This window comes from Ostrea edulis, chromosome 2 (genome assembly GCF_947568905.1).
Source record: "Ostrea edulis chromosome 2, xbOstEdul1.1, whole genome shotgun sequence".
NCBI lineage: Eukaryota > Metazoa > Mollusca > Bivalvia > Ostreida > Ostreidae > Ostrea > Ostrea edulis.
Genome location: NC_079165.1, coordinates 96887425 through 96959513, shown reverse-complemented (window position 1 = coordinate 96959513; position 72089 = coordinate 96887425). Strand labels below are relative to the sequence as shown.

Genomic DNA, 72089 nt, shown 5'->3' with positions numbered 1-72089 from the left:
TCTGGTTTTCCATAGTACTAAAGCATAGCTTACCCCCCTTGACTCTGTTGTCTACCATTGTGACACTAATGTGATACATCTATTGAAATAAGGGGTTGTATTACATATCTAATACATTTATCTTGATAATATTAATGAAATTGACTGAATTCCATGGGTTTCAAAAAATGCCATTCTCTTAAAGGTGGCAGGGGACAGTTTCTTTGGTTTTGAAACATGTGGATAGGGGGTATACACCAAAGTCAGATTATGACAGACTAATGAAAAATCATATTTCCCTTTTATGTCAATACTTGTATTTCATATTAGTGTAGTTAATAAATTATGACCCTAAATTACATGTAATCTATAAATACTGGTGCTGGTGCACAAAACATGCTCTGAGCAGGTTCCCCTTTTTTGCTTTGATTTTCCCTCATTTGGGCTAATCCGCACCACCCCCACACCATCACAGTACCAAACATGGGGATTTAGACACTGTGCACAATCAAGAACCCTATCTGCCCTTCTCAAAAATCTACCTCTCATATGGGGCCATCCACCTTCCCTCACAGCTACAGACCTTTTGCTAGACCCTGCATGTTTTCACCGGAATTTCTTCAGCAACTGACCACGTGTCTTAGTTTCGTATTTGCACCCATCTATATGCTAGGAATCATGGTGACACCTACATGTTGTAAATCAACATTTTTACTAAGCACTCAGCTACATTTGACATGCATCCTAAAATTATTGTATACATTTTTACACATGTAATATCACTTCAAATACAGGGTAATTCCATTTTTTGAAAAAGTTGACCGGGCCTATAGTCCGAAACTGTCCCCTGCTACCTTTAAGAATTCTGACATCTCATGTCATTGACGTCAACTCCCATTTTTGACAAATCTGACTTATTCTGAGTGAAACTACACCAATACATCATGTCGACCGCCCTAAATGTGTACGCAATAAAATTATTTAAAAACCCTACATTTCTGTGTATGATGTTGTCATTTTAGAGTGATGAGAGTGTTCGAGTAAGATCCCTGTGCCTAACAAATAATATTACAAGTATATTGTATCTATGGTAAAAGTGACCTTATATGTGCTGCTACATGCTGAACATGTAATCATGAGAACCTGTGTAGAAAATGATGGATTAGAGAGAGATAAAGGGACATAACTGCTCTTAAAATCAAGAAAATTTCCAACTTCACTGTCTACTTCTTTACATACTGTATATGTATAGACCTGAAATATGCTCTAATTAAGTAAACAACTCCCCAACAAGATTTTGAATACCTGTTCTCTTCTTACATTCTATTCTATGCCATCCTAATAGTGAAAACTAAAGATTCATGCAATTCAGTCAAATGTCAAAGGGGAGGTGGCTTGTTTACAAGTACCACCCATAAATGAGAAAATGGTGTTAACTGTGTTTTTTGTGTACAAAATGTCTCTAAAATGACTTATTTCTCTATCTGCAAGTATTTTTTCATAAATATGTATCATGGTGCTGAGAAGAAATGTGATCTACTGTACCTGAGACCTGTCAATCAGTACAATTTGTTAATTACATGTAGAACATGTAAAACTACATGTAATCTATGTAAAAAGAATGCACAGTATATGAAGTACCCCAAATAACATTATTTTAACCACTAAGCTTATTTACATGTACTTACATGTCACTATGATACTTGACCAGATTCTGGTTTTCCATAGTACTAAAGCATAGCTTACCCCCCTTGACTCTGTTGTCTACCATTGTGACACTAATGTGATACATCTATTGAAATAAGGGGTTGTATTACATATCTAATACATTTATCTTGATAATATTAATGAAATTGACTGAATTCCATGGGTTTCAAAAAATGCCATTCTCTTAAAGGTGGCAGGGGACAGTTTCTTTGGTTTTGAAACATGTGGATAGGGGGTATACACCAAAGTCAGATTATGACAGACTAATGAAAAATCATATTTCCCTTTTATGTCAATACTTGTATTTCATATTAGTGTAGTTAATAAATTATGACCCTAAATTACATGTAATCTATAAATACTGGTGCTGGTGCACAAAACATGCTCTGAGCAGGTTCCCCTTTTTTGCTTTGATTTTCCCTCATTTGGGCTAATCCGCACCACCCCCACACCATCACAGTACCAAACATGGGGATTTAGACACTGTGCACAATCAAGAACCCTATCTGCCCTTCTCAAAAATCTACCTCTCATATGGGGCCATCCACCTTCCCTCACAGCTACAGACCTTTTGCTAGACCCTGCATGTTTTCACCGGAATTTCTTCAGCAACTGACCACGTGTCTTAGTTTCGTATTTGCACCCATCTATATGCTAGGAATCATGGTGACACCTACATGTTGTAAATCAACATTTTTACTAAGCACTCAGCTACATTTGACATGCATCCTAAAATTATTGTATACATTTTTACACATGTAATATCACTTCAAATACAGGGTAATTCCATTTTTTGAAAAAGTTGACCGGGCCTATAGTCCGAAACTGTCCCCTGCTACCTTTAAGAATTCTGACATCTCATGTCATTGACGTCAACTCCCATTTTTGACAAATCTGACTTATTCTGAGTGAAACTACACCAATACATCATGTCGACCGCCCTAAATGTGTACGCAATAAAATTATTTAAAAACCCTACATTTCTGTGTATGATGTTGTCATTTTAGAGTGATGAGAGTGTTCGAGTAAGATCCCTGTGCCTAACAAATAATATTACAAGTATATTGTATCTATGGTAAAAGTGACCTTATATGTGCTGCTACATGCTGAACATGTAATCATGAGAACCTGTGTAGAAAATGATGGATTAGAGAGAGATAAAGGGACATAACTGCTCTTAAAATCAAGAAAATTTCCAACTTCACTGTCTACTTCTTTACATACTGTATATGTATAGACCTGAAATATGCTCTAATTAAGTAAACAACTCCCCAACAAGATTTTGAATACCTGTTCTCTTCTTACATTCTATTCTATGCCATCCTAATAGTGAAAACTAAAGATTCATGCAATTCAGTCAAATGTCAAAGGGGAGGTGGCTTGTTTACAAGTACCACCCATAAATGAGAAAATGGTGTTAACTGTGTTTTTTGTGTACAAAATGTCTCTAAAATGACTTATTTCTCTATCTGCAAGTATTTTTTCATAAATATGTATCATGGTGCTGAGAAGAAATGTGATCTACTGTACCTGAGACCTGTCAATCAGTACAATTTGTTAATTACATGTAGAACATGTAAAACTACATGTAATCTATGTAAAAAGAATGCACAGTATATGAAGTACCCCAAATAACATTATTTTAACCACTAAGCTTATTTACATGTACTTACATGTCACTATGATACTTGACCAGATTCTGGTTTTCCATAGTACTAAAGCATAGCTTACCCCCCTTGACTCTGTTGTCTACCATTGTGACACTAATGTGATACATCTATTGAAATAAGGGGTTGTATTACATATCTAATACATTTATCTTGATAATATTAATGAAATTGACTGAATTCCATGGGTTTCAAAAAATGCCATTCTCTTAAAGGTGGCAGGGGACAGTTTCTTTGGTTTTGAAACATGTGGATAGGGGGTATACACCAAAGTCAGATTATGACAGACTAATGAAAAATCATATTTCCCTTTTATGTCAATACTTGTATTTCATATTAGTGTAGTTAATAAATTATGACCCTAAATTACATGTAATCTATAAATACTGGTGCTGGTGCACAAAACATGCTCTGAGCAGGTTCCCCTTTTTTGCTTTGATTTTCCCTCATTTGGGCTAATCCGCACCACCCCCACACCATCACAGTACCAAACATGGGGATTTAGACACTGTGCACAATCAAGAACCCTATCTGCCCTTCTCAAAAATCTACCTCTCATATGGGGCCATCCACCTTCCCTCACAGCTACAGACCTTTTGCTAGACCCTGCATGTTTTCACCGGAATTTCTTCAGCAACTGACCACGTGTCTTAGTTTCGTATTTGCACCCATCTATATGCTAGGAATCATGGTGACACCTACATGTTGTAAATCAACATTTTTACTAAGCACTCAGCTACATTTGACATGCATCCTAAAATTATTGTATACATTTTTACACATGTAATATCACTTCAAATACAGGGTAATTCCATTTTTTGAAAAAGTTGACCGGGCCTATAGTCCGAAACTGTCCCCTGCTACCTTTAAGAATTCTGACATCTCATGTCATTGACGTCAACTCCCATTTTTGACAAATCTGACTTATTCTGAGTGAAACTACACCAATACATCATGTCGACCGCCCTAAATGTGTACGCAATAAAATTATTTAAAAACCCTACATTTCTGTGTATGATGTTGTCATTTTAGAGTGATGAGAGTGTTCGAGTAAGATCCCTGTGCCTAACAAATAATATTACAAGTATATTGTATCTATGGTAAAAGTGACCTTATATGTGCTGCTACATGCTGAACATGTAATCATGAGAACCTGTGTAGAAAATGATGGATTAGAGAGAGATAAAGGGACATAACTGCTCTTAAAATCAAGAAAATTTCCAACTTCACTGTCTACTTCTTTACATACTGTATATGTATAGACCTGAAATATGCTCTAATTAAGTAAACAACTCCCCAACAAGATTTTGAATACCTGTTCTCTTCTTACATTCTATTCTATGCCATCCTAATAGTGAAAACTAAAGATTCATGCAATTCAGTCAAATGTCAAAGGGGAGGTGGCTTGTTTACAAGTACCACCCATAAATGAGAAAATGGTGTTAACTGTGTTTTTTGTGTACAAAATGTCTCTAAAATGACTTATTTCTCTATCTGCAAGTATTTTTTCATAAATATGTATCATGGTGCTGAGAAGAAATGTGATCTACTGTACCTGAGACCTGTCAATCAGTACAATTTGTTAATTACATGTAGAACATGTAAAACTACATGTAATCTATGTAAAAAGAATGCACAGTATATGAAGTACCCCAAATAACATTATTTTAACCACTAAGCTTATTTACATGTACTTACATGTCACTATGATACTTGACCAGATTCTGGTTTTCCATAGTACTAAAGCATAGCTTACCCCCCTTGACTCTGTTGTCTACCATTGTGACACTAATGTGATACATCTATTGAAATAAGGGGTTGTATTACATATCTAATACATTTATCTTGATAATATTAATGAAATTGACTGAATTCCATGGGTTTCAAAAAATGCCATTCTCTTAAAGGTGGCAGGGGACAGTTTCTTTGGTTTTGAAACATGTGGATAGGGGGTATACACCAAAGTCAGATTATGACAGACTAATGAAAAATCATATTTCCCTTTTATGTCAATACTTGTATTTCATATTAGTGTAGTTAATAAATTATGACCCTAAATTACATGTAATCTATAAATACTGGTGCTGGTGCACAAAACATGCTCTGAGCAGGTTCCCCTTTTTTGCTTTGATTTTCCCTCATTTGGGCTAATCCGCACCACCCCCACACCATCACAGTACCAAACATGGGGATTTAGACACTGTGCACAATCAAGAACCCTATCTGCCCTTCTCAAAAATCTACCTCTCATATGGGGCCATCCACCTTCCCTCACAGCTACAGACCTTTTGCTAGACCCTGCATGTTTTCACCGGAATTTCTTCAGCAACTGACCACGTGTCTTAGTTTCGTATTTGCACCCATCTATATGCTAGGAATCATGGTGACACCTACATGTTGTAAATCAACATTTTTACTAAGCACTCAGCTACATTTGACATGCATCCTAAAATTATTGTATACATTTTTACACATGTAATATCACTTCAAATACAGGGTAATTCCATTTTTTGAAAAAGTTGACCGGGCCTATAGTCCGAAACTGTCCCCTGCTACCTTTAAGAATTCTGACATCTCATGTCATTGACGTCAACTCCCATTTTTGACAAATCTGACTTATTCTGAGTGAAACTACACCAATACATCATGTCGACCGCCCTAAATGTGTACGCAATAAAATTATTTAAAAACCCTACATTTCTGTGTATGATGTTGTCATTTTAGAGTGATGAGAGTGTTCGAGTAAGATCCCTGTGCCTAACAAATAATATTACAAGTATATTGTATCTATGGTAAAAGTGACCTTATATGTGCTGCTACATGCTGAACATGTAATCATGAGAACCTGTGTAGAAAATGATGGATTAGAGAGAGATAAAGGGACATAACTGCTCTTAAAATCAAGAAAATTTCCAACTTCACTGTCTACTTCTTTACATACTGTATATGTATAGACCTGAAATATGCTCTAATTAAGTAAACAACTCCCCAACAAGATTTTGAATACCTGTTCTCTTCTTACATTCTATTCTATGCCATCCTAATAGTGAAAACTAAAGATTCATGCAATTCAGTCAAATGTCAAAGGGGAGGTGGCTTGTTTACAAGTACCACCCATAAATGAGAAAATGGTGTTAACTGTGTTTTTTGTGTACAAAATGTCTCTAAAATGACTTATTTCTCTATCTGCAAGTATTTTTTCATAAATATGTATCATGGTGCTGAGAAGAAATGTGATCTACTGTACCTGAGACCTGTCAATCAGTACAATTTGTTAATTACATGTAGAACATGTAAAACTACATGTAATCTATGTAAAAAGAATGCACAGTATATGAAGTACCCCAAATAACATTATTTTAACCACTAAGCTTATTTACATGTACTTACATGTCACTATGATACTTGACCAGATTCTGGTTTTCCATAGTACTAAAGCATAGCTTACCCCCCTTGACTCTGTTGTCTACCATTGTGACACTAATGTGATACATCTATTGAAATAAGGGGTTGTATTACATATCTAATACATTTATCTTGATAATATTAATGAAATTGACTGAATTCCATGGGTTTCAAAAAATGCCATTCTCTTAAAGGTGGCAGGGGACAGTTTCTTTGGTTTTGAAACATGTGGATAGGGGGTATACACCAAAGTCAGATTATGACAGACTAATGAAAAATCATATTTCCCTTTTATGTCAATACTTGTATTTCATATTAGTGTAGTTAATAAATTATGACCCTAAATTACATGTAATCTATAAATACTGGTGCTGGTGCACAAAACATGCTCTGAGCAGGTTCCCCTTTTTTGCTTTGATTTTCCCTCATTTGGGCTAATCCGCACCACCCCCACACCATCACAGTACCAAACATGGGGATTTAGACACTGTGCACAATCAAGAACCCTATCTGCCCTTCTCAAAAATCTACCTCTCATATGGGGCCATCCACCTTCCCTCACAGCTACAGACCTTTTGCTAGACCCTGCATGTTTTCACCGGAATTTCTTCAGCAACTGACCACGTGTCTTAGTTTCGTATTTGCACCCATCTATATGCTAGGAATCATGGTGACACCTACATGTTGTAAATCAACATTTTTACTAAGCACTCAGCTACATTTGACATGCATCCTAAAATTATTGTATACATTTTTACACATGTAATATCACTTCAAATACAGGGTAATTCCATTTTTTGAAAAAGTTGACCGGGCCTATAGTCCGAAACTGTCCCCTGCTACCTATACACAATTCAGTCCAACGGATGATGCACGTTGTACGCTTTGGTTTCGTACAGCGAAGACCCAGAAAGAATTGTTTTTCAAATCTTCAATGTCCTGCATTAAAAATCACTCTTATATTGGGATGTGGTATTTTTCACGTGAATGTATGTTTTGTATGATGACTTGTGTGTAATGTTTCCCCATTCCTACAAAATGACAGTTTGTCGATTGATTAACAATCTTCGTTGAAGGCAGTAGGCTTCATTTGCTTGGAATACGAATTTAGCTTTACAAAATAGCCATACTCTCTAGTTTGAAAACGATAAACACAAATGCAAAGTATCAAATCTTAAATACATAATATGGCACTAGTTTCATTCGTTTCATTCCAGATATTATGAAACCTCCGCGGCTACCGGGGAGGGCGTGGACAAACTGTTTCACGACATGTTGACTGGGCTGATTGAACGAAAGAAACTGTGGAAGGTCAAGTCAGCCAATCCCAGTATTTGATGAAAGGCGAATTTCTAACGGTGGTCAAAGCAAGGTGCAGTGGGGAAGAAGTCACAATTAATGTAGTCCATCTAAAGAATCGTACCCTTGTCCTATGTCCAGTCGCTGTGGTTTTGGTGCTGTGGTTTTGGACGATGTAAAAAGAGTTAGGGATCGGTCAATATTTATCACCGGGATGGGACCAGTGCAGACTTTTAGATATCCCATGTCTTAAGACATAAAAATAGTTTATGTCCCATGGAAATAAAAAATAATATACTTTGAAAAAGAATGTTTATTTATTTACATTTTCAATGAACAAACCACAAACATGCAAATATATCTTGCTGCTATTTTGCAGATATACAATGCATAATTTCAAACCTAAATTTAAAAGTCTGTTTACCATTTTCAGTATTTCATTGTTATGGGAGATCACATAATTAAGGTAATTTGTTTATATATATCTGAAGTTGCAGTTAAAAAAATCCAAACCTTATATTCTCTATTTCACATGAATTTGTTTTACAAAATGGATATCTATACAGATTTATCTGAAAATACTCTTTATCCTCATTTTGGGTCTCAGGCTATGCAAAAAAAAAAAAAAAAAGAGTTTATGTTGGACTCCCATGGGTATATGAGTTTAAAAATAAGTTTATGTCCGATTGATAGGATGTTAATAACAGTTTTTGTCCCTGCCCATTTACACCGGCCCAACCCGAGTCATAATTATTGACCAGTCTCTGGTATTACCTGTACCAATGTCAGTGTTCAATGCTACTAATCAAAGTATTTTTGCTTGCCAAGGACCTGTAGATGTATCATCGAAATGGATAGCCATGATTTCTGTAAGGATATTATGTTATTTTACTACCAACACCTGCTCAAAACTTTAAAGGTTTATCCATAAAGAATGTATATCTGAGATGTACATGTATGTACATATATTAAAAAAACGAGCGAATAAAATGACGATATACACGTGATTAGTAATTCTGTGTGTTTCTCTAACATTTGGAATATTAAAGATAACTTAATGTACAAGTATTTATGATATACGCCAAAGTAACGTATATATTTACATGGACATTGCATAAACTTATTTATTTGTATTCAATACCTATAGACAAGGCAATAAAGATCAGATATTTGTGTGATCTAAGAAATGTGTTGTTTTATGTTGACTTTGTTTTGAAACTGTTTTCATGGGAACCGATTTCTATCCCCCCCCCCCCCCCCCCCCCCACATAAAATTGAGTTTTGATAGTTATCTTTTGAACAGATTCCGAATCTTCATTAATATTTTTCAATATCATGCATTATAATTCATCATATTTTTCTTCTGCATGCAAGAGTACTGTTGTGTTGATTATATGAGTACTGGAAAATGGCTTCATTCAGTATCCAACGTCTTCAGCTTCAGAACGCTATATATAAAACCATAATAATAAGAAATTTGCATACCGTCTTATATAAACAAATTACTCTAATGCGCCTTACAAAGGTAAAAAGATAAATGCAACGATAAAACACAATCAAATGAAAGTAAATGACAGTATGACTGAACATCTTATATAATGTGTATCTGTAAAATTATCAAAATAAAAACATCGATAGCTAAAAAGATCGATAGCTAAATGGGTTTTTTGGTGTCTGATAATTAAAACAGTCACAGTTTATAGATGTTAGGAACTAAAAACCATAGCAACCTGTTACTCATCAGATCTCATTGTGTTATGAAAATTAACTTCCTAAAGAGCAATTTTGAGTTTTGGTAAAAAAATAATAATAAATAAAATCTAAGAATGGGCCATTTTATATAGTTCGTGGGTCAAGTTCATTAAAAATACCAAATTATATGGAAATAACAAGTCTTGGGACTATGACATAAGAATCATCCATGTCTCCCTACCCATCCACGCTTTCTATAGTTTTAAGTAACTTGAGGCTATATCCTACCTATGATTTAGAAATTGAAAAAAAAAATGTATCGAAATGACGATACACCGTATCATAAGTTTGATGCAAAACTGCACTGGAAAGTCGTGTTTCAATTCATCTCCCTGGTGATGGATATTTCCCCATTATTGTATCAAGTCTGTCACTATTACCGTGTCCATTAATGTATAAAGTCTGTCACTATTACCGTGTCCATTATTGTATCAAGTCTGTCACTATCACTGTGTCCATTAATGTATAAAGTCTGTCACTATTACCGTGTCCATTATTGTATCAAGTCTGTCACTATCACTGTGTCCATTAATGTATAAAGTCTGTCACTATTACCGTGTCCATTATTGTATAAAGTCTGTCACTATTACTGTGTCCATTAATGTATAAAGTCTGTCACTATTACTGTGTCCATTATTGTATAAAGTCTGTCACTATCACTGTGTCCATTATTGTATAAAGTCTGTCATTATTACCGTGTCCATTAATGTATAAAGTCTGTCACTATTACCGTGTCCATTATTGTATAAAGTCTGTCACTATCACTGTGTCCATTATTGTATAAAGTCTGTAACTATCACTGTGTCCATTATTGTATAAAGTCTGTCACTATTACCGTGTCCATTATTGTATAAAGTCTGTCACTATCACTGTGTCCATTATTGTATAAAGTCTGTCACTATTACCGTGTCCATTATTGTATAAAGTCTGTCACTATCACTGTGTCCATTATTGTATAAAGTCTGTAACTATTACTGTGTCCATTATTGTATAAAGTCTGTCACTATCACTGTGTCCATTATTGTATAAAGTCTGTCATTATTACCGTGTCCATTAATGTATAAAATCTGTCACTATCACCGTGTCCATTATTGTATCAAGTCTGTCACTATCACTGTGTCCATTATTGTATATAGTCTGTCACTATCACTGTGTCCATTATTGTATAAAGTCTGTCACTATTACTGTGTCCATTATTGTATCAAGTCTGTAACTGTCACTGTGTCCCTGACAATGAAAATGAAAACACTAGTCTGGCAATAGAAAACAAGTAACTAGATTGAGACAAATCTTTGTTCAGATACGTTAATTATATATCTAATTTTGTTATATTTTACACGTTTAGAAACTCGGAAAGCATCCTACCAAATGACTTGTTTTAAATTCATTTTACATTTATTCTCACAACAGAGACCCGAGCACTGATTACAAAGATTTAAAACTGTTGATTACATGACTTTCCCTATGTATGTGTTGATTACATGTCTTTCCCTATGTATATATGTTGATTACATGTCTTTCCCTATGTATGTGTGTTGATTACATGACTTTCCCTATGTATGTGTGTTGATTACATGACTTTCCCTATGTATATGTGTTGATTACATGACTTTCCCTATATATATGTGTTGATTACATGACTTTCCCTATGTATATGTGTTGATTACATGTCTTTCCCTATGTATATGTGTTGATTACATGACTTTCCCTATATATATGTGTTGATTACATGACTTTCCCTATGTATATGTGTTGATTACATGTCTTTCCCTATGTATATGTGTTGATTACATGTCTTTCCCTATGTATATGTGTTGATTACATGTCTTTCCCTATGTATATGTGTTGATTACATGACTTTCCCTATGTATGTGTGTTGATTACATGACTTTCCCTATGTATGTGTGTTGATTACATGACTTTCCCTATGTATGTGTGTTGATTACATGACTTTCCCTATGTATATGTGTTGATTACATGTCTTTCCCTATATATATGTGTTGATTACATGTCTTTCCCTATATATATATGTTGATTTCATATCTTTCGAATACATGTGTTGAATTCCTTTACACACCACATCAGTTGAACTGCTCGATGAAAACTCAACAATAATTATGTTAAACATGCATCAAATCAAAATCGAAAATTTTTAATTTTTTTTATCTGGGTATGTGTAATCAAAAATATGAGTTAACGATAAACCTTCACCTTGGGTGAGATACATGTCGCACATCTTGGAATGACACGTAAACAACGAGCTATGACTTGGTCCGGATTTTACATTTCCCCTCAACAAGAACATAAACTGTTTCAGCCGGAGGCTGACGACAAGTGACTTTTCCTCCAACACTACAGAGAGACTTTTCGACTACACTTGGAATGTAAGGTATTTATATTCTGAATAAAGTTTTCAGAGCATACAGTTGATAATTACAATATGTATATATAGTTGTATTTCATTTCTATCTTTATGCATGCAACTCAGTTCCGCAATGTGTTTCTATATCAATTTCATGACAAATTCTTCCTTTTATTTTTTTAAACAGGTTAGGGATTCTATGATTATGAGACATGACTGAAAAACGTGGTATACGAGCTTACAAAGTCCTCGAGGACTACAACGGATCCGAAGAAAGAAATTTGGAACTTCAGAAGGGCGATTATGTAACTCATGTAAAGGTTTTAAACAACGAATGGGCCCTGGGACGAAATAAGCGCACCAAGAAAACGGGATCATTCCCATTATCTTTCATCGAATATGAAAAATCTATTTGGAATCGAATTTCCATACAGAATAAGCCGAAACTTCCTAACAGTTCTCATAACACTACCATTATAGAGTCAGAAAACCACAAAGAAGGCGAGGACAGTGATGGCGATGAAAATGAAAGTCATCAAACGCAGAGCTCACTACAGCCTAGGGAAGAGCAACACCCGAGTCATCTAACAAAACTCATAAAACCTAAATCATACCACAAGAAGATGAAGGGAAAGAGTAACAGATATTTGTATGACAACAGTATGAACGAAGGAATTATGAAGAACAATACAAAAAATCTGATAGAGGAGCTTAAATTAAGGCTTCAACAGAGAGATCCAACCAAATCTATGAATTATCACAAGTGGTATCTTATCAAGAGGATCATCGTTTCGATTTGTGGCATTTTACTGGGGGCCTTGTTTTGTGGAGCTCTTTTCTCGATCTGTGTTTTTAGCTTTAGGTATACATATAAAATGTCCGGAATAATAACAGGGATAGCGTTTCTTCTCGTTCTCGTTGGAGTTGGCTGTAGTAAATTCCTAAGTTGTTCTTTGCTACTAGTGGTTCCTGCTTTATTCACCACACAAGGCAGAACCTTAGCTTTAGCAGCGATTTTCATCTTACTGATGTCAGGCCCAGGAACAAATATAGCTAAGAACACAGTAGAAATATCAAGATGTTTGGCATGTGTGGCCGACTTGATCCAGAATCAGTTGCTGCAACTTGCGAAACAAATTACAGAACCAATTCATCGCGTCGCCTTAGCATTAAAAGAGGTGTTTAAGGACATAGTTAATAGTCTCCAAGCCGTCGTTGATGCTATCGACACTGTGGTCAACGCCATACAATCCTTCCTGGATAAAGTGGTGGAGGTCGCTAGCGCGATCACAGGAGTTTTCGAAGTAAGTCTGTAAGTTAGATAGGATATCAAAACATTGCTGAAATATGTTACAAATAAGACACGTTAAGTAGTAAATTGTATCAACAGGTATTAAAATCAGCCAAGATTATAAACTGGAAAGAGAGAAACGAGAAAATGAAGTATAATCAGAAATGAAGTCTAAGGAAAGGGAATGGGGGAAAATGATGACTGCGTGTGAGAGTGATGATAAGGCCATTCATTTTGTTCTTCCAATAAACATATATTGTTGAAAACATTCAACTAAATAGACATTCAATATAAATTGTGGATATATCAACATTTCAGAGGAAATCAGAACTTTACTGTCGTAGTAATGTAAAACTTATACGGTACCAATTTGTGATGAAATATGTCTATGTGTAATGGTTTAATTTTCAGAAATGCACGAAAACAATGGAAGACGCCAAAAAAAAATGCAAAAGTGGAATAGAAAAAGCAGAAAAAGACTGCGATGATGCGTTAAGAGCAGCAGAGAAATGGTTAGAGGATGCCGCGAAGGCGATCGCCAACGCAGTCAAGAGTATTGGCAGTTTTTTTGGAAGACGGCGTAGGCATGCCATCGACATGGTACATTCAAACCAGACTTCTAAAATGGTCATCACTGGGATGCCAATGCGGAGACCAGTGACTGACCTGATTAGTAGAGAGGGTGAGCGGGTTCCTATCACAAGGAAAATACGCCACAGTCGATCTTACAACATTTTTTTGCTAAAACAGCATAGACCTCATTATCGAACATCTTTTGCGAGAAGTTCGAGTCGTGGTAATATACTCAATACCTCATCAGCAAATCAAAGGTATAGTAGTGTATTTACATTAATCAGTTATTAAAATAATGTACTTTGTAATCGAAATGTGTCATTAAAAAAAAGAATAACACTGCAAATCTATTTCATATTCTTTCAGACAAAATTTCCCAGAAGTTTCTTTCTCCAGTTGCTTCAAAATTTATCTTAGTATGTTTGTGAATCATTTGTAGCAGGTTGTACACAGTGGACGAGTCTGCTCCGGTATTTGAAAGAAGAGTAGGAAGGTAAACAATAAAAATGAAATCTTTAAAAACATTTTCTCTGAGTCATAGCTGCAAGAGACAACGTTCGGTATGATGCTATCGTACAAATAAATAACTGGTTTTCAATATTTCAATACGAGAATATGTATATCTCAATCCACTGAGTAAGTTTAGGTAGGGTAATAACCTGGTGTATATTTGTATATTACAGGAGAAAACGCTCCATTTGCAGTGTTCTGGGTGTAGTTGACGTCGTTTGCAATGTGGTGGACATCCCAGCGGCCATATGTAGCGCTATTAGCTTCGTATCGAGCTCGCTCGAGACAGCAGCTAAGGCTGCAATAACCGAATTTAACAAACTGAAAAATGAATTTGTTTTTGGTCTCAATGCTACATTTAACTTGGAGAACGACGTAAATTCATCGAAATCTGCATCGGAAATCGTTACTGGTGTTTTGACAGATATAGCCAGCAAACTGTCAACTATAACTTCCATATCTGGTATTCTGAGTCAAGCATTAGGAATCACTGTCATTTTCCTCTTCATCAAAGCTGTAATATATCTGACGCGATACATGAAGCAAGATTTCTACGATAATATTTACATATCACCAGAGTTTGTGGAATATGATGAAAAATGTAAAAACAGCGGCAGAGAATCGGTTCTTCCACTGAAGTATAAGGAACACTCGAAGTACATCATCACTACTTTGCCATTTCCCACCGCCCAAGAATTATCCCTCGCCCTAACAGGACTTACCGCATTCTTTACGCATTTTGGAATAGGCGTGGTTGTAATAGGGTTTAATTATGCTCTTTACTACTTGCTGGTGCTTATTGAAAAATATGGCCAAGTCGCTGTTCTGTCTTCTAGTCTCAGTAGCCTTGAAATCACAGTTGAAGGTACTGGTTTCATCGCTAATTTTTTACGTAACCTTATATCGAATTTAGATCTCAATGTCAACATGACCATAGAATTCAATATAACTGAATGCTTACCGAATCCAAGCGAACCAAGCGAAAGCGACGTCCCTGTATTCTCGCTGCTGTATGGAGGTGTGTTGTTTCTCGTTTTCATTCAAATGTACTCCCTTCGAATTCGCCGTTCTATAACTTCTCACTTCTATCCAGATCGAGAACGCGAACGATGTCGTCTCCTTCATGAGCTGATACGTCATCAGCGCAAGACGCTCTTCACGTGGGTGAGACAGCGCCTACATTTGCGTAGCCATGACGTGGACAAACGTGTGTCTATCCGAGGGCTCATTGAATACAGCCAGTTTGGTATATTTTGCAAACCGTGTCTCGATTTCTGTTTACCGAGGAAAGCAACATGCATAAGTTGCGAGGAAAGTGCAAGTGGAAATGTATCCTTCAGGAAATGCACGAAATGCAAGTCTTTGTATTGTAAACATTGTTTCGAAGTCTTTCAAAATAATTGTTTAGTTTGTAATGTCAGACAAGATATTCGAAGTGGTAAATAACATGATAGAAAGCCAGTCTTGGTAAACACTATCGTATGAATGATTTATTTTGTTTTTATTATCAAAGTTATGTTATAATATAAAACAATGTACGTTCATCTTCTGAATATTAACATCTGCTTTTGCAGATTATTTTAAAAATCTAATAGTATTTAAATATATGATGTTATTAGTATCTCAATATACCGTCATGTGTACGACAGGTTTTCGTTCTAATAAATTCATGTTGACTGATAATATTTTGGGCCAAATAAAGACTTTGTGCATGCAATATTTGGAGATTTATAGGAGTAAACCCTCATCAATAATGTATGGGTTATCTTTGTTTTCCAAAAATGCTTTTTTGTTATTCAGATTAAACATTTCTGAAATCGATTTTTGTTATTTTATTTGAAGCCTTACATAAAAAGAGATTCTATATTCTTGAAACTTTCTATTGCAAAATCCAAGTGACATGGTAGGGTGAAACCAAATTAACTCAATTGTGATCTAAACGATTCCGAAGAAATAGGGGGTCAAATTGAAAAAACAGATAACGCTATATGGGATTGTCTTCCATGTGAATTGAATGGGGTTTAAGGAAAATAAAGAACAACTAAAGAACAAAACAGGAAAACGCACACATCCCATCCGCCACCTATATAGAAGCTGAGAGAGTTGTTATAATCTTGGAGAGTCGCAGCTCGGGCAGTTCTGAAACTGAAGCAGGCCTGTAGTAGCAACAGGCCTGCTTCAGTTTCAGAACTGCCCGAGCTGCTACTCTCCAAGATTATAACAACTCTCTCAGCTTCTATATAGGTGACGATATCCCAACTGTGATGATTATATCCTCAACTTTCAAAACGTGTTCACATACTCGCTTCCAATCTCAGAATGGGATGGGACCCAATGCTTCAACTGTGATTTTTAAAACATCATCAAGTTTGTTTGTAAATTTGTTTGAAGAAAAGTTAATTTTATCAGATTTATATCATGTTAGTATTGAAAAAGTCTCAAACTTTCATGTCCAAAATCTCTCGATTAAAATGGATTTCGTATTGGGGAGGGGTTGTAATTTTACAAGTGACAAGAGTTCAGGTCGAGGAAATTGTTTGCATGGATTGAGGTCTATGCAGAAAATACATGTATATGAGAAATTAAACTGGATGCTATGGGGAAATTTTAGGTTGCGTACGTTTTCAACGGAGTCGATCGCAACAAGATATTTTTTTCTCGACTTCACGAAAAAGGTCGAACAATGCTCCGACTGCACCAGAGCTTGATGTCCCAATCATAAAGTCTGCTCGCTCATGTACGATACTCAGCAGTTTCATAAAGAAAATGTTCTATATGGTATAAGAAAAATATAAAGGTTATGGAGTCTAATGTATCCAATGAAATACACAGTCACGTGACGACAAATTCACCTCAGCTACGCTCAACAAAGGAAGTTATATCTTAAAAGGACACCATTCGTGAAGTTGCATTGAGTTTTTAAATGAAAAAACCCCGACATTCAAGCTTATGAGCATCAATGTTTTGTTGCCATAATTATATCATTCGGTGGCGGATTCAGAAAATTTTAAGGGGCGGGGTTGCAACCGTAGTTTGTACCTCTTCCGCCCAGGAAAGAGAGGGGGAGGATGAAGACCCAAAAGATCTTTTTAAAAAAATGTGAAACCGGAGGGGGGGGGGGGGTTGCAACCCCTTCACACCCTTTCCTATTATTTAGACCAGATTGTGTCTTCTGTTTAATTTGAATTTTAAGGTTCAAATCAAATAAAAGGATGACTCTTAATTCTGAGGTTAAAGGACAAAGCCACACATATTTCATATCCATTACAGCTCTAGCAATAAGAGTTATCATGAAATATTTGCATTTTTTAAGATTTGAAAAAAAAAATCTGCTAATTTCAACCTAGGATTTTAATTTTCTGTTAGAAACAGTTCCCTATTGTCCTCGAATTGCAGTCCTGTTTTAAAACAACCTATTATGTCTTTGTCATGAAAGGGCTGGGACATTTAGCGTTGCCTTTCCGTCATGATTAGTTACCACTGCTAGAGTGGCATATATTCAACTGAAATTTGGTACATGCATATACATATTGATGATACACTATGGAAATATCCAGGTCACTTTCTTACTTTTCAGAGTCGTGTCTATTGGACTCGGAAACAAACAATTCATAGTTTCCATTCATTATCACAGTCCTACATCATTCATGGACATTTTGAATTGAACTTTAAGATATAGATAGGTCAGATACTTAGGTTTCCTGTCGGATAACGTTTGGCAGAGTCATGGCCTTTGGGCTAAGGGAATTTTAACAAGTTTTGAATGGAAATGCATCACAAGAAGACACAGAGCCAGTTTTTGCTAATACATGTATGCAAGGTGAAGATAACGAACAGTGATCAATCTCACAACTCCTACAAGCAATACAAAATAGATAGTTGGGCAAACACGGACCCCTGGACACACCAGAGGTGGGATCAGGTGCCTAGGAGGAGTAAGCATCCCCTGTTGACCGGTCACACCCGCCGTGAGCCCCATATCCTGATCAGGTAAACGGAGTTATCCGCAGTCAAATCAGTGTGCCAAGATCGGCTTAACAATCGGTATGAAACACGTCAGACAGCATTTGACCCAATGCGAGGTTGTATTGATAACTAGATCGTTATAACGACCATAGAATTTGCGAAATGCTGACTTCAATCGAGACTGTTGAAATCCCTGTACCATCAACTTGTTTGTCAGTAGCTTACCTCGATTTAAAAACTGACTATACCCAGAACAAGCTCTTGCATATCGAATCAGTTGAGATATATAAACACCATATGCAGGTGATAATGGAATATTGCTACATAAATGTGGGAAGTTGACGATGGAGAAGCTGAAATCATCCCGTTTGTCATACAGTTGAGTTGTCAGTTTGGCGTTAATGTCTACTTTCAAGAAAATATCTAAGTATGAAACAGAAGTGGACGACTCTGTGGTGTCCTTTATTTCGAGCTCACAGGGATATATCAAATGGACATATGAATGAAAGCTATCATTGTTAATAGACAAAACGTCATCGATATATCTAAAAGTCGAATTGAAGGTCACAGCGAGAGATTTTTTCTTCTCACGTAGAAGTTTTTAAATAAATTCTGTTTCATATGAATATAAAAATAGGTCAGCTAACAAAGGAGCACAATTCGTGCCCATGGGAATTCCAACAGACTGTTGGAAGACCTGATCACCAAAGACCACGAAGATATTGTCAATGAGGAACTCTAGCATATTTTTTATTTCAACTTCAGAGTACTTGTGCGTGGAATCAGAGTGGTGTTTAACAAAGTAAGTTTTTGAATGACTGATCACTAGGTATGAATATTTCCGTTGTTGTTGAAGAAGCAACTGTCTATGATGTCAAAAAGTCTAGTCTTTAATTTATCGTAAGGAATGGTCGTGTATAGTGTTGAAAAGTCATAGGTTTTAATGCTATTGATTTGGGAAAACTTCTTGTGATTTCAAGTTTACTAAAAGTTCTTTAGAATTTTTTAGAATCCACATTTAATTAACACCACTTCTGGCATATGTAGTCGCACAGTAAGTTTGAAGTTTCTCCTTCACAGCTGTTAACATTTTCGTGAGGAGCAAAGATAGGGGCTTGGTAGAGCACTTACTGGATCCAGCAATGTATCTTTGTTTGTAAGGGTTTTTATGTAGTTTAGGAATCCGACCCATTGACTGGAATATTAAATGTGTCTAAAACTGAAGCATGGTTTTGAAGAATTTCGTCTTTTGAAAGGGCAGTTGGAGTATAAGTATGATTACCAAAAGTGGAATACAATTCGAAAATCATAACGGTTTTGATTAAAATCTATAAATTACAATACAAGCTAATGATATACCCTACTTAGGTTTTAATTGTACCCGCTGCATGGTATCAATCGATTCAACAGGGGATGACACCTGATCCCATCTCTGGTATACCCAGGGGTCTGTGATTGCCCTACTCTGAATTTTATATTCGTTATAAGAGTTATGAGATTGCCTGCTGTTCTTCATTGATGAAAAGCTTTTAAATTTGTTGTAAAGTTACAAACACGAAAAATCCACATTTTGTGTTTTATTAGTACAAACATATCTCCTTTTGCATTTATTCAAAGCAATTAATGTAAATTTTTTTTATCAAGTTTTATAAGTTCTAGAAGTCAAATAACCATCCACGTACCGCACAGACCATTCAGATGTCATGTGTGAGCCTTAACAACAAGACAGATTTTCTGTATTCAAAGGTATCCTTTATGGGGAAAGATAGCTGTACCAGTTGACCTGTCAAAATCCTTAACAGATTCCAATCGTCTGTATTCAAATGTCAAGGTTACTTCGCCCTTCCATGTAACATTGTATATAAATCGGATAATAACAAATTCAAATACATATCTGTATGATAAAAAAACCCCCACAGCTACAGAGGTCATAGCAGACAACACTGAAACATAACAAAATGTTAACTTCATGAATTTTATAGCATTAAATGAAAAGTACCACCACATTCTTTACATACCTCAATCAATTCTCAAAAATACGCTAATTTTAGATATACTGTGATGGCTAAATTCTTCTCAAACACGAACTATCATTACTCTGAAAAGGTCATAAAATAATAATGAACATGCATCAAAGTAAACAGAATTTAAAAAACCCAAGAGATGTTTGTAAGACACATATGTCCCCCATGGTGCAAAATTGAAAAGGGTTATACACACACACATCATTTAATTGAGAGTAGTATCATCAATTCAAAATATTGAGCAGACAATATCTTCCTATGTCAAGAGTGGATTGACCATGCGACCTAAAAATCAATTGGGATCATCAACTCCTGAAGATGTACCAGTGTACCAAGTTTGATGTCTGTCAAGGAAAGGGTTCTCAAGATATTGAAGGGACAGTATATCCCTATGTCCAGTTTGACCCTTGACCATGTGACCTCAAATTCATTAGTAGTCATCTTCTCCTTATGATGTACCAGTGTACCAAGTTTGATGTCTGTCAAGCAAAGGGTTCTCAAGATATTGAAGGGACAGTATATTCCTATGTCCAGTTTGACCCTTGACCTTTGACCATGTGACCTCAAATTCAATAGGGGTCATTTTTTCCTGAAGATGTACCAGTGTACCAAGTTCGATATCTGTCAAGCAAAGGGTTCTCAAGATATTGACCGGACAGTATATTCCTATGTCCAGTTGACCCTTGACCATGTGACCTCAAAATCAATATGGGTCATCTTCTTCTAAAGATATACCAGTGTACCAAGTTTGATGTCTGTCAAGCAAAGGATTCTTGAAACATTCAGTGGTCAATATATTCCTATGTCCAGTTTGACCCTTGACCATGTGACCTCAAAATCAATAGGTGACATCTTCTCTTGATGATGTACCAGTGTACCAAGTCTGATGTTTGTCAAGCAAAGGGTTCTCAAGATATTGAGCGAACAGTATATTCCTATGTCCAGAGTAGATTGACCCTTGACCTTTAACCTTTTGGCCTGAAAAACAATAGGGGTCCTCTTCTCTTTATAACCAACCCACATATGAAATATCATTACAATCAAGTGAATGGTTCTCAAGATATTGAGCGGACAACTCATGGTCTACCACATGGAGTTAAAACCAGCAGTTTGACCTTGACCTTTGACCACGTGACCTGAAAATCCATAGGGATCATCTACTCTCTAAGGAAATCCTCTGTATTAATTTTGGCTATTACCAAGCAAAGGGGTCAAAAGATATGGAGCGGACAACACATGGGCTTAAGACCAGAGGTTTGACCTTGACCTTTGACCATGTGACCTGAAGGTCAATAGGGATCATCTACTCCCCAAGCGCAACCCTTGTACCAAGTTTGGTAGTTATCATGCATAGGGGTCAAAAGTTATTGAGTGGACAACACATGGTCTACCACATGGGGTAAAGACCAGCAGTTTGACCTTGACCTTTGACCATGTGACCTGAAAATCAATAAGGATCATCTACTCTCCAGGGGCAACCCCTGTACCGAGTTTGGTTGTTATCAAGCAAAGGGGTCGAAAGATATTGAGCGGACAACACATGGTCTACAGACCGACCGACCGACAGTTGCAAAACAATATGCCCCCTCTTTTTCAAAGGGGGGTATAAAATGCTACAATTTTATACATAAAGAACTCTATGATCTACATAAACAAATATTTTCTGTCCGTAATCTCACTAGATTGTGATTTTTTTAGAATTTTCTTAAAACGGAAAATAATTATTTTCGTTTTTATTTCAACATAAAGCATGTGGGCATGTTGAATATTTACACGCTGTACTCTGTCTTGAACATTTACTTATACTAGCGCATGTGTTCACATGTCCTGTATGTGCGTGTAGTATAGGAAAGGGACACAAGAAGATGGTCTATTTAATTATATGTTAGATGTGGGACTGGTACATATTACTTAAAACATTTTTTTAAAAAACAAAGCAATGAATTATCATTATTATTTAGAGACCGAAGGATTAATCAACTGTTTGGCCACACATTTATAATATGAACGTACGTCCGATACTTCAATTGCGTTTTCGACGTTTCACCATCTGTGGTTCGAGTAGATATTTTGATTGGATTTAGTGATATTTCTTATTTTGAACAATCTTTACGCTTGATTTGGGTTACAGCGGGTGGTTTTTTCTCTCTATATAATACCCTTTTCTATGCGTGTCCCTTTTTATTCCTTTTGTAAAGATTTGTGTGACGTCATCCTTTGTTACAGTATAAATAGCATTAACACTAGACTACAAACAGTCCAGTCGGAGAAATATGAGACTCTGAGAACAAAACAAGGACGTCACAAAAATGTTTTAAGTCTACATAAAGTGAAAGTATGTTATTTGAAAGTAAACTCATTTACTACACTGCAGAGGTACATGTATGTATAACAAGTAATTGATAATGATGAACTTTGAATACAAAGAAAAGTTATATTTACATGTAGAATTGACAGATGATTACATATCAGGCAGGGTACTTCCAGCTAACCGGTTTAAACCAGTCATATTATGATCAATATTTTAGGACACTTCTAGTTTACTGGTTTAAACCAGTCATATCATGATTATTATGCAGGGCACTTCGAGTTTACCGGTTTATCAGTTTACTTGAAATTCCACCAATGAGTAAACTAAAGAGGTAGGTTTCCAGCCGAGAATAAATTTTGGCACAAAATAACATATCTATAATACATTTCAGAAATAACTGTATCCTATCTTATTCTCATTTCATGTACAGTAAAACACGCTTATAATAAACATGCTGTTAACGATTTTCTGCTTATTTCAAACGAAATGAACATGACAATTGTATTGGATAAAACAAAGTTTCATTATAACGTGCTTAATTTTCATGGCCCTGGAGGTTCGCTATAGCCGTGTTTCACTTTATACAGACCATGTTTACTTAGATTATATAAAAATTATATTTCTCAGTGTTCCTTCTCATGTGATTCTAAATTATCAATGTATCGAAATCTTAAAGTATTCTTTCAGTTGACACGGTAAAAGAAAAATTCAATTTAACATGGCAAATACGCATATTATGTCACACATATGTGTCAGTCCATGGCCTTACAAATTCCCAACAATCCTCTGCTGGAAGTCAACAGTTAGATGAGCCTTGTCAAATCCGCGGAGTGTTTTCAAGTAATCAAAGCTGCTCTTGTACTGCTGTTGTGTGAAGCCCAAACTTGAGAAAACCGCTTTAAGTCCGTCGGAGCGGGCGGATTCTAGGGTAGCCGAGTAGTTAGCCTGCGCTGTTACAGTGATGAGATTCGCTATGGCCGTCCCGTTCTCTCGTATTTCCGCAGCCTCGTTCTTTATCAACTGTACCTATGAGTATAATTTAAATGATGGTATCAAGATTATGACCTTTTATCTATCTGACATTAAAGATGTATAATACACTTATCAAAAGTACATGTACATAGTACATTTGTAATAATGTTGTGGTCTTCATAACATTGCCTAATGCAGCTTAAAAAATTAAAAAGCTATTTTATGTAAACATATCAAAGAAAAATTAAAAACGCCTGTGAAATTCGCAGGCAACTGTCTTAGAATTGTAAGTTTAATTATTTCATCCACTATAAGCTAATTAGACGGGTGGGGGTTTCCAAAAAACAACCCCCCCCAAAAAAAACCAACAACAACAGGATGAAGAATATATTTAAGCGACTTTAGCGTACATCCTCTTGAAAAATTGAATACTTTCAAATCATGTACCTCCACCTTTATGCAATTATGACCTCGATATTTCCTTTGTACATGGTACACGCATTTTATAGAAACTTTTTGGGGGAAATCTATTTCCTAGATAGTGACATTGTCAGAAATGGCAATAGTCCCAACTACGAGTACATATGCACTGTACTTGTATGTTTCTAAATGATCAATATCACATATGGCATTATGATCGATTCGCTTATAAACGTTCATCATCATCTAAACAATTAAAAAGATGAAAAGCATTGATTTTTTTTCTTTTCAAAATTATATGTTAAAGTGGTTTTATGTGAATCAGTAAGATTAATTCACTGCATTTGTTGCTATGGCGAGAACAAGAGTGACGTAAACAGTCCACTGCATACCCATCACAAGTTTTCTTAAGCCATAGGTTGTAAAACTTTACTGAAGGTAGTATCAGCCATCATCAAGCTTCGACATGCTTTCTATACAAGATCCAAGCTTAAAACATGTGACTGTGACGGGAGGTATATAGACCAACCAAGGACTCTATGTGTAAACTATTCCCCCACAATTATCTAAGTTCAACATGATAACCTGCATTTTTAAAGCGTTGATTAAACTTAGCAAATTGTTAAGAATTTAAAAAAAAAATCCTTGTAATATGCAAATATTCAAGTTGTTACATGTAACAGGGGCCTTATCTTGAAAACTGTGAAAGGAGTGAGACGGACATACCATGTACTCACACCGTAATATTGGCTCAAACGTGACTAAGTTCAACAATGTGTAATTTTCTCAAAACTTTTAAAGAAAATCAAAATCCTTGCCACGTGCACACTTTCAATACCCAATCAAACGCTCTGTAAAATAAGAAGATTCTCACTTAAAAAACTATGGGAGGAATTAGACTAAAAATCCATATACTCTCCATGTAATATAGCTGCAATAATGTAGCCCTATCCAATTTTTTTTTTAATTCTGACGTTTTCGGGATAGGGCTACAATTCCATAGGATCTCCGTAATGGTGCAAAATAATTTTATGAATAACCGATAATAAACTCTGTGTATTAGTCCCAAATGTTGTTTACACCAAAAGGAGTACCAACTTTGTGCTCGGGCATGTCTATTAAAGGTGTTTTTCCATTAAATATAATGTACAGCATGCAAAATGCTTCGTCTGCTCCGCCATGCTTGTTATCGCGAGATCTCGTAGGTGGATCTAATGAAAAGCCTAAACATTGACAATCAGTGCGAAAATGTAGTTACTCAAGCTACTTCGACAAAGAAAGGAAAATCATATTGTTGCAGAAAGAATTTACACTCTGCTGTTCGGTTTTTAACTTGATATTAAATTCAAACCTTTTCAATACCGATGAAATAGCTTTCGCTTCCATACTTGTCCATTGATGTAAATGCTACCTTATATGGCATATGCAAATGACTTGACAACCGGAAGTTGAAACTTCAGTACATCAAACATGGCGCACAAATATGAATCGAGAAATTGGAATTTATCGAAATTGTTGAAAACGGTAGAATAGAGCCTCACAAATCTAAAGTTGCAGGTTGTAAATTTACATATTGACTAAGAAACATAGAATATCATTTTATTTACGTAAAGAAAGTCAGGAAATGTTTAGAATGAGCGCAAATGTTGCGGGAGTGAATCACTCCTGCATTTGCACCATTACGGAGATCTTAAGGAGTTGTAGCCCTCTCCCTAAAAAAAAAATCAGAGAGGGCTACATTATTGCAGCTACATGTAACATCTCCTCAAATGTGACTAAGTTCAACCTGTAATTTTCTGAAAAAATAAAATAAGAAAGCCCTCACTTGAAAACTGTGGAAGGAATTATGTACCCTTCATATAACATCAAGTATTTCAAATGAAGGGGTAAAAACTCCTACAAGGGATTTAGAGTGACCCACAAGAAGTTACACAGCCAGTTTCAGCATAAAGGGACTGGTTCACGATTCTTTATAAAAATATTTTTCATTTTTGTTGTTAAACATTAAAAAATATAACTCATTTAATCTGTGTTATGTAAACAAAGACTCGAGTCTTTTTATGTAAACAAACAAGTAAAATGTTGATTTTGTAATGTAAAGCATCTTAATTTTGCATAGTCACAAATTTTAACTTTTAGATGACACATTTTACCCCCAAAATGCTTGAAATGTGAAAGATATCATAAACTTAGATCAATATCCATTTCTTTTGAAAATGTAAACAATAACATACCGCAATCTTTGTTTACAAAACAAATAATTATAACTTTTTAAAATGAGCTTCTGTGATAATGTATAACCTTGATTTTTATGTGAAATCTTTTAAACACATTAGACAGTAGATTTTGATCATTAAAAGTGAAATAGAAAATTTTGGAGACAATCGTGAATCAGTCCCTTTAATACGTGACAGAAATGAAAACTAGAAACAGAAAACACCGAATGGACAGAAGGAGGTACAGACCCCGCTAAAGGACGGGCGTAAAATGATCAAAAGAAACAAAAATAACAAGGTTATGAGAACTGATACTAATTAATATATCATTTAATCAAACGATCGAATCGGTGATCGTTAGTTTCTCTTTTGAATGCTTGACAAGGATGTCTTATTCTACGAATATCATTCATAATGAATTATAGGCCTAACGTTCATTTATTGAGAATAAAGTTATCAACATTGATCTGCATGATATATTTCAGTTAAAAGGCAAAAACGACAATTTCTAGCTAGATTATAGGCAGGTTATGAGAGTTCTGTTTAAAGTAACTGTGCAATCACCAAATTCACTGAGTCTGTATAATTCTGAAAGAACCAAAAGGTGATTACTTTACCCTCTACACTAAGCCTAAACTAAAACATCAACTAGTACACTGTCAGGTATTCTAATTCTGCATTTAAAATTCTGACCACTCAATAAGATTACAATACCTACTGAAGAATATATTCATTTGTAGTATCTGACAAGACGTATCATATACTGTTTTGAGACTTTGCCAACCACTCCTTTTCTGTAGTTAGACTTTAACAAAGAATTTCAGATCGCTCTGTGAATATCATTTACTGTATAGAGCCTGAAAAAGGGATTCAATGAAGAATATATTTATTTATCCAAAGAAGGTCGCACACACTTAGTAACAGAAATTAGGAGAATATGATAGGCAGTATCACAAACCATTGCTGTCGTGTTTTTTCTGACGACTTGGGCATCCTGTAAAAGTTGTTCTCTATCAGCCTCCTCTTGTAGCGTTAAAGCTTTCATGAACTGACTCTGGACGTCGTTTGGAATCGTAATTTGTCCGAGATGGAAGTATTTGACGTCTACGTAATAACCTTTATCTGCACTAGTGCATGACGTCTTACAACCAGTTGGACATGCTGAAAAGGGAAAACGTGTTTACTTGTATACTTCATACAAAACCAAGAGGTGGCTCTTCTTTTCAGATATTGCCGACTTTCAAAACTACAATTGTACATACATTGTATATACATGTATATGTTCGAACACCACGTGGATTAAAATCATTGTTCAACATAGATTGTACGTACAATGATTAAGAAATAAGATATCTTATTTTGAGTGCATTGGGACGTGAAGGGCGTTACAGTAGATTTGATCACTACCAACTTTATGTCATATCCCAATGACACTAAAAATTTCTATTTTGATTTGTGTTCATATTGATTGATTGATTAATTTTATATTGTTTACCGTCCCTCTCGAGAACTTTTCACTCATAAGGAGACTAGTACGTACGTCACCATTGCCGGTGAAGGACTGTAAACTTTAGGTCTATGCTCGGCGCGTACGGCTTTTGAGCAGGGAGGGATCTTTATCGTGCCACACTTGCTGTAACATGGGACCTCGAATGTCATGGTCTCATCCGAATGACCGCCCCCATTTAGTCGCCTCTTACGACAAGCAAGGGGTACTGAAGACCTATTCAAACCCGGATCTCCACGGAACTGTTTATATCAAGTTTCCATACTTAGTAGCAGATACCGAAATATAACGATCAGACAACACAAGATATAGTTTGTTAGATTTTTATCGAATAAATAATTGGCAACAATGTCTACGAGAATATATCATATAGATATTTGATTTAGAAAAAAAAAGAAGAAGACAAAACAGGTGTAAAATAAAGATCAGTTGGAGCGTCAAGTTAACTCAATCGAAGAAGAGCGGAGTAAACTACATCCATGATGTGATTTGGTCAATCAACGATGGAGAAACCGTGGGGTTGGCCTACTTGAAATTGAAAACGAAATTGTTGAACACAGATTTCGACAGAAATTTAGAGGATGTAAGAGAATTGACGGATGATAGATTGATCAAGTTAACGTTAAGTTTTTGGTCAGGTTTACAAATTTTGGAAGGGAACAACGGCATGTTCATCGTTAGGACTCGTGGTTGTGGTGCAGATCGAGATAAAATGCAGGTAGGTTGCTTTTTTACCTTCGTATGAATTCGCCATGTTGGAAAAGTTGCAGATTTAGGCCTACTTGCAGACGGTATTTAAAATAAAACATTTGAACGGTATGTTTAATGTTTCTATTTTAGGGCTATTAATTGATGAAATTTTTGTATGTTTTTCAAAATGAACTCTGTATATTCTGATGCGTGTTTTTTTGTTATGATGTCGTCGCAGTGGCGGATCCAGGATTTCTGAAGGGGGTGGGGCACATATGAAAATAAAGTATTAGCCAAATTACTTGGACATTTTGGGTGCCAATCTGGAATTTTACTCACATTATTTCTAAATTTGAGGCGAAAAGGGGAAAGACTTCTAATTCGCAACTGCAAAGCATTAGCAAGAAGCCAAGTGAAAGTACCTAACTTTTGACGCGATGATTGTATTCATACGCAAGAAAGTCTTATCACGTGACCGACTTCAGTATCGTCAAAATTGAATGTCAATTTCGTTAGTATTGTCATATAAGAAAACAAATGGGCAAATGTAAGTAAGTTATAATCATGTGCGATTCTTTGCAGGGAAGTGTTTGGAATTCAATAATAACATCTCGTTGGATCATTTTTTTCCCATATGACTCAGGCTAGTAAATTGAACAAATATACACTAGTACTCAATTCCCTTTTAAAAAATCATCTCTTCATAAACTAACCGTAAGCATAGGACGAACAGTCCGGTCTACAACAGGTGCCCCCGAGTCTGTCACGAACTGCCTTGTATACTGTTTGCTCCATCCTCTTACGATTTGCAATTAATTCTCTTGTGTTGTATCCAGTGGTAGAACCCTACGTAAAGACAAATTACACAATAGATATTGTCGGTCCATTTTACGCATTTATTTGTAAGCCATTACCATGTAGATGTGCAGATTCTTTACTTGATTTTTGTCTCTGTATATGACCCGTGCATAATGCTCAGGATCGTACCAGTGAGGGTTTCAAATGCTATATATCATAAATTCTTACCATTTGTGACGTGGTGACCTAATCTAAGATCTTCGAATAAGCATTTGCTTATATACGGAAATGATATTTAGTGTGTTTGAAGGCCTGAATGTGTTAATGAAAATTACTGAAATGGTTCTTAATGACGCCAATTTTTCAAAGAGGGACATGTACGTGTTGAAGACGATTTGCAATATGCAAGTGCCATAGTAAAGTGCAAAGGGGACAGAAGCCAAGCTGAAGCACAATGAAACAGTAAGACACAGATGGAGTGGATTTAAAAAGAGATGGATGACAGATATTAAACTAAGTACACGTAAATGTAGGTAGCTGACATGTCCGTCTATGGACTATGCAGGAAATTAGGTAGGAGACGGGCTGAATGGTAAAAACGAAAAAACGGCAAAACTTTATTTTCCATTTTCAAATTTCCACCGGAAGACTGGCTATGGTATTTGGTGAGCCATCTGTGGAGCGCCAAATTAATATAAACTCAAATAATTGAAGATGCTTTGATTATTTGATTGATTGATGTTTTTCAGTTATCTGGTGGCGCCCAGCTTTTATTGGTGGAAGAGAGAACCCAGATACAATGTACCTGGGAGAGACAACCGACCTTCCGAAAGTAAACTGGGAAACTTTCTCACTTACCGGCGCGAGCGGGATTCGAAACCACGCCGACAGAAGTGAGGGGCCGCGTGATTTTGAGCTCGATGCTCTTAACCACTCGGCCACGGAGGCCCCTAAATGGTATTTGATTGTTGGGGTCCAGATTCGTAGAAATTGGTGTGGACAGTGTTTTTATGTTTTCCTAGCTTATATTTTAAAAGAAATTTCATTTAAGCTCTGTGGAAAGTGATAATAACAGTATAAGGAGGTCGCCACTAAGAAGAAACCAAAAAATAATAGTATAAGGAGGTCACCACTGAGAAGAAACCAAAGAAATTCAGTAAATCAAATTCAAACCGACAACTACTTTGAAAAAAAAGGTTCTTCATATAAAGTTTCATAACCAAAGTTCAAAACGAATCTAAAATATCACATGATGGCACTGATCCCACTTCTGAAATATCACATGATGGCACTGATCCCACCTTCTGAAATATCACATGATGGCACTGATCCCACCTTCTGAAATATCACATGATGGCACTGATCCCACCTCTGGTGTGTTTGCCTAACTCTCTATTTTGTATTGCTTATACGAGTTAAGAGATTGATCACTGTTCGTTATTTTCACCTTTCATGGAACTTAAGCATAAGCTGACTGACCCAAACATTAAAAAAAATCCTGGTTTGTCTAAATTGGAAGACAAAAATACGTTAAGAAACTGACCTTTAGTGCGTCCAGAGCACTGTTTTTCACAATGTCTCGATAGTCAGTGTCATAAGTGTCATGAAGAAGAACAAGTTGGTCTTTGCGGAGAAAGTACTGTAGATGAGCTGTCATTTTCACCTGTAAACAATACATTAACCTGTAAACAATACATTTACCTGTAAACAATACATTCACCTGTAAACAATACATTTACTTATAAAGAGCTAATATACGTAAGTTTTAAAATTCTATTTCCACAAAATCCGCAGCTTAAAAATATCTATTTGAAAGGTCTTTATGTTAGTTTAATATTCCCACACTTTAAAATCCATATTGCACTCGAGTTATAAATTCTACTGGTGTATATATTCGTAATCAATTTGTAAATTTTAATTAGTAATACTTTTTTGAAATACCAATGTCTTGTACATTCTTTGTGCACGTACGTCTGACACGAACAACTAGAATAATAATCAAATATTGAACACCATAAAACACGTGGCGATCAGGCAGACCAATTTAGAATGTTTACCTCAAGTTTGTCAGCGGTGAAAATTGCCACATCTTTCAGTGTGATGAAATGTGCATCTGAGCTGAAAACCTTGAATTCTGCATCCGGGCCTATAAGGTATTTCCCCGTGGTGTATACCTCTGCCTTGTCTACAGATCCTGTTGATTTCTGTCTTTTGAATCCAAACTAAATTAAGAACCATATACCATGTACATAAACTTCGGAATGCCTTGGGGAAATACATATACGGCCGGTATAATGCGTCGATTAACAATGTCGTATTGCTTAGATTATTGGGTCTTTTTTAGATGAGGTTTTCGAAATCAATATACTGTACGTGGAGTATCAGGAAAAACAGATAGAATTTTATGTTATATTTTGAGCTGATAATAATAATGGTGCGGCACGTATCACCCCCCCCCCTTTTTTTAAAGGGGGAACCGGAAAAGAATCATTGGCTGAAAATTTTTGCATTTGACAAGCAAGTAAAAAAAAAATAGAAAAAGAAGACCCAATACTCGAAATCTGAAATCGTAAGGATCCATCAGATCAATTCATCAGTTCATTGTACACATTTACTATGGGGAAGGGGAGGGGGGAACCAGTCTATATACATGTATATACATAATAGCTTAGTTTGCTGTACACTCTTTTTTTCTGTATTTGGTCTTTTGATTGTCACTTTTTTTTCTTCTTCTTTTCTTAAGCTTGTATGACCGATAGGGCCAAGAATTGTATTTGCATATATATATATATATTAGTTATTTCGGATTTCAAAGATTACGGTTGAGCATCACTGAAGAGACATTATTTGTCGAAATGCGCATCTGGTGCATCAAAATTGGTACCGTATAAGTTTTACATTATGACCCCTGGGTCGAGGCCTCTGCTGGTGGACTGTTAGTCCCCGAGGGTCTCTACAGCCCAGTAGCTAAGTACTTCGTTACTAGCTTGAAAATACGGATGTATATTTAATTGCTGTTACAAAATTTAGAAATTCATTTCAAAATTAAGGATTATCTCCCTCATGCATAGCTCTTATCCTTGGACGAATTTGGCTCCACTTTTTTGGCATGCTGTTTTTGGCTATATTTAGCTCTAAAACTTCATAGTTATTTCGGATTTCAAAGATTTCGGTTGAGAGCATCACTGAAGAGACATTATTTGTCGAAATGCGCATCTGGTGCATCAAAATTGGTACCGTATAAGTTTTACATATCGTACTTTGCACGTAAAAATAAGCAACTCTGCAAGTGAAATTAATGGAAAAAGTCGTTGACGAAAAATAATGAGAGGAGGAAGTTGACTCCTCCTTCTGAATAAAATATATACCAGTCTGTTGGGACTCTTTCAGAGTCTCTAGTGGGATTTTGTGTAGATTATGAAATCTTTCAAATACATATGTACATGTACAGTGTACGTATGCATTTCATGCAAATAGTTGACAACACCAGTTTGATGAAATCTCTCTTTACTTTGTGCAATTTAATCAGCCAGTAAATTACTTTGTGTCAATTTTATTCTATGAAAGCTTTGATTTAACTGAACACTGTAAACAAAATCTTACAGGTATACAAATTGGCACGTGTTTCTGTACATAAGTTGTGACGCATGTGTACTAATAATTAATACTATTAGTTTACAGACGTCACACATTATTTACAGAAACAAATGCATGTGGATAGATACCATGGATTGGATTGTCTTGTCAGATCAGGCTATAGATGTTAATGGTGTACATACCTCGTAATACTCTAACGTGGAAAAACTAACTGGAACGAGGATCACAATTAATAAAACGGGTATCCCAACAGCAACCCCAACAATGCATATACATTTCTCCTTTTCTGCCATCGCTGTTTAAATCCAGTTACTACACCGGTATAATTTCCTTTCAAATGTACAAGTGCATGTATACGGATGGCTATTTATTTAGCTATTTCCTGCTCATATATACTTCCTATTCAGCGACACACCTTTTCTTTCGAAATCCATGTATGTGTTCGTCATGTGTAATTTTAAAATCCTGTTTCGTTAGAAGTTGTCAAGCGCGCAGATCAATACATTGACCCCGAGTGAAGTTAAATCCTACAGACAATTGCCACCGTATATGCTAAATATTTACATTTTATATGAAGCGCGGATCCAATATAGGGTGTACCTTCTGAGATTTGTCAAAACTTCTTATATTTACACGCGCCCAATCTCCTAAACAACAACAAGAGAGAGTGTTAAACGTAAAGTATACGATATCAAACAAAATAACATATACAGCTGTATGTACAATGGATGTAAATGCCTCATGCAAAAGTCTGGTAACAGAGTCCGACAAAACCAAGCTTGTAGATATTAAAGTATATAAATTAATACATATCTATGTACTTAGATTGAGAAATACCTTGATAAGGTATGGTAGCACATTTCTGCCAAACACTTTTCAGATAACTGTGTTAACTTATCAAATCTTCAACTTATCAGATCTCTATGTCAACTTATCAATGCAAGTAATACATGTAATCTTGAAATATAAGCTAAGTATTTTACCTTTTACTGAATAGGCATGCTTACACCATGAACTGTCATACACTTGTTACCTTACGTCTCTGACAAGTTATGAACAAGTAAAGATAACGAACAGTCATCAATCTAAAACAATCCTATAAAGAATACAAAATTAAGAAAAAAGCAAACATGAACCCTCCCTGGACAATCCAGAGGCGGGATCAGGTGCAAAGGAGGAACATGGGCGGCGAAAAGGGCGGGAAATACCATACATAAGAAAATAAACATTTCTTATAATTCCAATGACCATAAAAACTTAATGAAATGCATTATCAACATACCATTCTACAAAAACAAATATACGTAAACGCAAAATGAAGGAAAGGGTACGTAACGAACAGACGTTAAGGCAAAATGAACAATACACAAAAACAAGACGAACAACTCAAAACACAGCAAATGATTTGATATGTCATACAAACGGTGAGCTTTTTTTGCCAGATAAATGACGATAAAATCAAAATCAAGTTTCTCGTGAAATAGACACATATTGCAATGAACAAACATAAAAACCATCAAACAGTCGTTGGGTGGCGATTCGGCAATTTTTACGGCAAGCGGTCAATCTAACTCCCGACGGCCCCGGAATGCAATGTTTTCTAGATAATATTAAAAACGGCGTTAATGATTTTCTGTTGATAATAACTGAACTAGTTTGTAAGTAGAGGTTTTCTTTGTAATAATATTTCTTAATATACATTTTTCTGAAATAATCATAAAATGGACAGACTAACAAAAAGTGAAATTCATTTTCTATTTCTGCTTTTGAACACATTTTACATATTCTCTCATTTCTTGAAACATTACAATATCTACCTTGTTCAACCTCTAGTCTATGTGATGACGTACGGTATTTACTGATATATTGTACATAACCTCTAGTCTATGTGACGTACGGTATTTACTGATATATTGTACATAACCTCTAGTCTATGTGACGTACGGTATTTACTGATGTATTGTACATAAGCTCTAGTCTATGTGATGACGTACAGCATTTACTGATATATTGTACATAAGCTCTAGTCTATGTGATGACGTACGGTATTTACTGATATATTGTACATAACCTCTAGTCTATGTGATGACGTACGATATTTACTGATATATTGTACATAACCTCTAGTCTATGTGATGACGTACGATATTTACTGATATATTGTACATAACCTCTAGTCTATGTGACGTACGGTATTTACTGATATATTGTACATAAGCTCTAGTCTATGTGATGACGTACGGCATTTACTGATATATTGTACATAAGCTCTAGTCTATGTGATGACGTACGGTATTTACTGATATATTGTACATAACCTCTAGTCTATGTGATGACGTACGATATTTACTGATATATTGTACATAACCTCTAGTCTATGTGATGACGTACGATATTTACTGATATATTGTACATAAGCTCTAGTCTATGTGATGACGTACGATATTTACTGATATATTGTACATAACCTCTAGTCTATGTGATGACGTACGGCATTTACTGATATATTGTACATAAGCTCTAGTCTATGTGATGACGTACGGTATTTACTGATATATTGTACATAACCTCTAGTCTATGTGATGACGTACGGCATTTACTGATATATTGTACATAAGCTCTAGTCTATGTGACGTACGGCATTTACTGATATATTGTACATAAGCTCTAGTCTATGTGATGACGTACGGCATTTACTGATATATTGTACATAAGCTCTAGTCTATGTGATGAGGTACGGCATTTACTGATATATTGTACATAACCTCTAGTCTATGTGATGATGTACGATATTTACTGATATATTGTACATAACCTCTAGTCTATGTGATGACGTACGGTATTTACTGATATATTGTACAAAACCTCTAGTCTATGTGATGACGTACGGCATTTACTGATATATTGTACATAAGCTCTAGTCTATGTGACGTACGGCATTTACTGATATATTGTACATAAGCTCTAGTCTATGTGATGACGTACGGCATTTACTGATATATTGTACATAAGCTCTAGTCTATGTGATGACGTACGGCATTTACTGATATATTGTACATAACCTCTAGTCTATGTGATGATGTACGATATTTACTGATATATTGTACATAAGCTCTAGTCTATGTGACGTACGGCATTTACTGATATATTGTACATAACCTCTAGTCTATGTGATGATGTACGATATTTACTGATATATTGTACATAAGCTCTAGTCTATGTGACGTACGGCATTTACTGATATATTGTACATAACCTCTAGTCTATGTGATGACGTACGGCATTTACTGATATATTGTACATAAGCTCTAGTCTATGTGATGACGTACGATATTTACTGATATATTGTACATAACCTCTAGTCTATGTGATGACGTACGGCATTTACTGATATATTGTACATAAGCTCTAGTCTATGTGATGACGTACGGCATTTACTGATATATTGTACATAACCTTTAGTCTATGTGACCTACGGTATTTACTGATATATTGTACATAAGCTCTAGTCTATGTGACGTACGGTATTTACTGATATATTGTACATAACCTTTAGTCTATGTGACGTACGGTATTTACTGATATATTGTACATAACCTCCAGTCTATGTGATTACGTACGGTATTTACTGATATATTGTACTTAACCTCTAGTCTATGTGATGATGTACGATATTTACTGATATATTGTACATAACCTCTAGTCTATGTGATGATGTACGATATTTACTGATATATTGTACATAACCTCTAGTCTATGTGATGACGTACGGTATTTACTGATATATTGTACATAAGCTCTAGTCTATGTGATGACATACGGCATTTACTGATATATTGTACATAAGCTCTAGTCTATGTGATGACGTACGGCATTTACTGATATATTGTACATAACCTCTAGTCTATGTGACGTACGGTATTTACTGATATATTGTACATAAGCTCTAGTCTATGTGACGTACGGTATTTACTGATATATTGTACATAAGCTCTAGTCTATGTGATGACGTACGGCATTTACTGATATATTGTACATAAGCTCTAGTCTATGTGATGACGTACGGCATTTACTGATATATTGTACATAAGCTCTAGTCTATGTGATGACGTACGGTATTTACTGATATATTGTACATAAGCTCTACTCTATGTGATGACGTACGGCATTTACTGATATATTGTACATAAGCTCTAGTCTATGTGATGACGTATGGTATTTACTGATATATTGTACATAACCTCTAGTCTATGTGACGTACGGTATTTACTGATATATTGTACATAACCTCTAGTCTATGTGATGACGTACGGTATTTACTGATATATTGTACATAAGCTCTAGTCTATGTGATGACGTACGGCATTTACTGATATATTGTACATAAGCTCTAGTCTATGTGATGACGTACGGCATTTACTGATATATTGTACATAACCTCTAGTCTATGTGACGTACGGTATTTACTGATATATTGTACATAAGCTCTAGTCTATGTGACGTACGGTATTTACTGATATATTGTACATAAGCTCTAGTCTATGTGATGACGTATGGCATTTACTGATATATTGTACATAAGCTCTAGTCTATGTGATGACGTACGATATTTACTGATATATTGTACATAACCTCTAGTCTATATGATGATGTACGGTATTTACTGATATATTGTACATAACCTCTAGTCTATGTGATGACGTACGATATTTACTGATATATTGTACATAACCTCTAGTCTATGTGACGTACGGTATTTACTGATATATTGTACATAACCTCTAGTCTATGTGATGACGTACGGTATTTACTGATATATTGTACATAACCTCTAGTCTATGTGATGACGTACGGCATTTACTGATATATTGTACATAACCTCTAGTCTATGTGATGACGTACGGCATTTACTGATATATTGTACATAAGCTCTAGTCTATGTGACGTACGGTATTTACTGATATATTGTACATAACCTCTAGTCTATGTGATGACGTACGATATTTACTGATATATTGTACATAACCTCTAGTCTATGTGATGACGTACGATATTTACTGATATATTGTACATATGTGAAATAGAACCGTAACTTAAATCCATCATTTACATATTTGTACAAGTAACATTTTGATGAATTTTTAAAAAATGCATTCATTTCTTGTACAAACATGTCATTCAGCCTTTGTTTTACTTGTAATAAAAGGTGCTTTTCGTTTATATAATGGGAATCCCATATATTTCCAAATCCTAAGGAGAGTATTAAACCTTTTACATCCGACAACCAACAAGTGAAAGTTTTTGAATTACACATTTCTAACATTTCATGGTATATACTATATCTAATTTTTCAATTTCAACCAGTATTTAATCATTCTATATTTCGTATTTAAGATAAAACAAAAGTGCGTCCTAATTCCGAGTACACCATCATGGAAACAGTACTCTTCTTAACTGATAAAACCTTTTGCAAAAATCTAAATGAATATTCTCCAGTTCATTTGCTGGGTTTCAACCCCAGACTTCACTATAATTTGCTATACTACTAATGTATGTGTCGAACAATGACAATTTTGTACGAACATTTAAGTGCAACATATTCATTTAACTAAATAAACAACTTAGGCTTTTTTATTTTTTACATTATGATGCTAAAACACTCTGTGTTTTATTAGATTTACCATTAAAATTAAGAGTAACACCAAGGTAGTTAAAACTGTCTACGTTATCAATAATTTTACAATTATTTTATAATTATATTTCCAACATAATTCTGTTTTAATCTACCACTATTTCTAAATGCTACAATTTTAGTTTTATCTACGTTCACTGTTATATTCTACTTGGTTGTATATTGATACAAACAGTTAAACATATCTTGCAAGCCCTGTTCCGTCTCAGGAAATAAAACAGTATCATCAGCATACATTATCAAAAATAAAGCTATTTCTCTAATTTCTACAGGTGTACATATGCTTTCAATAAATTCCATTTCAAATTCATTTATATAGAAGGAAAATATCAAAGGGGGAGAGTGTGAAAACACATCATTAAGAACTTTTGTGAAAGACTCAATACATTTATTAACACTTTCAGTGCTAATTTCTACATCGGACAAAATTTCATTAAAAACAAATATGTTAAGAAATTCTATTATACAAAACCCAGTATTTGCGTAATACAAGTCTCAGAAATTTTGGACTCGTGATATTTCGTTCCTGCGATTTGATGCAATATGACTAGATCGCGGAAATAAGTACTCGCGTAAAATAAGGAATCTATTGTTTAATATTACTTGTTAAACTGTATTATTACTATCATTTTATTCATTTATATAGTTTCTATGCGCTGTACAATGTGCTAATAATCAATGATAATAGACTTGCAAGAGCTATAAAGGAAATGATAAAACAATAGATTGATTGATTGTATCTTGCTTTACGTCTCGCTCGAGAATTTTTCACTCATATGGAGACGTCACCAAGACCGGGGAAGGGCTTCAAATTTAGGCCTATGCTCGGCGCTTACAGCCATTCAGCAGTGAGGGTTCTTTAGCGTGCCACACCTAATGTGACACGGGACATCCGTTTTTAAGGTAATCTCCGAGGACCCGTGATATTCTGTCGAAGATTATGCCAGACGATGGGCTAAATATGAAAAAGAAGAACTTGATACATTGTCAGAATGGGTTAAAAGCATAAGAGGGATATTAAAATCCCGCATTAGACACATGAAAACAAAAGTACGTACCATCTATCCTTCTGTGTTTAGTAAACCAGAAGTGATAAAAGAATTAGATAGGTTACATGAGGAATATGTTTTGGTTCCAGCTGACAAAGCTAGTAACAACATTGTCTTTGTTTGTAAGGCTCATTATTACAACTGTATTTTAAACGAACTTGGCATTAATTCCACTTTTGGTAATCATACTTATACTCCAACTGCCCTTTCAAAAGACGAAATTCTTCAAAACCAAGCTTCAGTTTTAGACACATTTAATATTCCAGTCAATGGGTCGAATGAATATGAGTTACCGTACCTATACTGGATTCCTAAACTACATAAAAACCCTTACAAACAAAGATACATTGCTGGATCCAGTAAGTGCTCTACCAAGCCCCTATCTTTGCTCCTCACGAAAATGTTAACAGCTGTGAAGGAGAAACTTCAAACTTACTGTGCGACTACATATGCCAAATGTGGATTCTAAAAAATTCTAAAGAACTTTTAGTAAACTTGAAATCACAGAATTTTCCCCAAATCAATAGTATTAAAACCTATGACTTTTCAACACTATACACGACCATTCCTCACGATAAATTAAAGACTAGACTTTTTGACATCATAGACAGTTGCTTCTTCAACAAAAACGGAAATATTCATATCTAGTGATCAGTCATTCAAAAACTTGCTTTGTTAAACACCACTCTGATTCCACGCACAAGTACTCTGAAGTTGAAATAAAAAATATGCTAGAGTTCCTCATTGACAATATCTTCGTGGTCTTTGGTGATCAGGTCTTCCAACAGTCTGTTGGAATTTCCATGGGCACGAATTGTGCTCCTTTGTTAGCTGACCTGTTTTTATATTCATATGAAGCAGAATTTATTCAAAAACTTCTACGTGAGAAGAAAAAATCTCGCTGTGACCTTCAATTCGACTTTTAGATATATCGATGACGTTTTGTCTATTAACAATGATAGCTTTCATATGTCGATTTGATATATCCCTGTGAGCTCGAAATAAAGGACACCACAGAGTCGTCCACTTTTGCTTCATACTTAGATATTTTATTGAAAGTAGACATTAACGGCAAACTGACAACTCAACTGTATGACAAACGGGATGATTTCAGCTTCTCCATCGTCAACTTCCCACATGTATGTAGCAATATTCCATTATCACCTGCATATGGTGTTTATATATCTCAACTGATTCAATATGCAAGAGCTTGTTCTGGGTATAGTCAGTTTTTAAATCGAGGTAATCTACTGACAAACAAGTTGATGGTACAGGGATTTCAACAGTCTCGATTGAAGTCAGCATTTCGCAAATTCTATGGTCGTTATAACGATCTAGTTCGTCAATACAACCTCGCATTGGGTCAAATGCTGTCTGATATGTTTCATACCGATTGTTAAGCCGTTCTTGGCACACTGATTTTGACTGCGGATAACTCCGTTTACCTGATCAGGATATGGGGCTCACGGCGGGTGTGACCGGTCAACAGGGGATGCTTACTCCTCCTAGGCACCTGATCCCACCTCTGTTGTGTCCAGGGGTCCGTGTTTGCCCAACTATCTAATTTGTATTGCTTGTAGGAGTTATGAGATTGATCACTGTTCGTTATCTTCACCTTGCATTCACACCTGATGCCGAGCGTTTGGCAATGGAACTATCACTAACTGTTTTTTAAAACGACTTGGGTCTGTCGCGACCGAGATTCGAACCACAAGCCTTCCGCATGCGGGGCGAACGTTCTAACCTCTCAACCACCGCGGCAATAGAAAGAATTTAAATAAACCATGGTAGTAAAATGACAAAGTAGTTGACTTTGACAAGATACAATCGGCATACAGGTATTCGTATGCTAGTATATAATGCTGGATCAAAATTCAGTTTGCAAGAGCTTGCACATGGAATCCTTGATATTGCACTGAATTTTACATTCACAGGACATATTCATGTTTGAACAAGAGTGCTTTTAGGTTCTTGCAGAATGCTCCATGTGCTTCAAGCTCTCGAAGTTCCAGTGGCAGTTTATTTCACAATTGTACACCTAGTGTTTTTATGGCTCATGCACCGTATGTTTGATGATTTCTTCACTACCAGTTTCCATTGGTCGGATGATGATCGCAAGGTCCTAAGTGGCTGGTAAACAAGACATAGCTCTCTCATGTATGTTGGTGCCGAGAAAGAGTGTAGTGACTTGTGTATGGTTGTCAGCACTTTAAACACAACACGTTGCTTTACAGGCAGGCAGTGAAGTTGTTGAAGTACCGGCGAAATGTCTTGTCTGTAGCATGTTCTTGTCAGGCAACGTGCAGCGTTGTTCTGAGCCACTTGTAGTCGGTGCATAGGGCGATCGGTCATGCCAAGCAGGAGGGATTGTGATAATCAAGATGGGATACGACTGTTGCATTGATGACCTTCGCACACACTTCCTGGGTGAGATGGTGTTTCACCTTGGATATTCTCCTGATGTTGAAGTACATCTTCCTTACCACGGAACTGACTTGTATTTCCATTGATAAGGTGGCGTCCAAGGCAGCACCGAGGTGTTTAACAGTAGACTTAGGTGTCAATATTGCCTCACTAATCTTCAGACGGATATCCTTCACGCGGCACTGGTTGTGGGCACTAGCAACCACCATTATCTCAGTTTTCAGTCATCCAGGTTCGGACACTCGCAATGCATTCCTCCATAATGTTGACTTGATAGGTCCGCATGACAGTGGGTTTTTTTAACACTCAAACGGTTGTAAAGTTGAGTGTCATCTGCGAACCCATGACGGTTCATGGCATATTGGTTGATAACTCTCCAGAGTGGGAGAAGGTACACCAGGAAGAAAAGGGGGCCGAGAACAGACCCTTGGGGCACTCCAGTGGACAGTGGTACATCTGAGGACACACTGGTGTTGATCTTCACCGTTTGGATGAGGTCACTCAAGTAAGACTGTACCCATCGGAGTGCTGTGTCCGTCAATCCAGCTTCCTCACGCAGACTCTCCAGCAAGAGGGTATGATCGATGGTATCAAATGCTGCACTTAGGTCAAGAAGGACCAGGAGCATAACGTCACCTTCATCCAGTACTACTTCTACGTCTGTTTTTATTCGCAGGATGGCTGTCTCAGTGCTGGTACCGGTCTGATAAGCTGACTGAAGATCATCGTATAGACCATTCCTGGTGAGATGGCTATTAAGCTGTTGTGCCAACACGCTCGACGACCTTGCTGATGAATGGGATATTTGATACTGGTCTATAGTTACTAAAAGTTCTCGTATCAAGTCCAGGCTTTTTCAGACGTGGTGTAACAAGTGCACGTTTCAGCTCATTTGGAAAGACCCCGGTTGAAAGTGATGTATTCAACAGCTCAGTAATGCTCGGTAGCACCACAGAGAGAAGTGCTGTTCTTCAGGAGCGCAGTGGGGATGGTATCCAGTGAGCAGGTCTTATTAGCTCAGCTCCTGATGACCTTGTCTACTTCTTCCAGTGTTTGTAGGAACCAAGATGAGGCACTGGTCTGTCCAGGTCTGGAGAAGTTGTATTGTCATGGAGATCTGAGGTATCGATACCATGTCTGATCTTTTCAACTTTGCTGTAGAAAAACTGCACAAAATCGTCGGCAAGGGTCTGGTCACTGGTGGTAAGGGAGTCCCTGCAATATAATTCACCAGACTGCTAATAACTCTGAAAGTCTCCTTACTGTCAGCTGTGATGAGCTTTTCCTGATAATAACTGGACTTGGAGGAGTTGATCATATGCACCACAGCTCGGGTCTGCTCCGCAAGCATCTGTCTATGCACCTCCAGGCCCGATCTCATGGTTTTACGCTCCAACTGTCTTCTCCGTTGTCTGGCTTCATGGATTGAGTCATTGTAGCACGGTTAGGGGGAGTCACTTTTGATGGTGATGGTTCGAAGGGGTGCTATGCTGTCCAGAACCTCGTTTGCTTTAGAATCGAAATCTGACCGCAGATCGTCGACATTGCTCCCCTCTTTGATGGAAGACATCGATTCTCCTAGCTGCTGTGCCAATATTCCCACAGGGATGCGCGTCAATTGCCTAGCTAGCCGAGTTTTGTTTGCTAGGTGTAATGGACAGGTATGGAGTTGGCATGTAACACCGTAATGGTCTGATATCCCTATATCAATCACATATTGACTTTACTAGTGAGTACATAGGGTCATCCCTTGTGAACACTAAGTCTAAAGTATGTCCAGCTGCATATGTGGGGACATCTACATGTTGCTTGAGGTCTAATCCAGCCACTATGTTCTGCATCTGTTTGGTGTTGGACATGTCCGGTTCGTCATAATGCATGTTCATGTCTCCGAGGATGCACAGATGGGATGGAGTAGTGGTTCACACGTGTAAAAGGAACTGTCCCCACTCCTGGAGAAATTGGGTCACTGTGAGACCATTCTATCGTGAGGGGGTATTGATTGAATATTGTTTAACGTCCCTCTCGAGAATATTTCATTCATATGGAGACGTCACCACTGCCGGTGAAGGACTGCAAATTTTAGGCCTATGCTCGGCGCTTATGGCCATTGAGCAGGGAGGCATCTTTATCGTGCCACACCTGCTGTGACACGGGACCTCGGTTTTTGCGGTTTCATCCGAAGGACGGCCCCATTTAGTCGTCTCTTACGACAAGGAAGTGAGGGGGGGGGGGGGGGGGAGAGAGGATGGTACACAAGTACTAGAGTGACAGGATGGTTGCCACTGAGTCTGACCGTGCAAGTTTCAAATGTCGTGAATTCAGGTTGAGGGATACATACGATATCCATGCTGGCCCTGATAACGAAGCCAACCCCTCCCCCTCTAGCCCCTTTGGATGTAGGTCTGGGCTCACCAATGTATTTGTACCCAGAGGGGCAGAGGTCATTTATATGTGGATCATCTTCAGGTTTCAGTTATAGCCAAGATGTCGACGCATTTATCAGTGATATATTCACAGAGGTATACAGCTTTTCTTGCTACAGATCTTGCATTAATCAGATGCAGACTGATAGATTTGTCTGTAATTTGCACATGTTTGTTCTTGGTAGGTGTATGAACTAAGTTATGTTCATTTACACCAATCAATCTCTCCAGAGACACTTTCACTTGTATTCTCTGTTTTGAAAACTGGCTGCCAACAGTTGGAATAGGGACAGTCTTGCTAGGCTCATCAGAGACTGTTACGGCTGATATGCGAGTACTTGGTCTATCACATGAGAAACGAACTAGGTTATCCATGTTAACTCTAAATTGTTGGTGTCCCACATATCTACACCGCACAACACACATTGTAGGATATGTCTAATGAGCCTAACGCGAAAATCTTTAGTACTGAAAAAACACATTATACAACTATTGAATATCTTGGCATGCACGAAATTTAATAGAGCGACCTACTAATACAATCTGAGACAGGAGGAAATCAAGTCGTACGCCTAGCCGAGTACGAAAATTCATAGAAAAACATCAGGAAAGTTGATTTGAACAAGAGAAAGTCGCGGTAAGGTCACACATCAGTGAACACAATGCCTAAAATTATTGTCTAAAAACTGTTTAAAATGCAAGTTATTTATGGAAAATATTCCCGTCTTTGCATTCAACAAGTTAGTCTGTAAGAGCTCAACAAATCTTAAAAATAGAACTTTCGTAATTAAAAAGAAATCGAGTTGAATGATCAGAAGTGAAGCCGCCATGACACAGCGCTGACACACTCTAAACCCTTGCTGTATGTATATGACACTATATTATTCCCCACAAACACCAACGGAACTTCAATATGGATTTATAGATGTGTTTCATTACTATTGTAGAAGATGGCACGTAAAGGTCAATAGTAACAAGTCCAAATTATGATGTTTATAATAATAGTAATATCATAATTACGTTATTTGTGGTAAATGTACTTCCAATATCAACACAGATATTAGATATAGCAATGGAAATCTTGATGTGTTACATTCCTCAAATCTTTATTTTAGACTGAAAAATTACAACAGTCCATGGTTTAAAAACATAATACAAATTTTGAATGATTGTGGATTATTATACCCTCGAACGAAGTTTAGGGGATATATAGGAATCACTCTGTCTGTGCAGATTCGTGTCCGGGCCATACTTCTTTGTTCTTTGACACAGGCATACCATATTTGACACACAGGTGGATCACCATGAGACGATGTGTCGAGTACCTTCATGACCTCCATATGACCTTGACCTTAAGGTCAAAATTAAGGATTTTTACAATGGATTCGTGTCAGGGCCATGACTTCTTTGTTCTTTGACATAGGCATACCATATTTGACACATTAGTGTATCACCATGAGACGATGTGTCGGGTACCTTCCTGACCTCTATATGACCTTGAACTTTGACCTCAAGGTCAAAGTTGATTATGGTGTTTTGACATAGTCATACCATAAGATATGAATGTATCACCATGAGACTATGTGTCATATACATTCATGACCTCTTACTTACAGATGTTTTCAAGCATGTAATTAAGGGAAAGTTAATAACTTTATAAAGTAATTAATCTGCTTTAAAGTAATTATGTACAAAAATAATACATGAAATAAAATACGTAATCAATATTTAAACCATAAACATGAACGAATTTGACACGGGATATTACTAAATACGAGATCTTAAAGCAAAATTTGCTTGTAAAACACTATGTCCAGCAGATAATGGCATGAACATCGGGTCATACAGCTTTAAGTGTTGAATATCAAATAGAATCCATTCCATGAATATTAAATAAAACCCATTCCGTGAACATCAAATAGAATCCATTGCGCCTCCCTTGCTTTCTGTGATCTCTTCATCTTCTCTCTTTCTTTTGAGGGGATTACTCTGATGAACTTCCTCTGGTGTTGTCATGCTTTCTTCTCCTCTAATAGGGCTAACGTCACTAAGGCTTGGATGGGACGAATTTGTAGAGTTAAAGGAAGTACCATGTCGAGTGGTATCCAACTTGCGGTGCACTGGGGGCTGAAGCATTAGCAGGTGGGTAGGCTTTAGGAGAAACACTAGGGGACGATGTGTCATTAAGGAAAGCAGCAACATCTTCTGCAGGGATTCCACACAAGTAAGTGGCCTGTTTGAGAAGGTCAACATCACTCCCCCTTGGAATAATAGACTGGAGTCAATGTTAATCTCGAAATCCACTTCCTGTGCAGAGGAGGCACTTTTGCTACAAGAGTTAAGGTGATAATTGGTAGGAGAGATGGTTGGTCATTTCTGTTCCTGTAGTGAGGCGCTGCTGACATTCAAGTCAGGTGTGGTGGTGAGATACAGAACGTGTTTGTTGTGAGATTTACTGGATGAGGCAGATGTTCGAGGTGAAGTGGACCCAGAGAATGCTACTACGGATGGTCCATATTGTTGAAGAGGTTGGTAACATAATCCTGTGGATACATGATTTGCTGCAGATACACATTTGGAGGTTGAAGCACTCTGGGAATTGTAGAATAAAGACACAGAATTAGGCAGAATCTGAGAGCAGGCTGTGTAGTTCGATTGTGTTGCTGGGTGGCTTTTGTGGACCTTGAAAGTTTTCTGACAAGAGACACTGTATGCATTGTCATTGCAGTCCTTTGTCACAGTCTTGATCAGGGTGGAAGGAAGGTTTGCTTGAAGCCAATCCTCTGCAAGGATGTCCTTGAGCTGGGTGAAAATGGGATTGCTCTGCCTGTGGTTAAAGAACTGGAAACATAAGGGGTGTATGGCTGTTTCATTGTTCGGTGGCTGGAATGTAGTGTTTGACTGGTCTCCTTGGAAAGTGATGGTGGGAAGTGAGGTGTTTTCTCTATCTGTTATCTGTGGATAAGGGAGGCTCTGTCTGTAGTGTTGCGGCAGAACATTTGGATATGTACTGTACGTTGGAGTGGTAGGGTACTGCTGCTGCATGAACTTCTGATCTGTACTGTAGAACTCCTGGTAACTCTGTGGGATGCGTGTGTAGCCAGGGTGGAGAAAATTGTCTTCCATTCTAAGGCTGAGGCCAGTACAGTCGGAGCAAGGTGCTAAAGAAAGTAGCTGGTTGATTTATGAAGAATTTGATGCTAGCTTTGCCAAGATCAGATGTTGACGATGCGGACTGAGATGTCCAGTATATACAGTGTATATACCGGTACCTGATGGTAGACATGCTCTCTATTTCCCGAGACTCTCTATCTGAGATGTCCAGTATAAATATATACCTGGTGGTTGACATGGTCTCTATTACCTGAGAATCTCTACCTCCTGTCACCCTCCTCCTCCCCACTGTGACAGTAATTGTATTCACTAAGTGTTTTCATTGTGCAGTATATCACGCAGTGTCCAGCACAATTATCTTCAGAGTCATTTAACACAATTGCACTCTCAAAATAACTTCATCAGGCAGTTAAGTTGTTTCAGTTGAATTTAGGCACCAGTAAACGGGTATTGACGAGATTAATTCGATAATTGTGACGATAATAATTGGGGAACCTAGGGGAGACAGGTAGCTTGGGGTATGATTAAACAGGGCTGGAGTATGACTCCCTTCCTAATGAGATGTTTTTGGTCAGTTAACGTTCAGAGAAGAAATATAAATTACATAGGGTTTGCAAGCTTTACCTATTCCATGAATGGAACTGATTTTTTAAAATTTATCTCATCACAATTGTATGATTTTGCATAAAAGTGATGGTAACAATCGTTAAGTGTTTTAAAGCATGCGTGATTATGAAGATAGGGTACAGATTCGAGTTTTCATGATGTTGGGAAGCACGTTGTATCATTTTTAGGTCACCTGAATTCATTCAGGTGACCTATTGCTATCTGTTTTTGTCCGTCGTCGTTCGTCGTGCGTTAACATTTGAACATTTTCAGCTTCTTCTCCGAAACCCCTGAACCAATTTCAACCAATTTTGGCATATAGCATCTGTGCGTGGAGGGGAACAAAAACTGTGAAATTCGTGGTCCCTGCCCCCCTAGGGCCTGAGGGGTGGGGCAAAAACCATCAAAATGAGTGTAATTTTAAAAAATCTTCGTTACTCCTGGACATCAAGAAGCCAAACTGTGGGCATAATTATAATGAGCGTTGAGCCCTCTACCAAAATTGTGAAATTCATGGCCCCTGGGGCAGGGGTTCTTGTGTTAGGGTGGGGCTTTATTGGTCATATAGTGAAAATGTAGAAATTCTTTGAAAATCTTCTTCTCTGTCTCTGGGTATTAAGTAGACAAACTACATGTAATAGCATGGTAATGATGAGCAAGGATGCTTCTTTAAAAATTGTGAAATTCATGGCCCTTGGATCAGGGGTTCTGGTGTGTTAGGGTGGGGCTCTATTGGTCATATAGTGAAAATGTAGAAATTCTTTGAAAATCTTCTTCTCTGTCTCTGGGTATTAAGTAGACAAACTAATAGCATGGTAATGATGAGCAAGAATGCCTCTTTAAAAATTGTGAAATTCATGGCCCCTGGATCAGGGGTTCTGGTGCTAGGGTGGGGCTCTATAAGTCATATAGTGAAAATGCATTATTTCTTTGAAAATCTTCTTCTCTGTCCTTGGGTATTAAGTAGACAAACCAATAGCATGGTTATGATGAGCAAGGATGCCTCTTTCTAAATTGTGAAATTCATGGCCCCTGGGTCAGGGGTTCTGGTATTAGGGTGGGGCCCTATTGATCATATAGTGAAAATGCATTTTATTTCTTTGAAAATCTTCTCCTCTGCTGCTGGCTATTAAGTAGACAAACTAATAGTATGATAATGATGATCAAGGATGCTTCTTTCAAAACTGAAATTTATGGCCCCTGGGTCAGGGGTTCTGGTGCAAAGGCGGGGCTGATTGATTTTCAGCTTCTTTTCAGAAACCCCTGAACTAATTTCAACCAATTTTGGCATATAGCATCTGTGGGTGGAGGGAAACAAAAATTGTGAAATTCGTGGTCCCTGACACATGTACTTTATGACCACATAGCTATTCAATGTTTCTTCCATCCAAAAGTAAAATTCTTATATTTAAACACAAACCTAATTCAAACATTTGAAGGTTGTTACATGATACTCAGGTGACCTATAAGGCCCCTGGGCCTCTTGTTTATTTAAAGAAGTACATGTAATTTTCTGAGATGATTGCTTCTTTGAATTCATTATATCTTTAAATGTAATAATATTTTTAAAACGTATTTGTTTTTGGTGATAAATATTGTTTTCTTACATCAGTCAGAGACTTGAAATTAAATTCATCACCAATATTACACGCATTTATCACAAAGTCTTGTTTCTTTGGTTTGATTTCGCCAGCGTCCACTTTCGATAGGCAAGTGGTGATTACCGGTTCAAGCATCTTTTACTACTCGCTATAGAACATCATCTCATAAATTGAATGTTGAAGCTGGAAGACATAATATAGTCAGAGAACGACGGTTATGTACTGTTTGTCAGCTAAATGATGTAGAGGATGAGTTCCACTTTATTTTGAAATGCCCTCTATATGATGACTTGAGAGAAAAAATATGTTAAGAAATTTTATTATACAAAACCCAGTGTTTTCAAACCGATTAAACTACTGTGAAAAAAAAAAATACTAAAGAACTAATTAATTTTGGAAAAATTTTAATGTACGCAACTGAGATACGAAATTCTCATATGGTGCATTTGTTTAATCTAAATTGTACATCGTTGTAACGTTGTCTACTCACTCTCCACAATGTCATTTTTGTTTGTTTGTATAATTGTATTTATGTATATCCAATGAGCCTGTGGCTCACGGAAATAATCAGAATCCGAGAAGGATATCTAAATATTTTTCGAATTTTAATTCAACCTTGTACATTTTATAGTTCGTATTTTTAAAATGAAATTTGAAAGGCGGAATTCCATTTTTGTTTTAAATTGATCGAATAAAGTAAGTCTTACATTTGACTTTAGGAAATTTGGATTACAGGTATTATTTTGCAAAATTTTTGAAAGTCCGCGATTGTGAAGGATATTTTTTAAGACGTTGCTAACCAATCTTTGTCGTGTTTTGGTTTACGTAATTATGTATTCCCTTAATATATTTTTTGTATTTTCTGTCTGTCTGTCAAAAAATCTTGTGAACGGGTCTATGACAACTCATCGAAAACAATCTTAGATACGACAACTCGTCGATGCGACAAGTCATAGAGTGGACATCTCATAGATACGACAATTGATCGAAACTAGTCGAAAAAATACAGCAATGATAATTTTGTTTATGTTTTTTATTACCTCATTTAACACCGTATTTAATGCTTCAACAAGAAATATTATGTGTCAAGCCGTAAATGCATTTTAGATGGTTTCCATTTTCTATCCTTGAAGAAAGTGAAGATACTATTGTTACACCCCAAATCGTCGCCCATCCGAAATCGTCGCCGGCAACGATTTGGGAAGACTTTTCACCCCAAATCGTCGCCCGGCATCCCAAATTGTCGCCCCGGCGACGATTTGGGACAAGATTGCACTATCATTAAGGGCGACGATTTGGGATGTACTATTGTACACCCCAAATCGTCGCCCGCCAATATTTTATTATAGACCAGCCTTGCAAAACTTCAAAATGATAGCAGTTTGTAGTGTACATTGTACTTGTAAGCTGACCTTGTCCTGGGATGGAAATAAAGACATAACATTATGTTTACCTATATACAAGTTTATTTTTTGCACTTATTGTATTTTATAACAACACCCCCCTCCCCATTGTGGCTGTTGTTGGTCTTGGCAACTAGGCAATGAGTAAAATTTTAAAGTTTTACATTAAAATTTTACCATGTAAATTACACCTGTGTATTGACACCCAAATGGTACAGGCCAAAAACACATCATTGCCTAATGTTATATCATAAAATCAAGCAACAAATTTAGCAGATCTTCTCATTCCGGTTGACGGCAATGAGACGATTTGCAATCACCCCCAAACATCAATCATTAAAATGTCAATTTTCAATTAAACAAAAAACCATATGACTATGATTCCGGTGAGCGGCAATCAAAGTGTATCATATATATATGTGACCAAATTGTCACCAAATAATTCAATACATACAATATTGTCCAATCAAATCATTCAATGTCCAATCACAGGAACCAGACGCGCATTCTTCCACATGGCGGAAATGGTTACAATATTAACCATTGAAGCCACCGCCACCAAGGGGGGGGGGGGGGGGGGGGGGGGGGGGGGGGGGGAAAGCGGCTAGTTCCTGGAGCCAAGACCTTGCCACAAAATACCCCGTCCAAATTCTAGTATAACTTTGGATACACTTGCCATCCATTCGTTATAAATTGTTCTAACCCTGCACTAATGTTGTTGAGAAAAATTTCATTGCCTATATTTGATATATGGACCCCATCTGCCTCAAAAAGATTTGTGTTTACAAGTTTGATATCCAAATACTTGATATAACATCCCCCATTCCTTACTATATAAGCCGCCACTGAACTGTTGATTCTTTTTGCAGAATTATTCATTTTTTCTATGCTATCTGATGAATACCAGTTCTTTCTAGGCAATATTTGTGACCATACAAGCTTTGTATTGGGTAAAAGTTTCCAAATTTTGTCAATTGTACCTTTCATATCTTGTATAAGCTGTTTGATTGGTGTGTACCCAATATTATTACCACCACAATGTAGAATAATGTAATCAGGAGGGTCAGCAACTTTCAGCAATGTTTTGATCTTGTTTTACATTTCATACCAGCCCATACCCCCTTTTCCTTGCCACCAAATAGACACATTTAATCTATCCATTAGTCCCAAGTTAACTCCATCTGGTCTGATTCTAGCTGCTAAAAATGCTCTTTTGACTATTGATGAGCCCACTACCCATACCTGTTGTTCTGAAAGTGTATATATAGAGACATGACAAGATTATATAATTATATGACTTGAAACCATTTTCATATATACTTAAACATATGACAGTCTTAAGGGTTACACCTACATTTATATTATGATTACATCCTAACATAAATTTTGTATGCTTTAGATTTCCATCTTCCTGCTTTACAGATTTCTTCCTCTGACATACCAAACATTGCTGCACTGGTTGCTGCCCCAATTGCGAATATTTGTCAGTTGTTTCCCCTATTTCAAACATAGGTGGCGCAAGACTCGTTTACGTCCTTGTTGACTTCCGGTATACATAAGATTTATGAGAGATTGTAAGGTTTTTGTTGTGCAAATAGGAAGCGGGGATAGAATTCCCGAGATATGAAGCTTTTAAAAAATTCAATGGGTTCATTGTCATCATATGTGACAGCGACAACGATCGTTTTAAGTTCCACTCAGCGCTGTGCTCTATAAACTTCAGTCTTCAGTTCAGTCCGACTTCACAGATATCAGACGACTTTGTTGCAGAAAGTATTTACGGTGGAGGGGGGGGGGGTTAAACATTTCCTCTGTAGATCGTAATATTCTGCATGAATGTTTTATGCTGAAATTTTATCAATCCTTAGTGATACAGTCATCAATGTTCTTATAATTCTATGACTCTCACCCCCCCCCCCCCCCCCCCCCTTCTAGATTAGATCTATAATCGAACAGGGGAAATTTTAGTCATCAATATATAAACGAAGTATGGTACAAAAATATATTACAGATGTCATTTAAAAATTAATTTTAGAGTTAACCAAGGTCGTCAAAATATGAATCAACGCGATTGCTAACAGCACCCCCCCCCCCCACTCCGCCGTCACTCGGTACGATGACGCAACTGTAATGGAGGGGTGGCTATAATCAGACTGTAACTGTAAGGCAGTGAGTATTCTTAGGTCTTCTTTTCGTTTTTGATGACTGGATTGTAAATTAATTTCATCACTTTACTTTCATTGTTAATTTTGTTATAATTCAAAACGTGTTGTAAAATATTGTTTGAATTTCAGGGAAAACGAGTCTGGATTCTTCAATATAGTCAATACGTATGAATTTAATCAAAATATGGGATGAAATTGTCAAACTTTCATAACTTATCAAAGTTTGCATTATCATAGTTATGTTGTTATGTCATGTTTATCAACTGACCCACGGAAGTATACAGTCCAATACGTCAAAGAAACGAATACCAGTCCTAGCCTATTTTAACTGTTGGCGCAAACCAGAAGAAAAATGCATCTCAAGAGATTAAGATATTTCTGAATTTTTTAGAAATAAAATTTGAATCATATCTACTTTTATCAAAATTAAATGCAAATTAATAAAGCTATAAATTTATCCAAGTGAAGTAAATACAAATTTCACTGTCATATATACAATGTTGTGTTCATAATAAAAGCCACACATAGAACTATTGTTCATTGTGGTTTTTATTTTAAAAAATCATTGCATTACGTTTTTCAATATTCACTTGTAACTTCGATTTCAATCTGAAGTATGAACATTCAAATTGACCTTCAAATTGAAAAGTGTACTACATTTGTTAAGTGATGTATTTTAGTATTAAATCATTCATATCATGAACTGTCATGGTACATACATGTATACACGTGATAAATCCTTATACGTGAAAGTAAACACGGGTCAAATTATGTAGGCCTACATCAGTTTCCTGCAACACCATGGACAAACGTCATTTGGATACAACCATTCCTATACGCAGGATACAGTCGTGCTTTTCGCGCAGAGTACAACCAACTCATAGTATATCAATCATAGTATATGGATGGAGACGTGAATTTAGAAGTTGAAAGAAAGCTTGAACTTCCGTCTTAAACTTGCAATCCAAATTGTAATATTCAATTAAAATGTAGAAACTCGAAATTTTGAATCATTATTGTACACCTAGCATATGGGGTAGTAAAATTTATTTGACCTGCCAATTTTTATGCTCTCGCTTGCCCTATGGACTAATAAAAAAGTTAATCGCAAGGACTGTTTACCTACCGTGACGTCATCACGTAAGTGATATAAGTTAAAACACGTAAATAAACTGTTAACTGTGAAGTTAAGGTATATGATATATGTACTCTGTATACATACATGTGCCTTCTCTATCGTGAATTTTATTTCATAAAGAGAAGTTATACATATACATTCATTATTACTACACATTTTAACAGCTTAATAATAGAAATTCAGAGATATATGGATATATTTAATAATTGATATTCTTAATCCTCGATAGAGAGAGGGGGGAGGGGGTCCGCATCTTATTGTTTTTTAAAAACATATGCAATTCAACAACTTATAAAGAATTATGATGTATTGTATATTTTATATTCAACCTACTACTACTGTTAATTCTACTGTTTAATCATGTAAACTTAATCACGAAGTAGTTTATAATGAAAAACGTTAAATGTGTATTGAATACTTTATTTAATCGATGTGACAGAGAAAATTCGGTTGCAGCTGAAACTCTCAACGTGCTTTCCTTTCCGCCCAGAGAGTCTTGCAATGCGTTTTCTAAGTTCATCTCTAAGCGCAGTGAGGTCCTACGAACCGTAATCCGCCATCGTTACTAAATATTCAACAACTTTCTAATCTAAACGTGTCCTTCCGACGCTCTCTTAAATCTGAGGTTAGAAACGCCTTCGACGTTAACGGATCGTGCGCCACCTGTAATCAAGGGCGAGTAATTTGGAGTTTTATTTGCCATTCTAAATGAATGAGACTTGTATTTTTTACCTTCTAACCCTATTATCGACAAAACTTTATTTAAAACTGCCGTAAATTGGTATCTAGTTAGTGGTTGTCCACTAAAATGACAGAACAACTTCCCCTGCACTGAAGGTCGTATTGCTAGATATTCTTGAATAATCTTAATTGGTTGTATTTGAGACCCAAATTGGCTATTCTGAATAGTAATTGTTTCTCCTTCCCCTATTTGATCCACTTTGGAATGCTTTAATTTTATTTGGATTTTATTTTCTTCTGTAAACATTGTTATGTCTTCATATTCAATTGCATGTCCCAGATCTTTTTGGTTTTTTACTGTCATTTCTCCAACTCTAAAGAAACCAAAAAATGCTAAAGTGTAGGCGGCTTGAAACAGTTTGCATTCATAGTAGTTTGTACAAACCAAGTGCAAACTTTGTAGTATTTGATTTAATATATTTTTCTTGACCTTTCTTCTGAATCCTTCTAAGAGTTTCTTAACCAGAAAGCTTTGAGTTTCATCCCTATTGTTTTGAATTTTTAGTTTGTAAGAAATAGCTGAAATGTAAGTTCTAGCTGTTGCCACTGAGAGATGTTTTGCTGACATATAACCTATAAATAGAACTATTTGCTCTAACGTAGGGGGCCATATTTTGCTAAGGTTTAGGGAATCCTGGAATTCCTCAAAGCATCTTAGTCCCTGGTTGTATGTTTCCTGAGTATTTGGGGCTGTTGCTAGATGTAACAAGTTGTTTACTTCATTTCTAACATCAACTGCTGAAATTCTACTGGTATTTTTTCTGGTATCTTGTTTGCTTGTGGAGCCAATTCCTGAAATGTTTTAAACTGTTTACGTGACAGTGCATCTGCGATACTATTTTGTGTACCTGCTATATGTTTTGCCTTGAATACTATGTTGTTTTTTAACAGTATAAGGACCAACTTTCTTATCAAAAACATGATTCTTTTTGATTTTGATGTTTGTTTGTTAATAATTGACACCAGTGCATTGTTGTCAATGTACATTATGATCCTCTTGTTCTTAAAGAGCATTTCGCCCCATATGTAAATAGCTAATACAATGGGCACCAGCTCCAAAAATGACATTTCTTTAAAAATACCTAAATCCCATTTTGTTGGCCAAGGCCAGAAAACCCATCTACCTTCCCAGTATGCCCCACATCCCAAATCTGGATTGCCTGTACTATCTGTAAACAATTTCATATTTTCGTTACTCAGCCAATCACTCTCATGCAAGAGTCTAACACCATTGAACTGTTCTAAAAAAAAAAAGTAACCAAGTTTTAACATCTTCCCTAAACTCATTTGTGATTTTGATATGATGATGAGCTTTTGTCACCCCACAAGTAGCATCATAAAACCTTCTGTTGAATGCTCTTGCATTTGGCACACCTTTGCTGAAAAAATTTAAGCTTCCAACTATGCTTTGTACTTCTTGTAACTGTAATGACTTTTTAATAAGGGCCATATTTAGCATAGATTTCAACTGTTTTACCTTTTCTAGAGGAATTTTTACAACCATATCAACCGTATTTATTTCTAAACCTAAAAATATAATGCTTGTAGATGGCCCTACTGTTTTTTCATTTGCTAACGGTACATCCACCAAACTGCACAAATTCTGAAACTCTTCCATTAAATGTGAACTTTCTTGAGTACCTACTCTTCCAATAAATAAGAAATCATCCAGATAATGATAAATCGTGTCAATACCTGTCTGTTTCTGTAGTTGCCAGTGTAAAAATGTTGAAAACTTTTCAAACAGATTACATGACATTGCACAACCCATTGGTAAACATTTGTCAATGTAATATTTACCTTGAAATTTGAAACCTAGCAAATCAAAATCACCAGGATGGATTATCATTAGTCTAAATGCAGATTTTATATCCATCTTAGCCAGCAATATTCCTGTTCCCAACCTAGCTACTGTTTCTAAAACCTGATCTAAAGATGTATAAGCTACTGTACATTCTTGGGGATCTATGTAGTGATTAACACCGTTATTTTCTGGAAAAGATAGATGTGTAATTAATCGCCACATTCCCTCTTTTTTTGGTACAATGCCTATTGGCGATATTTTTAAATTTGATATTGGTTTATTTGAATATGGTCCCCCTATCCTTCCTTTTTCTACTTCATTATCTATTTTTACTTTTGCTCTCTCGGGGTGTTTTTTGACTGATGTAAGATTATTTGATTCACTCCCTATTCTTGGCCCTTTGTACCCTAATCTGAATCCAAATCTAAATCCTTGCAAAAGCTCTAAAGCTATATTTTTTTGAGGATAACTGTGTAACAATGATTCTAAATTGTTTATATCTATAGGGGTGGTCCCAAGCTTCCATACATTAGAAAGTTCCCCTTTGACCTCTGAATTGAGACCCCCCTCTTCCTCTTGTGTTTTGGTACTGACCCCTTGAAAATCTGTAATTTCCCTGTCCACGAAAATTACTAAAACCTTCCCCTTGTGTGCTGATGTTTTTTGATGGACAATTGTTGATAGGATGTTGACCCCCACACTTGATACATACATGCAAATATGCACAGGGTGATCTGAAGCATGAACCTTGGTAGTTGTAATTGTAGCATTTTTTACTCTGACTCTGGTAAGTTGGAGCAGCAGACAGAGTTTTAACAGCAGGTAAAACAAACATCAACCATAATTCTGAATCAACCTCACCCCATGGTTTTGTAGGGTTCTTTGCCATTTTTAATCTGAATTGTTGGTCATACTCTTTAAATCCAAGATTTCCTGACCTAGATGTTGCTAACCTAACATCATTCATGTATTTCAAAATTTCTAATGTTTTTGCCGGATGTGCTTCTAAATAAATACTGCAAAAAATTATAAATGCATCCGTCCATTGTTCAATGTTGTTGATTTTTTTAGAATTTTTCTCGGATGTTTGTAATTCCCCATTCACCATTACAATTGTTTGTTTTTGTGGCTCATTAGAATTAATCAACAGTTTTGCCAATTCTACATACTGACCACTGACTATTTTGTTTTTAATTTCTTGTGAAACATTAAGTCCAATGACATTGTTGTAACTGTTGACCATATTTGGTATATCTATGCCCTGTGTACCTCGAATGGTTTCCCTGGAATTCTCCATGCGGAATCCCGATGGTTCATCTCTCGGTGATACATCCAATTCTCCCTCAAATCCATTATTTGTTGATGTCTCCATTGTCGTCTGCTCTTGAAATTCAACTGGTCCTTCCACATTTTTATTTGTTCGCCCCTTTCTCATAACTTCACCTCCCTTCTTCTTTTTCGCCCTCGTTGATTTTTCTTTTGGCATGTTTTTTCTACAATTTAACTTATTTTCCGTAGCTTCTGAATCTTATAAAAAATTAAAATGTTGTCTCGACTGTTATCTCACCGTTCTCCCGAAATTGCCTCGTCATAAAAGGAAATGCTATTCTATTTGCCAACTTATTTCCGGTAGGATTCCGGAATAGTGTTTCCGAAAAAATCCTCAGAAATAAAATATATTTAAGTCTGGCTAAAATAAATGGATTTATAGTTAATTCTATAAATCTTATTATTGACGTTTTTTAGGATAGATTACACTGAAATTATTTTATTGTACCCCCTCTTATATGGGGGATGGTTTACATAAGTTTCACTTGGTCTGTTTGTCTGTCCACACTCATATCTCTGGTGTTTGTCGACCTACTGGGCTGAAATTTTGTATGTAGATTACAGGTGCCCCACTGACATCCCCCCGGAGAATTCAGGAATGAGAGCTAACAAGCGTAATCTAATGCAATCTGATGTCACTAACAAATGTATGGTGCACAAGACCTAACAACCTCACAATTAGCAGAATAACCCTACAACAAAAGGCAAAAAAACAACAACCACGATTTGTTGTTAGACACATCTCTCTATCTAATCTCTGGAGGACTGGACGAAAACAATTCATATAGACAACAATGACACCACAACCAACTACAAATACAACTCTTTCAATAGTAACAACACCACTACCAACCAAAATCTTTTTAAAACATTATACAACAGAACAAGTAAAAGTCGAAGTAGAGGAGGAGAAGAGAAGGAGTTAACAAACACGACCAGTTGTATGCCTTTGTATACATGTATGCTATTCCTACATAAATATTGATAATCCTTCTTGTATGCAGGAAAGATCGATCTCTTCACCACGCATGACGGAACTTAAAGCTGTATGACCCGATGCTCATGAATTATTTTTGTACATAATTACTTAAAAGCAAATTAATTACTTTATAAAGTTATCAACTTTCCTTTCATTACGTGATTGAAAACATCTGCATGTGAAAGAAAACAGTGAGGATATTATTTCGAAAGTAAATATAGTGTGGTACATATATAAATTATCCCATAAATTATACAGTATTAAACTTTTATAAATAGACCCACGCTCTTCAGGGGAATCCCGACATGATGTATGAACTCATACGCAATTGTCTAGTTTTAAGACTGAAAGAGCGTAAAACAACGAATTACTGAGAGGTATTTGATATTTTTATTTCTATTAAACTTATGGCACGGTGCTGATGTAACAAAATACACAGCTTTTCACAGGCAAGACCACCGATGACCCGAAAGTGTGAACTGGTCACGTGACTGTCACTTGAAATGGCAGTGACGCGTTTATTTGTAAACATCGATTTAAAATCAAATAATTTTGGTTAAAACAGGTGAAATAATGTATGATATGTCATACACCCTCATAACTACATACGTGCGATGATTTAATAGCGTTTTTACGAGATGGGGAAAAAATATTGTAATTCGGACCATACAGTTTTAAAACCATATTCGTTCTGGGCTTTTTCATTGCAATAGGGATTTAATAGGATGTCTAAGACAAAAAGCTGAAGCGGACAAGAAATTCAGTTTAACCCATTTTAATCGCAATAAGCGGCCGAAGTTCAAGCAAGATTTCTCGTATCACTTTGTGTGACACTGGTCTGAGATTCCGTAGAGGCATCAGTCCAAATATCCAGCCTCGACGAATCTCGCTGAGATTAATGCTTTGACACTTGCCGTAGACATTGCCATCTATTAAACTTTCGTTTGTTTTAAAACAATTCACTCTTCCACGCCCCGCCCACCGATGACAACGAACGTCACCTGTTTTCAGACTCCGTCAACTTATGTAAACAACATGGCGGGCGATTTCGATCTAAAACAGGATACCTTTTCAATCGCCTCGTTTACTCGTGAATTTTCACAGAACAGTCCGTCAAATGGTTTGATATACTTCAGAGAAGGTTATGTTCACATAATTTCAGTGGGTAAAAACGCGGAAAAAACAGTAATTATAAACTTATTTATTAGCGCTAGATGCTTTCGCTGCATTTGAAGTAAAGAAACACTACATCGTCTAACCATCGAATTGCAGGATTCGGCTGCCATCGATGCTTACTGTTCATGCACAGCTGGGTTAATATTACGAAACGTTTTCCGAGTTTTGAATAATTGTTTTGTTACGGAATTGACGGATGTTTGTTGTTCGGTTGAAACTGAATAACTATATCATATATGCTGCGTTGACCGGTTCAATAAAATGTTTCATCTGCTTGCTTGCTTTTGCATCTTTTATTTTACTATTATTTATGATTTACTTATGAAAAACAGTTAAATATTATCAAGAATTTGCATTGCAGCTCAAATACCATCTGTGATCTCCATTACATGCAAGGTGAAGATAACGAACAGTGATCAATCTCATAACTCCTACAAGCAATACAAAATAGATAGTTGGGCAAACACGGACCCCTGGACACACCAGAGGTGGGATCAGGTGTCTAGGAGGAGTAAGCATCCCCTATTGACCGGTCACACCCACCGTGAACCCCATATCCTGATCAGGTAAACGGAGTTATCCGCAGTCAAAATCAGTGTGCCAAGAACGGCTTAACAATCGGTATGAAACACGTCAGACAGCATTTGACCCAATGTGAGGTTGTATTGACGAACTAGATCGTTATAACGACCATAGAATTTGCGAAATGCTGACTTCAATCGAGACTGTTGAAATCCCTGTACCATCAACTTGTTTGTCAGTAGCTTACCTCGATTTAAAAACTGACTATACCCAGAACAAGCTCTTGCATATCGAATCAGTTGAGATATATAAACACCATATGCAGTTATACTTGAATGGATATTGTAGATCTAGATATCTACATTGAGATATTTACATGCATAATTTTTTTTAATGGTAATGGGTTAATTAGATCATTCCAAGTTTTTATTCCACGTCCACCCAAATATCTATTTCTATTAAAAAAACCAACTTGCAAATCAACAGAAAGAATGTGTACAATGTTTGATAGACATCACCATTTTGACAGTACAGTCAAGAATATGTTAAATGACACACAATAGAAAACTTGGATTATAAACAAGAATATTATAAAGACTCGGACCAAAAAACAATTTCCTGTTCGTAAAACATCTGTTTTAATTAGTTACCCAACCTCTTGTACTATAGTATATATTGTAATTACATAGGATCAGCAAAACAATATAATACTTAGTTAAAGGAGTAGTTTATCATAAATAGGACAATAAATTAAGTACCACATGTTTTTTTATTTTCAACAAATAATTCAAAACTATGGAATAATCATTGTTCTTTAAGAATAAATGGTTTACAATATCTGTCTATTTTAATTGTCAATGAATCAGCACAAATTCTTACATTTTCTTAGTTGTGAGCATTCACACATTTCGAAGGAAAATTTAAGTAATCTACTAGTTTATATTCATCATAATGTAAGTTTTCCCAAAGTTAGACATAAATTTACTCTCTTATAAAATGTTTATCATTTTAAATAAATTCCTCACATTGTATACAAGTAGTACACAATGAATTCACATGCTCTACAATTTTCTCTGCAACCCTGGGTTTTGCCCAAGAATTAGTAGGGTGCAAACTATCCAACTTTATTGATGTCTCCATATATATACATATACTAACTGGTGGGAATACACTGACAGAGATACAGAGGTGCAGACATATTTCCCCTGGTTCTTTGGATATCGTGAAACCTTTGTCTGCCAAAATGAATTCCCCTTCCAGAATAATTCAACCCACCATCAGTTAACAAAGGAGTTTGTAAAATCTACTATTCTCTGTAACAGCAACATCTGACATAGATCCAGTAAATAATTCACTAACAAATACGATAATAATAATAGCCTTTATTTATCCAAGATAACACAAATTAGCATACAGCTAGTTTCCATTGTGTCCCCTAAAGGATCACAATCCACAAGTCCCCTTTAGGTTGTAGCTGATTTGTAGTCAGAATGTATAATTTGTAACTGTAGTTTTAAAGAAGATTGTTTCTGTGATTTCCTTTCTGCACAATCAATGATAGCGATGGTTGTTGGGAATTGAGCTTTTATTCAGTTGTCATGTTGTTAATATCATTCATATAGGACTATATTGAAACACAACATAAGGTCAATTCAGGCACAGAATATATCACTGATACACTGTTGAAATACAAAATCTTGATGCCAAGTCCTTGATTTCAAAATTATGTCTCAGCCTCATCAGTGTTAATAACAACTGCGATTGTTTTGTCATATTTGTTATGTCCCTCCTTTTTTTTACACACTGAGGAATTTGCTCAGATGTATAAAAAAAACTCTAACAAAGTACAAAATGTGGCATGTCTCAAATTGATATAATATAAAAACAACCCTGGTTTTTTTCCTCTTGCTGTAGAGTACTGTTAATGTCAAAAGGGGTGGCCTGTTGGTGGGGTTAATCTTGGGCTTCCATTGATAACTGGAGTTGCAGATGATGATTAAGTATAATCTGTTGATGAAAGGCATTTTCTGCTGTTGTTAACTGGTCTTGTAAATTCTCTGACTTGTGCAGCTGTTACAAGTATATCCAATGAATCTATAAAGAAACAACAACAATTTTTTTAGCATTTGGAAGTAAAACATAGATGCTGAGAGGGGGCCATGGAATTTTAAAAGGTGACCTGACCTATTACATGAAAAATCCTATGCATACATTACACCCAACAATTTATTAGCTACTTATAAAATTTCAGTTTGCTCGAATTATTATGAAATCTAAATTCGAATTTAAAACCATTTATTACAAAATATATATGGACATAAATTCTATTGATATTTAAAAACTTTGACCACGGAATTAGTCTGATTACTGAAACTTTAGAACTTTATCCCCTGGTATGATCTATTGTAGGAATCATGGAACGAAAACTTTGAATATGGCGCTCTTACAGTCATGTTATGATATGTATGGCTGAGCAGGGAAAATTTAAGACACCAGACCAGAAACTGCATATATATTGGTGTAAACATTCAATGAATTGACCCTAGATATGAAAATAGTTTAGATAGGGGGTTCTTTTTAATAGATAATATTATAGTAAAATAAAAATAGTACTGTGTAGCTCTTAGCACAAGTGCTTGGGTTCATGACCCCCCCCCCCTCCCTTGAATAACCTAGCTACACGAATTGTTATATTCAATGGGGGAAATTCTTCAAAAGAGCTATTTTGGGGTATGCATGACATTGTTGACATGCATTAGTATGATTTTCAACAAGAAATAATTTAAATCAAGTCGTGCAGGTTATTCGGCCAATTCGGGAGAATGGGGGGGGGTGTGTGTGTGTCCTGAACCCAAGCACCTGTAGCTCTTAGTACATGTATACACATGACATGGGCATGTATTATTATCAGTCCCTGATTTAACTATTACTATTAACTAATACATAATTGTCTGCTAAGACTAACTTACGTTGTGTGCCGGTCCATTCTGCTCTTACTGTGGGGCCTACCGCACGCCTTTATCCAACGTAAACATTAATCTTTATGTGATTTTGGGTTTGGAAATGGGATAAACATTACTTCTAGTATCCTTTCTGGGTAACGTGAATCACTGTTGCATTTCCCCGATGCACACAATTCCACCAATTTTATGAGAACTCGAAGTAATCAGGCTAAAACATCTGTACCTCAAAACCTCCGTCATCATAAGTTTTGACGGAGGTAATGGCGGACAATTCTTCCGCGATTCTGATTGGCTGTGCGGAGATGATAACCGCACCTCCCCTGACGACAGTGGAAGCGTGAATTATTTCATTGGTTAAAGATGACGTCACGCATTAGATGTGAATAATCACATTACGACGCGTTCAGCGTTCAAGCAGCCACGGGTAGGAGAGAGCTATATGCGGATTCCGGACTGTGGTTTGAGACGATGGTCAAAGTTCGGAATTTATTATACAACTGTGAATTAAAATATTGTTAAAATCATATATTAACATAATCACTAGACTTGCTCAAGTCTCTATGTTGTTTAATTTTATTACTTTATCATTTCGTTCAAATTTTTCTGTGTTTCAGAAGTCTAAATATCATTAAATGTCACCAAACATAGACTATGTTTGGCATTATTAAAGAGAGCAATGATTATTAAACATAGAGACTTGAGCAAGTCTACATAATCACATACTCAATATTTTCTATTATCATCAAAAAATTATATACCGTTTCTTTTATGCTACCTTAATTATTTAATGATTATTTTATCGAAAAATAAACGTACATTTGAACAGAACAGAATACATGATTTAATCTAACTAAAAAAATATAACAAAATCGAGTAATATGTAAAATGGAGCATTTCTTCAAGACATTTGGTAACAAATGTAATCAAATTAAATAAGAGGTACTGTGAGCAATGCTCGCTAAGAATACCCCCTCTTATCCCAATCTCCCAAAGGGTGTTGTTAAGATGTATAAATTACCTCTTTCCTGAGTGTAAAAAAAGAAATCCATGTGAAAATAGAAGGCAATTTTGAGGTTAAAGGTCACGGTCACAAATTTACTTAATTATCTCATGGTAATTATGTCAAGGTCATAAAAGATGTCATGAATATACACAACAAATCTTCTCATGGCAACACACCAATGTACAAATATGGTTGATTGATTAAATATTGTTTAACGTCCCTCTCGAAATATTTCACTCATATGGAGCACAGGGGCTCGGTTGTCAGATATTGAAGTTTTGTATTATTTGTTCCCGAATAATAAATTGAAGTTTTGCATGATTTGTGTCCGAATAATAAATTATATAAATAAAATCCACCACCAAAATCCGCTTTTTTAGAGGTTTTAAAAAAGTTGTATCATGTGTACATTAAAAAAAGTAAAGGGACGACACTCGCCATCTTGAATTTCTAGGGGGCCCTCGATTCACGGCTTGTTTTTAACAATTTCTACTCTCTGCCTACCGGTTTCTGGCAAGATCTATGTTGGAAAAAGATCCAACGACTTCTCCCTATCGTCTGCTTATGTCTACATGCCGTATTAAAGATCCAGTGACCCGAAACATCTTCGATACCTGTCCCTACTTATCGAAAGCAAAGGAAGTTTGCATCGAGTGACACGACGCCTACCGGAGCTTTCCATATCATCACTGGGGTGTTCCGAATGTATATGATAAGTCCAGAGAAATCAACACCACAAAAACATATCTTAAAAGTGTTGACTTTGCTTTAGAATGGTCACAATTTATTGATAAACGGCCAAGCTGCTGACAATGGGATGTTTCCATTTTCACATTTACTGATATTTTGGAGAATCCTAAAATATGATAGAATTTTGTTTCGTTATATTGAATAAAGTTCTTGCACGTCGTATTTAAGTTGAATTGTAACATTTGAAAATAAACAATGCACACAGTGTACAGTTTTGCATATCGGACCCATAGAATGATTCTAAATGGGGGAGGGGGATTTTTATTTCTCTTCTTAAAAGGCTAAAGCAGGAGAAAGACGTACAGCCCATAAGGGGGTGGGGAGAGAAATTACTCTTAATCAATTTCCCTTAATGATAGGGGAAAAAGTGGATTTACATATAATTGGTCAAGATATGGGGAAAGGGGGAGGTTTGCATGCCCCCCCCCCCCCACCCCCACGCCTTCTATGGGCCTGCAAGCTGTGTTTGTTTAATCGAACGAACACTGATGAGTTAACGACAATACACTGACAATACTTGTATGGTATATCGGCCTTCAATTTGATATTTATATAGCAATGTGTGGATAAACAGGTGTTCTTTTGATCATGTGCCCCTGTGGTACTTTGTGCGTAAGTTAATCTAATGAGAATCATTCAGTTATTGGTATATAAAATCTCTCCCATAAATTACATAGTTTACTATTTACAGCTTACTATGCTACGACATTGTCTGAATTCTTTGTTCTTCCGTGGAAAACATTCGTTTACTAAATTCTTTTTTTTTTTTTTTTTCAAGTTTCAAGATTTTTATTTATGAAACAAGACAAAAACATATACAAATATACAAAACAAATGAAATACATGTATAAGATAGAATGTGTATAAGATATGGTTATTATTTTACCATGGAATCAAAATAGATACAGTATATGTCAAACAATTGTAGTTATTAATTTACATCAACATAATTTCAAGTGACGGAATAATACTGCGTAAGAAACATATTTGGCAGTGTGTGTATAATAAAGATAAGTTTTTGGTTGTTGTTTTTCAAAAACGCCCCGCTGCCACAATGAGTCCACACATATCACGACAGTTCATATCCGACTCATTGGGCAGCTCTATTAGAGGACTGACCCTCTGAATAGTGGCTTCAGATATAACACAAGTATATATAATACACAGATATACACATGTATACATACATGTGCGTGCATAGATATAATAACAGTAGTAAAAATGTTTAAATTTTATGTTAAAAATTTTGATATAAAGAATATCTATAGATTGGATACAAAATTTTGAAAAAACTTCTGTTCTTTTGTTTTATATAAAAACCTGAGAACTTGACAGTGCGATCTCAAATATTCCTTGATGGAACGAATAACAAAATCACTCGTCTCATCAACCTGCACAACTCTACAATACATCTTACATTTATAAATTCTAAATGCAATAAAAGAAAGAAAATAGTTATATATCTTTATCAACTCAGTATTATCCAAATAAAACCCAACAGCAATATGTTTCCAAGTAATTGTGAAATTAATACAGGTACTTGCGACCTTCCATATATGTCGTACATTAATACAATCAAAAATAAGGTGTTTTGTGTTTTCGATTTCATTTCTACACAGTTTACACTTATTTGTTACAGTGTTGTTCCATTTGCTAATAAGGAGATTATTACTCAATAAGTTGTGTATTAGTTTATAATTAAACTCTGCTAAAGATTTGTCTTCAATGTATTTAACTTTCAATAAAAATATTGATTCCCATTCCTTTTTATCTGTTATTTGGAACTCTCTACTTAACCTTGTAAGCGAGGGTTTTTGGAATTTATGCTTTATCAAAGTAGAATAGAAAATTTTAGTTTTATGTTGTAAACATAAATTTTTATCAATATTTTTGGTTTTAATGTAGGGAATTTTAGAAAAATCATATCCGAGTTCAAATTTTTTGAAAATATGTCTTATCATCTTATACTCGCATAGCCAGTTCGTTTTCTTAGTAAGACAATCATAAATTTGTTTACCTGATTTTAATAGCCCATCCTCATTAAAAATGTCTTTAACATATAAAATTCCACTTTTTATCCAATCATCAAAACATATTGATTTACCTTTGAAGAGAAAATTTGCATTTGACCATATTGGCTGAAGAAGGAATTTTTCAGTGGAGTTAAGAGTTTGGTTTGTGTTGTCTTGACAAAGGTTGAAGCAAGAAAACACCTGTTTATAAAACACTGGAAAATTTTTAAGAATGCCATAATTGTTAGTTGATGTTTCAGAAGTCTTAACTAAATAATCAATGTCAAGATTTAAAGTTTTGCTGAAACTTTCTGCATATTTTTTAATGATATGATTACTTGTAATAAGGCGTGGAATCCACATGGCCTTTAGGGCTTTAAGTTTAGACTCTATATCAACTACACCTATCCCTCCATCTTTAATATCCCCTATCAATGTGTTCCTTTTGATTCTATCTTTTTTATTCCATAAAAAATTAAATATCAACCTATTGATATCTTTTATAAACTTAGGATCGGGTAATTCTAAAATGCTTGCAACATAAGTCAATTTTGATAAAGCCAATGAGTTAATGATTGTACATTTTCCAAATAATGATAGTTTTCTTCTCTTCCATGATTCAAATAACATTTCAATTTCGTGATATATTTTCATCCAGTTTTTATTGTAACATTCAATCTTATCTTGACCTATATGAATACCTAAACATTTTACGGCTTTCTTAGTTACCTTTATTCCCTCTACTGTTTCAAGCTGGTTTCTCAGGTTTCCGAGTAAAATACATTCTGTTTTTGTGAAATTTATTTTTGACCCTGCTAATTCACAGAAACTTTTAATGGTGTTTATTGCATGTTTTAGAGAATCGGTATCACTTAAAGCCAGTGTCATGTCGTCTGCATGTTGAATATTTTTAATTTCATTTTCTAAGTTTTTATTTTTAAAACCGTGAATCGAATTATTTGATTTGATTTTATCTGATAGAATTTCTGCAACAAATAGGTATAAAATCGCAGAAATTGGACAGCCTTGCCTAATTCCCCTGTGCATCTGGCATGTTCTAGAGATTCAGCCATTATTTTTTAAACGGAAGATAGGATTTTTATAAAGTATTTTAATCCATTTAATAAAATTAATTCCAAAATTAAATGTTTCTAGAGTTTTGAACAGAAAATTCCACTCAACTGAATCGAATGCTTTCTCAAAGTCGAGAAATAATAATAAGCCCTCTTGATTATTGTTTTCCCAGTGATCAAAAATATCTAATATTAATCGTGCGTTGCTTTCTATAAATCTTCCTTTTATATATGCTGTCTGTTCGTTACTTATGTAATCATCGACAACTTTTTGTAAACGACGAGCAAATATGAATGCAATTATCTTGTAGTCTGTATTTGTAAGGCTAATAGGTCTGTAATTTTTTAATAGGGATTTCTCTCCTTTTTTGTGAATTAATGATATGACAGCAAGTCGTTGGGAAAAAGACATTTCATTTGATAAAAAAATTTCTTTAAGCATTCCAAAAAAAAAGTTCCGATAACTGATCCCAAAAGCATTGATAAAATTCAGTTGGTAAACCGTCTAGACCTGGCGATTTATTGTGTTTCATACTCATAACAGCTTCTCGACATTCATCTAAAGTTGGAAATTGGTCACAATTATTTCTCGCACTCTCAGATAAACATTTAATATTGCTATTATTTATATAATTCTGAATGTCAGAAGAATTTATATTTTTAGTATCATACAGATTTTCATAAAAATTACACATTTCACTCAAAATATCTTCATCAGTAGTTAAAGTTTCTTTTCGTTCGTTCTGTAGTTCATTAATAACATTCTGTGATTGATGCTTTTTTTCTAGACTTAAAAAATACTTGGTGTTTTTTTCTCCTTTGTCGATCCACTTAGCGCGTGACCTAATTTGAGCTCCTTTTGCTTTTTTATCATACAAGTCATTTAATTGCGACTCCAAGTCTCTCTTTTTATTCATATCAATTTGGAGATGTGGGAGAGATTCTATTTCATTTATTTCTTTTTCAATGTTTGAAATTGTATTCTTAAGATTTTTCTGCGATTTGATTGAAAAATGTATAGAAAATAACTTAATTTTATGTTTTAAAATTTCCCATTTTTGCGTGTTTGTTCCTTGTGAGTTTTTTATATTTTGTATAATATTTACAATTTGGTTTTTATATTCGCTACTTTTTAAGTAGGAAGTATTTAATTTCCAGTAACCTGTTCCTCTCTTGTTATCGTGTATATTAAGATTAAATCTAATTGCTTTGTGGTCAGACATTCTGGTTCTATTAGAATGAGTTCCTGGAATTTTCTGTAGCATGGGAGATTTGCATTTATTTAGAAAAGTTTTACTAATGAATACAAAATCGATTCTACTTTTGGGTATGTCAGAAGCATCACACCACGTGAAACCATCTGTTTTATCATGTTTACTTGTCCATAAATCGACAAGATTTAACTGAATTATTATGTCATTTAACACTTTAGAGCTTTTATCTGAATAATTATCTATTTTACAGTTGAAGTCCCCACATATAATAATATTGGATGAAATGTTCGAGTAATTATTAATGAAAGTTCTTAATCTTTTGAAAAATTGGATTCTACATGATTCATTATTTGGTGCATATATATTAACTAAAGTCAATTCTATGTCATGTAATTTCACGTTGATTAATAATTTTCGTCCGTCTTTTGATCTGTGAGTATTAAGAATATTAATGTCTAATCCATTTTTAGTCAGTATTGAAACACCTCTGGTAAATGTTGAATCAGAAAAGCAGTGTATAGCTTTTCCATACCATGAAAAATTATACAACGATTCGTTTTCTTCAATGAAATGCGTTTCCTGTAAAAAGGCAATATCTATTTTTGAATGTTTTAACCAATTATAATATTTTAAACGCTTTTCTTTGGTATTTAAACCTCTTGCATTAACAGACACAAATTTAAGGTTGTCCATGCTTCAAACAAAAAATTCATACTAAAGAAAAACATTTCTATTTACCTTAAACAGAAACAAAGACATTGTCCTTTTGAAGTCCGAGTTAAGGGTTTGGATATTATGCGAGCACAAAATGTAAGGTGAAATTAGCCCTTTCCGCCGCGATTTTTAGAGTCAAATGCATTTCCTTTAGGAGATGCCGTTTTGGTTCCCGAGACGACACTCTTCATCTGTGTGAGAGTCGCTTGTTGAGATCTGGTTCTCTCTCTTGGGGTAGTCTGTGTCTGTGTGAGAGTCGCTTGTTTAGATCTGGTTCTATCTTTAGGGGTATTCTGTTCGAGATTTATTTGTTGAGATCTGGTTTTCTCTATTGGGGTAGTTTGGAGAGACTGAGGACGATTTGGAGGTTGGCGGAGACGCGAGGCAATTTCTGAGAGAATGCAGCCAAGTTTGTTGGTGCCTGGCCAAGCTCCAGCACACGTGTGAATGGTAGCATCCTTGTCCAGCCCAGAAGCCCAGAAATCATCATATGTGGACTCAACAAACACATGATTCCTTTTTTGGGTTTTGAGAGAATCGGCGAAAACCGGAACTTGTTCAGCTTTGGCCTCTATAATTTCTGTCATAATCTGGATTTGGTTTAACGAAAAACTGGGTGACGGCAAGACGTGTTTCCCAATTTTTTTTCGCATCTAGGGCAGATTTAGCTATTTGTATTGCTGAAGCTCTCTGTAGATCACCGCTACGCATCGCTTTCACGTATTGAAAGGCGTGTTCTGCAGACTTATGGTTTACACCAAATAACTGCAAATCACATGGGAAAAAGTTAGACAAACAGTTGTCTTGGCCAGCAAAAGGAATGACGTTGGGTGCTGATTCAGTATAGTATTCACATTCATGGTTTCCAGGTTCGTGACCTTCGGATTTGCAAATTTTGCAACGCTTATTGTTTGGGCATTCCTTAGTGTAGTGGTTTTCCTCCCAGCAATTCATACACCGTGGAGTGCGTTTGGTGGACGGTTGACCGTAGTGGTAAATAGTACATCTTAAACCGGCACAAATAGCTGTACGTGGAAGGAATATACCTTCGTCTAGCGCTTTGGTATAAATGAATCTATTATCGTTAAGGATGCCGGTCATTTTTCTAGTAACCGGATGACGAATTTTTTCGTACTTCAGATCAC

At 35.9% G+C, this 72089-nt stretch overlaps 5 protein-coding genes across 5 annotated transcripts in view; 2 read left to right on the top strand and 3 right to left on the bottom strand.

Moving 5' to 3' along the window:
- LOC125680446 (dnaJ homolog subfamily C member 27-A-like) overlaps positions 1-9232 on the top strand; it is a 51476-nt gene extending 42244 nt beyond the window's left edge. The window contains exon 6 of the mRNA XM_048920047.2: positions 7976-9232. Coding sequence (XP_048776004.1) covers positions 7976-8096 — 121 coding nt within the window. The 3' untranslated portion in view covers positions 8097-9232. The remainder of the gene's footprint in view (positions 1-7975) is intronic.
- Positions 9233-11964: 2732 nt separating this feature from the next.
- On the top strand, positions 11965-16366 carry LOC125680846 (DC-STAMP domain-containing protein 2-like). The gene is made up of 5 exons (XM_048920629.2): positions 11965-12198; positions 12359-13475; positions 13874-14292; positions 14475-14528; positions 14719-16366. The coding sequence occupies exons 2-5, from the start codon at positions 12384-12386 to the stop codon at positions 15989-15991; spliced, it is 2838 nt and encodes a 945-aa protein (XP_048776586.1). The 5' UTR covers positions 11965-12198; positions 12359-12383; the 3' UTR covers positions 15992-16366.
- Positions 16367-20472: 4106 nt separating this feature from the next.
- Positions 20473-33712, bottom strand: LOC125681186 (uncharacterized). The gene is made up of 6 exons (XM_048921153.2): positions 33229-33712; positions 31507-31671; positions 30993-31112; positions 29365-29497; positions 27413-27615; positions 20473-23872 (listed from the first exon to the last, which is right to left on the bottom strand). Exons 1-6 carry the CDS (start codon positions 33337-33339, stop codon positions 23612-23614), a joined length of 993 nt encoding a protein of 330 aa, XP_048777110.2. The 5' UTR covers positions 33340-33712; the 3' UTR covers positions 20473-23611.
- A 13295-nt stretch (positions 33713-47007) lies between these two features.
- LOC130051542 (uncharacterized) lies at positions 47008-47763 on the bottom strand. Its single transcript, XM_056153542.1, has one exon. The coding sequence runs from the start codon at positions 47761-47763 to the stop codon at positions 47008-47010; it is 756 nt and encodes a 251-aa protein (XP_056009517.1).
- A 3537-nt stretch (positions 47764-51300) lies between these two features.
- On the bottom strand, positions 51301-58935 carry LOC125657535 (uncharacterized). The gene is made up of 2 exons (XM_056155684.1): positions 58479-58935; positions 51301-52611 (listed from the first exon to the last, which is right to left on the bottom strand). Exons 1-2 carry the CDS (start codon positions 58693-58695, stop codon positions 52457-52459), a joined length of 372 nt encoding a protein of 123 aa, XP_056011659.1. The 5' UTR covers positions 58696-58935; the 3' UTR covers positions 51301-52456.
- Positions 58936-72089: the final 13154 nt, after the last annotated feature.

Bases quoted from the DNA above. Each gene is read 5' to 3' on its own strand.
- LOC125680846 (XM_048920629.2), top strand. From the start codon at position 12,384: ATGACTGAAAAACGTGGTATACGAGCTTACAAAGTCCTCGAGGACTAC. The intron at 13,476-13,873 runs GTAAGTCTGTAA...TTTAATTTTCAG, and splicing joins CGATCACAGGAGTTTTCGAA to AAATGCACGAAAACAATGGA. The intron at 14,293-14,474 runs GTATAGTAGTGT...AATCATTTGTAG, and splicing joins ACCTCATCAGCAAATCAAAG to CAGGTTGTACACAGTGGACG.
- LOC125681186 (XM_048921153.2), bottom strand. From the start codon at position 33,339: ATGGCAGAAAAGGAGAAATGTATATGCATTGTTGGGGTTGCTGTTGGG. The intron at 29,498-30,992 runs GTCAGTTTCTTA...GTCTTTACGTAG, and splicing joins GTGCTCTGGACGCACTAAAG to GGTTCTACCACTGGATACAA. The intron at 23,873-27,412 runs GTTTGTGATACT...TTATACTCATAG, and splicing joins GAAAAAACACGACAGCAATG to GTACAGTTGATAAAGAACGA.
- LOC130051542 (XM_056153542.1), bottom strand. From the start codon at position 47,763: ATGGAAGACAATTTTCTCCACCCTGGCTACACACGCATCCCACAGAGT.
- LOC125657535 (XM_056155684.1), bottom strand. From the start codon at position 58,695: ATGCCAAAAGAAAAATCAACGAGGGCGAAAAAGAAGAAGGGAGGTGAA. The intron at 52,612-58,478 runs GTACACAGGGCA...ATACACTTTCAG, and splicing joins TTCCAGGGAAACCATTCGAG to AACAACAGGTATGGGTAGTG.